General features: G+C 48.9%; 2 protein-coding genes and 1 long non-coding RNA gene across 13 annotated transcripts in view; 1 reads left to right on the top strand and 2 right to left on the bottom strand.

Moving 5' to 3' along the window:
* The window catches only part of cpt1ab (carnitine palmitoyltransferase 1Ab (liver)), a 42,400-nt gene extending 10,083 nt beyond the window's left edge, over positions 1-32,317 (top strand). For 3 of the 6 annotated variants that reach the window (XM_064313068.1, XM_064313069.1, XM_064313067.1), the window contains 19 exons: positions 6,075-6,233; positions 6,617-6,759; positions 8,328-8,499; positions 9,888-9,989; positions 11,965-12,102; positions 12,667-12,744; positions 15,657-15,764; positions 17,827-17,914; positions 21,308-21,503; positions 22,843-23,031; positions 23,230-23,335; positions 24,440-24,556; positions 26,123-26,250; positions 26,452-26,488; positions 26,936-27,067; positions 28,229-28,381; positions 28,733-28,846; positions 29,075-29,167; positions 30,014-30,656. In XM_064313068.1, coding sequence (XP_064169138.1) covers positions 6,093-6,233; positions 6,617-6,759; positions 8,328-8,499; positions 9,888-9,989; positions 11,965-12,102; positions 12,667-12,744; positions 15,657-15,764; positions 17,827-17,914; positions 21,308-21,503; positions 22,843-23,031; positions 23,230-23,335; positions 24,440-24,556; positions 26,123-26,250; positions 26,452-26,488; positions 26,936-27,067; positions 28,229-28,381; positions 28,733-28,846; positions 29,075-29,167; positions 30,014-30,100 — 2,322 coding nt within the window. In that variant the 5' untranslated portion in view covers positions 6,075-6,092 and the 3' untranslated portion in view covers positions 30,101-30,656. Of the gene's footprint in view, positions 1-6,074; positions 6,234-6,616; positions 6,760-8,327; positions 8,500-9,887; positions 9,990-11,964; positions 12,103-12,666; positions 12,745-15,656; positions 15,765-17,826; positions 17,915-18,537; positions 18,623-21,307; positions 21,504-22,842; positions 23,032-23,229; positions 23,336-24,439; positions 24,557-26,122; positions 26,251-26,451; positions 26,489-26,935; positions 27,068-28,228; positions 28,382-28,732; positions 28,847-29,074; positions 29,168-30,013; positions 30,657-30,690 lie in introns of those variants that run through there. The other 3 variants (XR_010326241.1, XR_010326242.1, XM_064313070.1) reach the window with 3 other exon arrangements.
* On the bottom strand, positions 15,706-16,233 carry LOC135242153 (uncharacterized). 5 transcript variants are annotated; one of them, XR_010326254.1, is made up of 4 exons: positions 16,120-16,233; positions 16,057-16,087; positions 15,924-15,990; positions 15,790-15,876 (listed from the first exon to the last, which is right to left on the bottom strand). It is a non-coding gene; the product is annotated as an uncharacterized LOC135242153 (long non-coding RNA). The 5 variants fall into 5 exon arrangements; XR_010326252.1 differs by having other exon boundaries at positions 15,706-15,843; positions 15,924-16,039; positions 16,072-16,233; XR_010326251.1 differs by having other exon boundaries at positions 15,924-16,039; positions 16,072-16,233.
* Positions 32,318-39,334: 7,017 nt separating the features above from the next.
* On the bottom strand, positions 39,335-68,744 carry LOC135242142 (SITS-binding protein-like). Of its 2 annotated transcripts, XM_064313073.1 has the most exons (11): positions 68,357-68,744; positions 67,628-68,078; positions 66,008-66,179; positions 56,055-56,262; positions 55,581-55,731; positions 49,848-50,042; positions 49,154-49,422; positions 48,138-48,274; positions 46,633-46,754; positions 41,318-41,497; positions 39,335-39,511 (listed from the first exon to the last, which is right to left on the bottom strand). In XM_064313073.1, the coding sequence occupies exons 1-11, from the start codon at positions 68,359-68,361 to the stop codon at positions 39,335-39,337; spliced, it is 2,067 nt and encodes a 688-aa protein (XP_064169143.1). In that variant the 5' UTR covers positions 68,362-68,744. The 2 variants fall into 2 exon arrangements, with proteins under 2 accessions (XP_064169143.1, XP_064169142.1); XM_064313072.1 differs by having other exon boundaries at positions 67,628-68,744.
* Between the last annotated feature and the right edge of the window lie 1,280 nt (positions 68,745-70,024).

The raw sequence follows: 70,024 nt of genomic DNA, 5'->3' as shown, positions 1-70,024 counted from the left end.
GACTGGTTTGTGGTCTGGTCAGACCTGGTTGGTCAGCCGTGGTAAATAGAAGCAAGTCAGAACAGCCATGCTTTGATGGATCTCTGTAGCTACATTTAACCCGTTGAAGAGTAGATTTTTTTTCTTTTCTTTTAAATTCTATGTCAGTATTCTGGAACTCCCATTGCACTCGGTTACTGGAACATTCTAATCACACATTTAGGTTCTTACATCTTAAAGGGTGTGTCTAACAAATTTGTTCATTACATTGCTGTATTTACTGGTGCAGTAATATGCATTAGATTGTTATGTTCCCAAATAAGTGTTTTATGTTATGATGTGTGTCAGTGTGTGTGGGGGGTGGGGAGTCTTAGTAATCTGAGCAGGCTACATTGCAGAACTATCATTACTGAACATTGGGCAAGTGTTTGACCATTGTCCCACTGTTTGCCCTTCAGCTATTTCCTGTCCACCTGTCTGACCTGTTTAGAACCAGACCGTTGTACATGCATCAGGGAGTGGAGTCCAACATCAGCAGATCCACTTGTTTGAAGTTGAGCTGAAAACTGCTACGGCTTCTAGTGGCATAGCACCGTTGCTATAGTGACTGAGGAGCATTCTTACGAAAGTCCGCCACCGTTAGCTTTACAACGTTACATTCGAAAAAAAAAAAGTGCGTAATTTGCCTGTTTAAAACGTGTGTGCTGTTCTGGTAGGAAAAGGCAGGGTTAATCTCTGTTTTTGCTGGCCAGCATGCTAAAGGTTGTCCTGAGGTAAAGGGCTGGCAGATTTTCAAACAAGGCCTGCCTCATTTGCCCTTAAGGTCGCGCAGCCAGAAGGTCATTGGCTTACATTGTTTATGAACTCACTGGCCTGTATGGCACACGCTTACTGCACAAAGAAATTCCCCAAGAGGCCACAGTTTGCCCTGGCATTAATAACATATTAACTTTCTTCCTTTCTTCCTCCTAATTTCTGACTCTGAATCTTGATGCCCTTAAAGCAGTCAGTCTGCGCAAACTTGCGCAAATCAAACGCAACTTTGCCAAGTCATTTCTTTTGTCGTAACGCAGCCATTCATGACTCTTGCCAGGAGTTCCTTTTGCCCTGCGCATGGTGTCCGTTCAGATAAAACCACAGTGTTCATCAGTGATGATGCTCATTTGGACGCGTTTCACGGATTACAGAGGGAATGAAGTTTAATTATTAAATCGCAGCTGTAGCAGTCAGCCAGGATGTGAATAAAACCGTCCAGCCCAGCCATTGACTTCCTTCACACCCAAATTCCCAGAATAAGATTATTTAAGATTAGATTAATCATTAGGTGTTTTTATTTCACAGTGAAACTATGGTGTATTCATGTGCAATGTGCAACACGGATGTAAGCTGTAGTCTCACTGAGACTGCCCCTGTCAGAGGGGTCAGTTAGAGTGAAGACTTTTTGGGCCTGCTGGAGAGTGTATCTCAGAATACCCTCAAAAAAAAGTGGGGATGAAGAGTTATAATTTTGGACACACAGATTATGGAATCGGTACAAATGTAAACTTTTAAGAACGAAAAAAAGAAAAACGTTTTTTAGAGAGAGCCTTTTGTTGATCACGTTTGCTTTTATGGCTTCATATTTCACAAATTTTTATTCTCGTTTCTTAAATCATTTTTAAATCATTCTGGTCATGGCTGTCTCTAAATCCTTTTTCTGTTTTATCATGTTTTATTTTTTATTGTGAAGCACTATACAATACATTGTATAAAAATGGCCAATGCATATTAATAATAATAATAATAATAATAATAATTAAAGCCGCAAGCGGCGTTGGAAGGGGTCCAAGCATTGGCAGCATCGCGCCCCCTATGGAGCGATTTTAAAATGGCTTTGTCCTCATGATCATATGCCTTCACCCAACATATCTACTGAATATCGTGATGATCGTATGAAATATCGATGACTTATGGCCAATTTTGTGCTAAGAGACGCTGTCGGATGACTTAGTTACGTTGCCATGGATGTGTCCTGGCCGCTTCCCGTCAAGGCCTTTACAATGTCGTAACACTTAGACGGCATGTCGTAACACTTCGATGGTCCGGCGTGTGTGCGTAGCTGCAGTGTTTCTGCGCCGCAACTATAAAAGGCGTCATACTAGTGTTGTCACGATACCAAAATTGTTACTTTGATACTGATACCAGGTTTAGTATTACGATGCTCAATACTGAAATGATACTTGAAATTTAAACGATGCTAAAGCGATACTCGGTACCTAACGATACTGAAATTACCTTAATAGATCAGAAACGTAATGTCCACAAGGGTTGACCTCATTTTCGAATTCATGGTTTATTAACAACCTGGTTCATTAACAACCTTTAAGTTGAAGCCTCTTCAACATATTAATATGCATAGGCCTATAGTGTTACAACACTGAACAATGGAGAAATATGTTAAATATATTTCTGAAATTGAACAGTTGTAAACTAAATAATCTTTAAAACAGGTCTTTCACCTTTAAATAGATTTAAAAACAGCATATTGTAATAACAATACCGCATCTATCTATAATAAAATATTTCCAAATTGGAACACCCATTGCTACTGAAGTGAACTGAATCAAAGCTTGCGCTGTATCAATGAAGAGAATGCACAAGCGCAGGTCACCTCACTTGGCAACCTTAGTTGCTACTGCCATCTAGCGAAGATTCTGACGAACTACACTTTTCATCCTCTAAATCAGTAATGCGGGAGACACATCTCCCTGGCTTTTACATTTGACGCAGAACTACCGAACTTCGGAAAATTCAAATACGAAACCGTTTTTTTTTTTTTTTTTTTAAGTACCGAGAAAGTGCTGAAGTTTTGGTATACCCTGCAACACTACCTCAGACACATATTCCAATCCATTGCTCAGCTTAGCAGAGAATGCACATTTCAGAGCGCCACAGAGACAGATAGAATAATAACACATGAATGCACATTTCAAATAATAAATACGACATTGAGAAAAAACGGAAGAAAGACTGAATATCAACTCGCGAATTGCGTGCTGCTCGCAAAGAAGCCTACCGTTTAATTTATTTATTTAGACATTGGCAGATGAGAAGAGTTTTAGTAACGCTGACCTATAAAACGCTATTCCAAAAGCAAAATCAGACATGTTATACATCGTTAGAAAGCTTATAATCTCACCTACTGAATAAATGAACTGTCAATCAAGCCAAATTGGACTAAGAAGAACGACAACGCCGTACGCAACAGGTGTGGTATTACGCACAGCTATTTTTGAAAAAATCCGACATTTCACAAACGGATTATCCAAGACAATATATGGCCACTCATTCGCAAAAGGGACATCTCTACGCGTAAAACCAATGGTAAGATTGTATATTTATTCAATGTTTAGTCCCAGATATTGACTGTAGAATGACGTGGTAATTTATTTAAAAAAAGTTAGTCTCGCTTATTTCGTCATTCAGTTAGAAGCGTTTTCACTGCTGTATTGGCATATTTTAGGGCTAATGTCGGGTTAATCGTGTTGCTACGGAATATTGCATTACATTACATTACAGGCATTTGGCAGACGCTGTTATCCAGAGCGACGTAGAACAAAATGTAAAACCATAACCAGGAACAAGTGTGTCGAAAACCCTAGAGGGCAGCAGCCTACCGTTCTAAGTGCAGGGAACAACCGTATGGTTCAACTTGGACCCTGTAGGTAAAACTGATTAACACTAATACAAACAAGAACAGCAACAACGCAGTCTATGAAAAAATTCAAGCAATAGTTAAGACGAGTTAAGACTAAGTCATCTACGAAACAACTACCTAGTTACAACCCTAAGCTTACAGTCAATTTAGAAATTAAATTGAGAATACGATTTCTCTCATCATAATGACGGATTTAAAGACTAAACGAACTCACTCGATATTGTCTTCAAATGGACCGTATTATTTATTTAGACATTGGCAGACTACAGCATAAATTGCGTCTTTTGTTTATATTCAATATTAGTAATTGCAGTGAGAAACTGCAGCTGTAGGTCGTTATGTTATGGTAGCAACGGAACGAAGCGGACTATGAGGCTACCGTCATTGTTTCATTATACCAGCGTGTTTTCGCGCGTTTGCACAGAAACTCAGAACCTATCAATAAAATGGTTTAGCTGTTTCTCAGCATAATGACGGATTTAAAGACTAAACGAACCCACCCGATATTGTCTTCAAACGGACCGTATTATTTATGTAGACATTGGCAGACTACAGCATAAATTGCGTCTTTTGTTTATATTCAATATTAGTAATTGCAGCGAGAAACTGCAGCTCTAGGTCGTTATGTGATGGTAGCAACGGAACGAAGCGGACAATATATGTATTAGGCTACCGTCATTGTTTCATTAGACCAGCGTGTTTTCGCGCGTTTGCACAGAAACTCAAAAACTACCAATAAAATGGTTTAGCTTTTTCTCAGCATAATGACAGATTTAAAGACTTAACGAACTCACCCGATACTGTCTTCAAATGGATCCATGCCAAAGAAAAGTAATTATTCGTCCTCTCAGAAAGGTTTTACTGAAAAACTTTGGGTAGCCTATCCTAGCATGCACGCTAGGTGGCACTGTCAGACCGTGCTTTCACTGCTAAAAACTAGACCTACGGTGTCGGATTACTTGCGTCGCCATGGTTGTCGCTTGCCGTAAAGAAGTTTACTCGATGTCGTAATCGTTTAGATTTGGAGCTCCAGCTTTTCCGCACCCCACCTAATGAAAAAGTCCAAATGGTGTGCAAACCATATGGCGGACATAGGTGCTCCCAATAGGAAAGTTGGAGAGCACATTCAGATGCATCAGTCGATGAAGTTTTGTGTTGATCAGACTTACGGTGTGGGAGTTATGGCCTTTTAAAGTATGACCCTCGTGTTATAGCGCCACCATCTGGCCGACATAGGTGATTTTTAGTGCCTGAGTAGTGGGGGGCCATAGGAACCCACCTGCCAAATTTGGTTGGTCTACAACTTATGGTTGCTGAGCCTCAGACATTTTAGCGGAGAAAACTGCCACGCCCCAACTAAAAAGTCTAAATGGCGGGCAAACAATATGGCGGACATAGGTGGGGCCAATGGCAAAGTTGTAGAGCACGTTCAGATACATATGTCGATGAAGTTTTGTGTTGATCTAACTTATGGTGTGGGAGTTATGGCCTTGTGCGCGTTACCCTTTGTTATAGCGCCACCATCTGCCTGACATACGTGATTTTTAGTGCCTGAGTAGTGGGAGACCATAGGAACCCACCTGCCAAATGTGGTTCCTCTAGGACGTATGGTTGCTGAGCCTCAGACACTTTTAGCGGAGAAAAATAATAATAAGAATAATAATCCTAACAGATACAATAGGGTTCCACCAGCTTCGCTGCTTGGACCCCTAATAATAATAATAATAATGTGTTTACATCAGCCTGCCCAGGGACAACAGATGGAAATTAGCGATCTAGCTAAATCTGGCACATTGTCCCTGTCAAATAAATAAATAAATAAAATAAATTATTATTATTATTATGACATAATCAGAAGTGACCATAAGAGTTGGTACTTGCGACAGTGGCCCGTCCTTTCTGTAAGAATGTTGGTTTTTCTGGGCTTCTGTAGGAATGTTGTAAGAGGCGCTGAGTCAGCAGAGCACATGACCCCTCCCTCCCTCCCTCTCTCTCCCCCTCCCTCCCTCCGTCCCTGCACACCAATCAGTCACCTGTTGGTAGAGTGAGGAGCTCTGTGACTTGCCTGCAGTTCCGTCCGTTTGTTCAGCAGTAACGCTAGCATCTCTCCAGCCCAGTGAAAGGCAGTGCTCAGGACTGTAGTCCTCAGGACTGCGCTAACGCTAACACTAGCGTCTCTCCAGCCCAGTGAAAGGCAGTGCTCAGGACTGTAGTCCTCAGGACTGCGCTAACGCTAACACTAGCGTCTCTCCAGCCCAGTGAAAGGCAGTGCTCAGGACTGTAGTCCTCAGGACTGCGCTAACGCTAACACTAGCGTCTCTCCAGCCCAGTGAAAGGCAGTGCTCAGGACTGTAGTCCTCAGGACTGCGCTAACGCTAACACTAGCGTCTCTCCACAGTGACCCCACACAGCCAGCATGGCAGAAGCGCATCAGGCAGTGGCCTTTCAGTTCACCGTCACTCCCGATGGCATCGACCTGCAGCTCTGCCACGAGGCCCTGCGCCAGGTCTACCTGTCCGGCCTGCACTCCTGGAAGAAGAGGTTCATCCGCTTCAAGGTGACCCCTCCTGACCCCTGACCCCTGAACTCTGAACCCTGAACCGCATTCCTCGAGCCCTGACCCCCAGGCCTCCGCATCTGACCCCTGAACACTGAACCGCATTCCCCAAACCCTTGACCCCTGACCCATAGCCCCCTAACCACTGTTTTGGCTCCCTCTCCGTTAGAGAGATTATTAACATATGCTCAGTGTAATGCCGAGACAAACCACTTTTAGCATTTGGTCAAATGTGGACTGTTGTGATTATTGTAATTTCCTGTGATATTGATTGAATTTAATATGCCCTTTATTTGTGCTGAAGACGGTACCGATAGAGAGCACTGTGTTAGTCAGTACCTGTGGTGAATATAACGCGCTGTGCTTTCCGTGCGTCTCTGCAGAATGGGATCATGACTGGGGTGTACCCGGGCAGTCCGACGGGGCTGTTTGTGGTGGTGGTGGGGTACATGTCTTCAACCAAATACGCCCTGATGGACCCCTCGCTGGGACTGACCGCCAAACTGGGGGCTCACGTCCCTATCAGGTAACGTCACACGCCCCCGCCCCCCATTGACCCGTGACCCTGACCCCTGACCCCTGACCGGTCATGTGGAATGTCAAACATCACCACTGCCGCCGTTATTTAACGTTATAAAACCAAAGTGCAGGAGCCCGGGGTGCGAGCCGGGGTTGCGAGGTGGGCGGAGCCTGGGTTGGGAGGTGGGGGTGGGAGCCGAGGTTGGGAGGTGGGGGTGGGAGCCGGGGTTGGGAGGTGGGGGCGGAGCCTGGGTTGGGAGGTGGGGGTGGGAGCCGAGGTTGGGAGGTGGGGGTGGGAGCCGGGTTGGGAGGTGGGGCGGAGCCTGGGTTGGGAGGTGGGGTGGGAGGTGGGGGTGGGAGCCGAGGTTGGGAGGTGGGGGTGGGAGCCGGGTTGGAGGTGAGGGTGGGAGCCGAGGGTTGGGAGGTGGGGTGGGAGCCGGGATCTGGGAGGTGGGGACTGGAGCCTGGGTTGGGAGGTGGGGGCTGGAGCCTGAGGTTGGGAGGTGGGGTGGGAGCCGAGGTTGGGAGTCCGGGGTTGGGGCGGGTTGGAGGTGGGGGGAGCCTGGGTTGGGAGGTGGGGGTGGGAGGTGGGGGTGGGAGCTGAGGTTGGGAGGTGGGGGTGGAGCCGGGGTTGGGAGGTGGGGTTGGGAGGTGGGGGCGGAGCCTGGGTCAAGAGGGTTTGTGGAGCAGGGCCGCCGCCAGCGATGTTTACGCTGCTCACCCAAGGTCACCGCTGACCAGGGGCTTATGGGATCACGGCCTTTCACACACTCACACGCGCACACACACACACACTCACACACGCACGCACGCACACACACACTGCAGAGGTGACATTCGCCCGCAGCTGAGGCATGGGCTGGATCTGCGCCAGGGCTTTCAGGGAAGTGTTTATTCAAATGGCCCCGCGTGTGTGTGTGTGGGGGTGTGTGTGCGTGTTTGTGGGGCTGTGTGTGTGTGTGTGTGGGAGTGTGTATGTGAGTGTGAGTGTGTGTGTATGTGCTTTGTTAGCCATGCCTGAGTGTGCTGACTGAACAGAGGGGCATTGTGGGATTCCTCTGCTGTAGGCAGCTGACCTCATTGGCTGGGAGGAAGCAGTCCTTAGAAGTGAGTGACCCTCGCTGACTGATGGAGTCAGTATGTGACTGACTGACTGATGCAAACGACTGTCTGACTGACTGGCTGAGTGGCTGTCTGATTGATTGACTGACAGGCCATCTCTGCTCACTCAGTCACTGGTTGAATGGCTGCTAGACTGACTCACTCATTGACTGTCTGAATGTTTGATTTACTGTCTGACTGAATCATTGACTGACTGATTGATTGACTGACTGACTGATTGATTGACTGTCTGACTGAATCATTGACTGACTGATTGATTGACTGACTGATTAAAGGAGCCACTCCATCATAATTTATAATCCTCTCAGTTTCCCCGCGGTGTCTGCTGAGGAAGCGTTAGAGGAGAGAATCACCTGCGCAGGTGAGCGCCTGGTTCAGCTGCTGGGGACGGGACGCTCGGTACGCCCTCTCCTTCTCTGACCCCTCGAACCCGTGACCCTGTCGCCCCTGCAGCAGGTACATGTCCGAGCAGAGCCAGCGCGTGGTGGGCGGAGTCCTGGTGGGCACAGGCCTGTGGGTGTCCATCATCTTCATCATGAGGAACGCGCTCAAGAGCCTCCTGTCCTGGCACGGCTGGATGTACGCCCGGCACGGACAGGTGTCCTGGAAAACACGCTTCTGGATGGTGAGTCGCCCCCACGGGGGGTGGTGAGGATGAGGATGATGATGAAGGTGGGGGTGGTGAGCGCTGGCTGGGTCAGAAACCCAGTGGTCCTCAGACCAGCGAAATTCAGCAGTTGTATTCCCACACATTCATATGCATGTTCAAAGTATTTTAGTTCTCTAAATGTGGGCAAAATTTGAAAACGCTCCTTTTCAATGAAAAGTGTAACTGAACCACAAGCAAAAAACTTTCATGATATGAAAGGAGAATTTTTGAGTATTTCTTTTAAAATTGGCACTTGTCTGCAGCAATTTTGTTTATTTCCAAGAAATTAAGTTAAATTAAATGAAATTACTCCTCATAGTTGTTTCACCAAAGTCTGTTCAGACAGTGAACAGAAGATTTTAAAAAGATGTGGTTTTTACCAAATGGCAAATAATACTGAAGTCTGAACCTGCCCACCGGTCGGCCCTTTGACCCCGAGTGGCCCTGGATGCCCGAGCCTCTCCTCTGCAGATTCGTGTTTGAGCTCCTGTGATTTATTGTGTTCTGCGTTAGCGTGTTGTTATTGCGTTAGTGTGTTGTTATTGCGTTAGCGTGTTGTTATTGCGTTAGCGTGTTGTTATTGCGTTAGTGTGTTGTTATTGTAGAGCATTACATGGTTTGATTTCCTGTGATTTATTGTGTTCTGCGTTAGCGTGTGTATTGGTTAGTGTGTTTATTCGTAGCTGTTGTTTCGTTAGCGTGTGTTTGCTTAGTGTGTGTAGTAAGCATTACATGTTGATTCTGTGTTATGTGTCTGGTATGTTTTGTATACTGGGCTGACTGCTTATGGTACTGAGGCCTTCAGACAAAGCCTGTACTGTGTAAACCACTGCTGTGTGTACATACACACACACACACACAACACACACATAGACACACAACACACACACCCCACATACGCGCACACACACACACACACACCCCACACACGTGTAGTAGTAAGGAGCCATGTTGTCTGATCATGTTTCACCCCCCCGACACACCCTGCACACACCCCTCCTCCCCACATGCACGTACGTGCTCACACGCACGCGCACACACACACACGCGTAGCAGTAAGCAGCCATGTCTGATCATGTTTCATCCACTTACGCACCCCCCTTGCTGCACACACCCTGCACACACCCCTCCTCCTGCTTTCGCATACATGTTCGCACACACACACACACACACAGGGGGTCCCTTCTCGCTGATGGTCAATTTACGATTTCAACCAAGCAGCTATGCTCCAGACCAGGGGGGTTTGTTACCCTGTCTGATGATTGTGAGTTTATGCTGGAGTTTATGCTTAATGTAAGTGTTTGTGCTTGTAAACAGGGTGTGTATTGTGAAGTGACTGATGGTAATTTAATCCTCCCCCCCAGGTATTTGTGCGGCTGTTTTCTGGACGCAAGCCGATGCTGTACAGCTTCCAGAACTCTCTGCCAAGGCTGCCTGTGCCCTCCGTGAAGGACACCATGCAGAGAGTGAGTCTCAGCCTCTCTTCTCTCATTGGTCAAAAACTGGCGGGTCTCGAAGCGGGCCGTGCCCCAGAGGGGGATGTGTGACGGGTTTGGGTTTCCCGGTCAGGTCCGGTCTGGTCCGGTCCGGTCCTGCGCAAAATCTCTGCACATTTAAACACAGACTGTGCGTTTAAATATAGAATTTATGTCACCTTGGTGTTTACAAATAAAGAAAATTAAACTGATTCTATTAAAATCAACGCTGATGTATCCGCGAGTGAAAGAGGGCATTCTGGGAGAGCGACAGGAAGTCGGGACGCGGCGAGCGGTGGAGGGAACGTGGCGGTTTCATTCCCGCCGTAAACCCGTCCGGCTGCCGTGTGGTGAGATGACTCGGACTCTCGGACAGAAACTCCTGAGCCGCAGATTTTGAAGCCAGACGGACGGGCAGCCGAGGACGTGGCGCGCTCTTAAGATAACGCGTGACCTGTCCGGAGAGCGCGCCCTTCGACAGCGAGAGCGTGCTTCGGGAGGCCGGGCGTCGCCCGCCCGCCTCGGTGGCGGTTCACCCTCAGCTTAGCGGAGAGCGTCGGCCATTTTCCGCCGCTCGGGCGTCGAGATTAGCCTGCCGCGGATAAGCTGCTGCAGCCTGAGACCGCTTGGTCTCCGCTGAACTCCGACGCTGAAGGCTAATCTCTCGCCTCACCCCAAAGCGAGGTTTTCCATGACGACCGCTCCTTCCTCTTCCTCACTGCGGAGTGAAACATCGCACTGCAGAGTGCACACCGCAGCAGCTGCAGTAGTTGTTGTTTTTGGAAAAAGAAAAACTGACCGATTCAAGCCATTGACCCAAGATTGCTGTTTTGCAAGTGGAGGTCAGCTCATTGTGACTGATTATTGGTCTGTATTGGTCGATGACCATTGATCGAGTCGTTTCATGAGCAAAGGCCAGATGATTTTTTTGCTGTTGTGGACAGCCGGGCAGTTGAAGAACATGTTTTTGCAGCCTTCGTTCAGGGTGACATTTGGCTGGATTTGACACTTACAATGTATTTAAAACTTCATTACGTCACAGGCGTTCTTATTCAGAGCGACTCAGCTTACAACACATAGATTTTATACGTCCATTTTTTCCATTTCATACAGCTGGATTTATACTGAACAAAGTCAGGTTAGTGTCCTTGCTCAAGGGTACAGCGGCAGTGTCCTGCCGGGGATTCAAACCTGCAGTCCTTAACCATTGTCCTACACCGTTGCCCTGTGAAAGTGTCGCAGTGCCTGGTGCGGTCAGCCTGGTTTGTCCACCTGTCCTGTTACCGAGCAACGGTTCCTTTGAGATGACTGACACAAGCCGGAACACACCCGTCGCCTAGCAGCCAGCTGCAGACTACACCTGGACGCGATGAACCAGGAACATAAACGGTTTAACACAATCGATCCTCTATTTATATGGCTGTACTTGCCATAAAGAGATATTTCTCACTGTATATGAAATTTAATAGTAAAACAAAATACACCAGTCAATGCAGGTTATTGGTACTGTGTTTTTTTTGTTACAGTAATTATGAAGGTATAACTGTTTATAATGTTCATATTTAATGTATACTTATTCCTGTACACTAGCCTTGTGACTAACCGGTTGGCGTGACCTCTGTCCCAGTAAACCATGGGACTGAGTGTGCAGGAAGGAGTGTGCACTATAATGTACACTTGTTCTTGTCTCGTGGCCCACTGGGACAAAGGTGATGATTGCCTAATGGAAATAAAGATCCACAAATACTCAGGTGCTCTCTCTCTCTCTCTCCCCCCTCCCCTGCTCTCTCCCTCTCACACATTCCCTCTCTCTCTGACTTTCTCTATCTCGCAAACACATACATACACACATACCCACACACACATGAACACACACACACACGCACATACCCATACACACACACAAACACACACACACACACGTCCACCCCTTCTCTGCCCCCCCACCCCTCTCCCCCCCCCCCAGTACCTGGAGTCAGCCCGCCCCCTCATGGACGATGTGCAGTTCAAGAGGATGGAGGGACTGGCCAAGGAGTTTGAGAAGACCCTGGGCCCCAAGCTGCAGTGGTACCTCAAACTCAAGTCCTGGTGGGCTTCCAATTACGTAAGTTGATGGTTGCCATGTCTACCTCCTCGTTTGGAACGACCGGATCATATTTATCAGCGCTCGCTCCCACGGCCTCTGCTGTCGGTTCTTGAGAGCGCAGTCGATTGCGTGCTCTCCTCCGAACTGCGTGATGTCAGCTGACACTTCAGTTCGCATGTCAGAGACAGACTCTTCATAGGAGGCTTAACATGCGGACCTGCAGGCTCCTGATCGGTCAGTGGGGGTCGCTGGTGCACAGTGAGACTGCAACCTGACTGCACACAGGCATCCATGCACTGGACAGAGCTAGCAGATCCGACCATGGCCCATCAGCATGGACGAGCTTAGAGATACCAACCCTGAGCCTATCCACCATGAACAGAGCCTACGATCGACCATGGGGCCATCCACACGCCAGAGCCAACAGATACCGACCATGGGCCCATCCACACTGGAACAGAGCCTTAGCAGATACCAGACCATGGGGCCCATCCTTGCACTAGAACTGTTCACTTGTCTCCACGATAGTGTCATATGTAGCAGGTCTGGCTCCTCCCCATCCTCTCTGTGATGTCGTTCCAGGTCAGCGATTGGTGGGAAGAGTACATCTACCTCAGGGGACGAGGGCCCATCATGGTGAACAGCAACTACTATGCGATGGTGAGTGGAGCCGCGCTTCGCAGCGCCAGGCCAGGGAGGATGCGGGTTCGAATCCACACCGAGTTCCTCTGGCTGTGCCCGAAACAGCTTCAGTTAACGCTGAGTCAGCGTTGTGCCTCTGTAGCGCTCTTTCGCGGTTAAGCTGTCCCGAGGCGCTGAACGTCTCAGAGCTGTTAGCGAAGCGCTCAGGTGCGGTGCGGTTTTGAGCTATTCGTGAGTAATAACCAGCTGTGCTAATGTGTGGCTAAAAATGCAGCCGTGAGACTCAGAATGAGGCCATCTCCGTGGCGACACTCGCCACAATAATCCCAGAGAGAGAGGCTCCTGTGGAGTTCCCCGGGTGCTCTGTTCTCTGTTTACAATGATGGGGGGGGGGGGGGAGAGGAGAGGAGCTGGCTGTAGCGGAGCGCTCTGATTGGAGGAGAGCGCTTCGGTGTGTTAGAGAACCTGGTTACGTTCCTGCTGGTTCAGCCGTAAGGGGAATCGTGGTGTTTTTACTGCAGCCGGCCCCAGCTGGGACCCCAGCTAGCACAAGACGTCCTCTCAACGTTACTGGAATGTTGTGTCAGTGTCACAACGTTGCTGTAACATGGCGGCAACGTTGTGAGAGCGTTCGGTGTTGGCTGGGGTGGAGCAGCGGTCTGCAGTGCGGCTGCATGCAGGGCTGCGATCTGCAGATCCGCAGCGTGTAGAGCGGCCTGCATGCAGCAGTGCTCAGCTGTTCCAACTGCCATCTCCCAGTGTGGAATCCCAGTGTGGAACCTCAGTGTGTAATCCCAGTGTGAGTTCCCAGGGTGGAATTCCAGTACAAAATACCAGTGCGAAATTCCAGTGTGAGTTCCCAGTGCGGAATTCCAGTACAAAATACCAGTGTGAAATTCCAGTGTGAGTTCCCAGTGCGGAATTCCAGTACAAAATACCAGTGTTAAATTCCAGTGTGGAATCCCAGTGTCATTGTTTCATGCTAAAGGCGCTGATAAGAAGCTTGTTTTGCAGCTAGTCTCGTTATCTGGCCGTTTAAGTGTGCCTGTAATTATCGACATCCGGTCTTCCCTTGAAGTGCCTGAGGTGAAACGCCTAGCATTGGAATGCCTGGCGTTAACAGCACCTGGCATTCGCACACCTGGCACTAAAGTACCTCTCTGCCAGGTGTTAAAGGTGCCTGGCGCCGAAGGCACTTCCTGTTGATGTCATCATCGCACGGCCGGCCTCCGGTGCGTAGTCCAAGACAAACACGGCGATGCGCTGGGCTGGCAGCGGGACCGTTGGGACTTTAGCTCGCCGCGGCGGCGGTGATAGCTTGGCATCGCGCACGGCGGAACTCCGCCAGCCCGGGGGGGTGGGGGGGGGGTGTTCCGGGCACCAGCGTGCGAGCTGATGACATCACCGGGCCTGCGACGGTGGTATTATTTTGCTTTTATTTGTGGGCTTTTCGTTGACCTGATCGAGAGAGCGCCACTTAGTGGTGCATTCCAGTCTTGCGGTAAGGCCTGCTCTATGTCACTGTATTGTTCTAAAATTATGTTCTAAAAAGTTAAATTTGTGTAGTTAAGTGATGCAGCAGAGCACACTCCAGTGACTGTTAGAGATTTGGGAGCCTGTGTTTGTAAAGTTAGTATTGTCAGTAGGTCCTCGATGTACCACGGAGTGCTAGATTCTGTGAGGGTCTGTAGGTGTCAGTAGATGCTTGATTGCAGCAGTTTGCTGATGGAGATCTGTAGGTGTCAGTAGATGCTGGATTCTGTAGGTGTCAGTTGATGCTGGATTGCAGCAGGTTGCTGATGGAGGTCTGTAGGTGTCAGTAGATGCTGGATTGCAGCAGGTTGCTGATGGAGGTCTGTAGGTGTCAGTAGATGCTGGATTGCAGCAGGTTGCTGATGGAGGTCTGTAGGTGTCAGTAGATTCTGGATTGCAGCAGGTTGCTGATGGAGGTCTGTAGGTGTCAGTAGATGCTGGATTGCAGCAGGTTGCTGATGGAGGTCTGTAGGTGTCAGTAGATGCTGGATTGCAGCAGGTTGCTGATGGAGGTCTGTAGGTGTCAGTAGATGCTGGATTGCAGCAGGTTGCTGATGGAGGTCTGTAGGTGTCAGTAGATGCTGGAGTGCGGCAGGTTGCTGATGGAGGTCTGTAGCGCTGGCAGCCCCTGTTCCTTCCTCAGGCTGTTGGCTCCTGTTGGGAGCAGAGGTCTCTCTGTGGCTCTTCCTCCAGGCCTGAGGAATGTTTGCTCTGGTGCTGCGGTGTGCCCATATTTGGGCCACGTTTGGGCCCCCGCATGGATGAGCACTCTCAGGGGCAGAGTCCGTCCCCCTCACACACAGCCATGCAGCTCTGTTCCAACCAGCCTGCACTGCCTGTGGGAAGATTGGCTGGTTTGGGGCTCTGTTGTGTTGTGTTGGACTGTGCTGGGCTGGGCTGTGCTGTGTTGTGCTGGGTTAAGTTGGGCTGGGCTGGGCTGGGCTGGGTTGGGCTGGGCTGGGCTGGGTTGGGCTGTGCTGGGCTGGGCTGGGCTGAGCTGTGCTGGGCTGTGCTGTTTAACATAAATAGGACTCAGTCTCCTGCTGATGGCTGGATGCCTGGCTGTTGTGCAGGTTACTGCTGTTATGTGAGGCTGTTCAGGGGACATTTTGTTTCCTGGCAAAAGCCACTAATTCCCCTTCTTTGTTTTTTTTGTTCTTTTACCTTCTCTTTCTGACTTCCTGTCATTTTCTCTTTCTCTATTACTTTTTAATCACTCATTTCTCTCTTGAACGCCTTTCTTTCTGTAATTTTCTACCCCTTCAACTCTCCCTCTTTCTCTGTCCTTCTATCTGCTGCTTTTCCTCTCCCTCTCTCTCTCTCCCTCTCTCTTCGCTCCTCCTCTCACTCCCCCCTCTCTCTCTCTCTCTCTCTCTCTCTCTCTCTCTTTCTCTCAGGACTTCCTGTACGTTTTCCCCACCAACCTGCAAGCGGCTCGGGCTGGTAACTCCATCCACGCCGCCATGCTGTACAGGAGGAAGCTGGACAGAGCTCAGATCAAACCTGTGAGTTTCCCACAGTCACCTGAGCTTTGATATTACCTGAGTCGCCTGGGGATCAGTCTCACCTGAGCATTAATACCACCTGAGATCAGTCTCACCTGAGCATTAATACCACCTGAGATCAGTCTACCTGAGATCAGTCTACCTGAGCATTAATACCACCTGAGCGTTAATATTTCCTGAGCATGAATATCACCTGAGATCAGTCTCACCTGAGCATGAATATCACCTGAGATCAGTCTCATCTGAGCATGAATATCACCTGAGATCAGTCTCACCTGAGCATGAATATCACCTGAGATCAGTCTACCTGAGATCAGTCTCACCTGAGCATGAATATCACCTGAGATCAGTCTACCTGAGTATGACCTGGTGGTTTCAGCAGCCCCTCCCCCTTCTGGCCTTTTCACCACATACTTTGCCTAAGCTCATTTACCTGTGGTTTTTACCAGAATGTAGAGCACCGGTCCACCTGCAGGTGTGTCCATTATGAACCTGATCAGAGCCCTTCCCAAATAACCTGAAACAGATCGCAGGTGACTGTTTACCATCGGCTGCGTACGTCAAAAGACCTACAGCCTTTTCATTATGAGTGTGTATGTGCTCGATTGGCAGTGATGGTAGTCTTGTTAAGGCATGCTTGCTGAGAAGTGCTCCAGGTGACATGCTATAGGTAAAACTCTCCAGGTAGAACGTTACAGGTGAAATGCAGAGTCATTCGGGGGAACAAAGCCCCCTCTGTCTTTACCCGCCCTTCTAGTGCTCTTCAGGGTTCCTGTCCACGACCCTACACTCTGACCTCTTCACCTTTGACCCCTTCTAGCCCAGAACAAATGGTTGCGGGGGGGGGAGGTGGTTGTTGCTTGTTACTTGTTACACAAGATAAAAAAATTCCAGTGCCTAACAGTGGAACATCTCATTCTCAGGCACAAACAAGTCCAAACCGGCGCTTTTGTTTTGCTGTATTATTGTATAAGTCTTTGTGTCTGTGCATGTTTGATGCGTATAAGTTGCGTAATTTGTATAAGCACCTTGTTCAGCATCAGAAACATTCATTTTATCTTGCTTTACTCGTGCAAGTACAGACTGCTTGCTGTATACAGTGTGAGCAGTATGGGTGCATGTTCCTGTCTGCATGCATTAATCCTGTGCAGTGGCTTGGATGTGTTTTAGATAGCCAGTAATCCCAGTGTAGCTTGTGTGTGTGGGTGTGGGTGTGTGTGTGGCTTATGGACTCTGTGTGTGGGTGTGTGTGTGTGTGTGTGTGGGTGTGCTTATGGACTGTGTGTGCGTGTGCGTGCGTGTGTGTGTGGTGTGCTTATGACTGTGTGTGTGTGTGTGTGTGCTTATGGACTCTGTGTGTGTGTGTGTGTTTGTGGGTGTGTGGTGTGCTTATGGACTGTGTGCGTGCGTGTGGTGTGTGTGTTGTGTGCGTGTGCGTGCTGTGGTTTTGTGTGGGTGCATGGGCTGTGTGCTGCGTGTGTGTGTGTATGGACTGTGTGTGCGTTGCTGTGTGGGGGTGTGCTATGGCTGTGTGGTGTCGTGTGTGCTGTGTTTGTGGGTGTGGGTGTGCTTATGGACTATGTGTGCGTGTGTGTGGGTGTGTGTGTGTGTGTGTGTGTGTGTGTGTGAATATTGACTCTTGCTTGTGCAGTTTCTGTGCTCTGTGTGTGTGTGTTTGTGGGTGTGTGTGCGCTTATGGACTGTGTGTGTGTGAGTATTGACTCTTGCTTGTGCAGTTTCTGTGCTCTGTGTGTGATCGTCCTTCCCTGAGCAGTTCTGCCCGCTGCATTCAGGAGAGAGATGGCTGCACTGTCGCTGTTGCGCTGAGTACACAAGGATTTTTTTTTGTGGGGGGTGGGGGGTGGGGGGGTATTTTGGAGATGGAGAGGTCATTTTTCTCAGTCGTGTTCCTCCCCTCCTCTCCTCCTCCCCTCCTCTCTCTCTCTCTCCCTCTTTGCTCCTTGCACGGTGCGGAAGTGGCCCCCCCGGACATAAAGCCTTGTTGTTGTTTCTGTTTTGTGCCCCTTGCCGTGCGACGCGCTGCGTTGCGTCCGCGCTCCAGATTTTCATTCTGGAGAACAGGGTTCCGCTGTGCTCGGCGCAGTGGGAGCGCATGTTTAACACGTCCCGCGTCCCCGGCGAGGAGACAGGTAAGAGGCGCGGGCCTCACCGGCGTCCCGTCGGCCGGAGGAAACCCAGCCCCGCCCCCGACTCAGCGCCACAAAACACGTCCCCCCCGCCCTGCACCCACTCCCATTGGCTGAGGAAATCCGTCTGTCACTCTGAGTGACGGCAAATCTCGGGAGTGATTTGATTTTATAAATTTAGGGAGAGAGAGAGAGAGTTGCCCTGGCTTCAAAGTGTCTAGACACCACGTGGATAAAATAGTCCACCTTGTGGAAAGGTTGTTGATTAATATGCTAGGTGTGTGCTCAGTAGCTGAGCTGACAGTGTCCTCTTGTGTGTCCGTAGAACACTGCCAGCAGAATTATCCTAGATATGGGCGTGTTTGTGGTGAAGCGGGGCTTGTGCTGGTGACGCCTGAGTCCGGTGTGGCTGGCTTTCTGAAAGCCCCGTCAACAACATCCTCATCCATCTTTCCCTCCGCTTCCTCCCACTGAGCCGACTGGAACCTTCCACTCTCCCCCCCATCCTCCCTTCCTGTTGGTATCTTCCATGTTTTTTCTTCCCCCCCATAGGTGTATCCATGGATGTGTTGGGTTTTTATTTTATTTTATTTTATTTTTATTTGACTCTCCCTTTTGCTTTTCAGCTTATGCTTCAAAACACTATTCCAATGTGCTCGGCCCAATATGAGTGTATGTTCAACTCCAGTCGAATCCCAGGTGTAGACACAGGTAGAGTCATGAGCCCCGCCTCTCCTCCTTCAGCACCTTTAACGGAACTCACAAGTGCTGCATGCGGTTTCAGGCAGGGCCGTCCGCTCCTCCCGCGTGCTCATGGGAAATGGAGTCTCCTCCATAGCGCATGCACTGTGGGCGGAGTTTCGGCCTTTAATCCCAGCGTGTCACCGCAAGATAACGCTCACTACAGTTTGGCGCCCCTTTGGGCTTTCTCACAAACATGGAACAGATTTTTTTTTTGCCGTTTGGTTAATTATTAATTACTTATCTCTCCGCGGAGTGCTCAGTCGCAGTGGCACTGATAGGGTTGAAGGCCACGAAGTGAAGAAAAAATAAATTTGGCGGGTTTGTCCTGGGAGGATCAGAGTTTTGCACGAGGGCAGATTAGTGCCAAGGTTTTATGACAGGCCTGTTTTTACAGTTACGAGGAATTCAAGGGGATTTACTTTGGCTATTTACAATTCCTCTCAAAAAAATAAATAAATAAATAAATGCAATGGAAATCATACAGTTTCCGGTACTAAACTATACCAGGAACTAACATAACTGCATGTAAACAAAAGTAGTTAAAATATCTGCAAAGCTGGCCAGCTGCAGGTGTACTAACTAACTGTTCCAGGACAAGTTAATGAAATATTTAACACGCACAGCATTCGCTTCTGTTTACTGTCTGCATGGAAACAAACCAAGCTCTTTAACAAGCGACCAACGCGCAACACTGCACGTCTCAAATGTGTATTCTTACGCTATAAGACATTGGCCCTGTGTCTTAAGCATTAATAGTGACTGTTTACAAATTACAGAAGCATAAAAACAGTTATTTTATATTACAAACAAGTGGCATTTTTCCCCGTTTAAATGGAAATGCTCACTCAGTTTCATTAGGAACGGAGACGCACGCGACGTTTCGTAACCGGGCGCATATCGCAGTGCGTGTCGCTGAGATGGGAAGTGCTTATTTATGTTTGAGAAAAGCTCAAGGGAAAGTGTCTTATCGTAGAGTCCCCTATATTTGTTTTCTACATCCCTCCTCCTGTCGCAAGCTCTTGTTTCACGTCCCTGACAAAAAATTTAAATAAAAAAAAACAAAACTGGCGGAGTGAAATCGCCACTGCACTGCGGTGCTGTTGAAGAGAACGCACTCGTCTGTTTTATCGCTGCCCGTGAAACAACGGCTTGGACGAACTTTCCTCATCACCCTGCCCATGTCATCGCTCTTTAACCTCGGCCCCTTTTCCGTCAAAGCTAGAAGCCCCTTAGCGTGCTGTCGCTCTGTGGAATCTCCCTCTGCTCTGTAGCATTTAAACATTTCCCATCTTTTACGCTTACCTTCTCACGCCCGGCCGCAAAACCAAACGCCGCAAAAAGCTCACTGCACTTTTGAAAGTGCTGCAGATGCTCCGGTCCCTTGGGCCGCTGTGTGTGCTGGGGTTCATTCCAAAACAGACATATTTGTCAAACTTTGGCTGAACTACGGGGTGTGGTTCGCGCTAAAGTGGTTTGGGGAGGAAAAAAACTGACGTGGCTAAATATTTTCTGAGAAAGATAACTCGACTAATTTCAGTTGTATTCTTACACTTATACAACTACATACTGTATGTACAAACAACAACAAAATATACAAAGAGTGATGCAGCTTCGATATTTATCTTAAAATGTAGTAGTGATTATTTGGCATTCGGCTTACCTGGACGCGCAGCTAGTTAACGGAGACAAACGGTTTGTTTAAATAATCGTTTTGGGGTCCGAAGCTGCTAGATGAACAACAGGTTAGATGTAATTTGGTCCCTTGCCTTGACTGTGTTTAAAGGCTAGATATTAATCCTAATATGGATTAAACGTTGAATTTTTTTTTGCTGGAATATGCACACACTCTGAGCCCTCAGCACTTTGACCTGATTCATTGGGGACACACAGGTGGAGCTCGCACACACAGGTGACCCTGGACCAGCTTAGGGTAACACTGATCTGGTCTTTCTGGTGTGATTCGCCATGTCTGTACCCAGGAAACAGCTACTATGGATACCAGAAAAAAAAAAAAAATTTTAGTTTAGTTTTGCACTCACCTAAATATATTTCATTGACAGCTTGTATATCGCTGATTTTTTTAAAATGGAACACAGCATGTCGTTTTATTGTACATTTAGCCTGTGAGGGCTAGTGTGTTGCCATTTTGCGAGAGACAGTTTTGGGCTATTTGATACTGGTGTGAGATTGAATTGCATTTTCGGAACTCGCTGTTCTTAGTGGGTAAGGCATTCCTCCCGCTGTCACATGAGCACTTAAATGTCTCAGAGTGAAAGGAACGGCTTGTGCCCCCCCCGCCCCCCCGCCCCAGACTACCGTCTGACACGCCCTCACCTAACGTGGCCCTAGGGGCCCGCAGTAAGCAGTACTCGTGAGTTCCTGTTCTACCTGATAGGTAATTAAGTGATTGATTGATTGGTTGGTTGGTTGATATGACTGATTGGCCGGAGATTCCAGTCACCTGTGGATGCCCCGGGTCTAAATCAGTCTCTGATTTTTGGGGAAGGGTGAAGCCCTGGCCTCCAGCTGGACTTAAATTTGAGTGTCCCGGGGTAGAGCGTTTTCGGGATGGGGAGGGACTGAGAGGGATCATGGGATGTAAGTACGTACGAGATAACTCTGCTTTTCCCCCCCCCCCCTCGGTGAGCGCAGACACGCTCCAGCACGTGAACGAGAGCAAGCACATCGTGGTGTACCACAAGGGGCGCTATTTCAAGGTGTGGATGTTCTACGACGGGCGGCTGCTCCTGCCCAGGGAGATCGAGCAGCAGATGGAGAGGATCCTGGCCGACAAGTCCGAGCCACTGCCAGGGGAGGAGATGCTGGCAGCGCTCACCGCTGGGGACAGGTGGGTGGGCGGGGGGGTGTGTGGAACCTGGGGGATGCGGGGTGTGTGGAACCTGGGGGGGGGGACGACATGCGGGGGTGTGGGCCCTGGGGCATGCGGGGGGGTGTGGACCCTGACGGGGGGGGTGGGGGGGGCATGCGGGGGGGTGTGGACCCTGACGGGGGGGGGGGGGCATGCGGGGGGGGTGTGGGACCTGGGGGGCATGCGGGGGTGTGGACCCTGGGGGGGGGCATGCGGGGTGTGGGCCTGGGGGCTGGGGTTGTGGCCCTGGGGGGCGGGGCAGTCTGTTTTAGGGGTACATGAGGGCTGGGGTTTAGCTCTTACTTTTAATTCACATTTTTTACTTGCATGCATGCAGTTGTCTGTAGACCACTGAGATAGCAAGCAAGTCTGTGTTTGTCACGCATTATAAATAGAAATATGCAAATATGATTTTTTGCAAATGAAGCAGATGTTGGCAGGGAGACGGAAAATGACTGTGCAGAAGTCGATCTCCTCGGCCTGTATTAAATGCTGCAGAACACCAGGGAAACATTCCCTTCAGAGGTCTCGCTTGCTTTCAGTATCAAGCAAAGGCCGTAAATCAACGTAGATTCCTGGCATCATTGAGTGAGTTTTGGACCGCGGCATTTCCTTATCATCCTGCTTGTAGCGGAACCTGATTTGTGAGGACGCCCGTCTGCCAGACACTCGTTATGAGTCTGTGAGTTGGTCCTGCTGGTCATTAAGTTCAGCTCCATAAAGAGCTGTTCCTGTCTTTCGGTTTACGAGCTGAGTGCAGATAAAAGACATGTGTTTATACCTTTCCAGGGGACTTGTCGTTCTCTGTGGCCGTACAGGATCAGTCCCCATAAACCGCGTGGGCCCTGAGCCTCGCGGCTAGGCTAACGAAGCTGATCGATAAGAGCAGGAGAGACGAGGGCAGAGTGGAGATGCGTTTCCCGTACGGAAGGGTTGTTATTGAACAGGCACCGCGGACTTTCACTCGGATCTTTGATCATTAAGAGGAAAAAAACAGCTACTGTTCAGATGCCTGGAATGTGTGACTGTGTGCAGTGTTGGCAGATTGGCCAGCAGTGACTCACAGAGTGCATATTTAAGCAACTCCTTTGTTTGCAGACATGTGGGATGCGGCTTATTCATTCATGCTTTGGTAAACCAAAGAAATGTCTGGCATGCACCATTTTAAAGAGAGGATCTGGCCTCTCTTTGGGAAGCAGTAGCTCTCAGCAGGACAGTGTGCGCATACTGTGTGTGTAAACTGGTAAAAATGTTCTACTTCTGTATCTAACAAACTCCACCTACTCCCCCCCCCGCCCCCCAAAACTCCATTTCCCAGAGTGCCTTGGGCAAACGCCCGCAAGACCTACTTCGGCCGGGGGAAGAACCGGCAGTCCCTGGACGCGGTGGAGAAGGCCGCCTTCTTCGTCACGCTGGACGACACGGAGCAGCGCTTCGACGCGCTGGACCCCGTCCACTCCCTGGCCTCCTACGCCAAGTCCCTCCTGCACGGGAAGTGCTACGACCGGTGAGCGGTGTTTTAAAGGGGGTGGAGCTATCGTGCCATCAGCGATCTGAACCAATCAAATGTTTTTTTTTTTGGAAAGCGCAAGTGGCTTCTGATTGGTTCGTAATGGTGTGTGAAAACTCCGCCCAATAATTTCCTTGGACTCTCGTCTCAAACTTTTCCGCACGTCTCATTTGCGTCTTTTTAATTCTTCTCCAGATGGTTTGATAAGTCCTTCAACCTCATCGTCTTCAAGAACGGAACCATGGGGCTGAACGCGGAGCACTCCTGGGCCGACGCCCCCATCATCGGCCACCTGTGGGAGGTGAGGCACCCCCACCCCCCCCGAGAGAGACCCAGGCTGGAATGCAGCTGTGTGATTTAACCTGTTTATGATTGTACCCTATGAGCCTGCCTCTCCTGCTCTCCCTGACCGACCCCCATACTCACTACATCACACCACACACTCACCACTCACACACACACACACACACACACACACACACACTGCACCACACCACACACACACACACTCACCACACACACCACCACACACTCCACACACCACACACACACTCACACTCACACTCCACACACACACACACACTCAAACACACACAGTCACCCACACTCACACACACACACACTCACACACCACACTCACCACACTCACACACACACACTCACACACACCACCTCACACCACCTCACACACACACACACACACACACCCACTCACCACACCCACACTCATCACCACACACACACACACACACACCACACACACACACACACACACGCACATACACGCACACACTCACACACTCACACTCACACACACACACACACACGCATACACACGCATACTCTGGGTCACTGGTGTGTGATGAAATGCTGTGATCGCAGAGCTGATCATGCACAGCCCCGTGCATTAATGTGCAATGGCAGGACACCCCTTCAGCCTCCCATGTTCTCCCTCTGTATGAACCACACATTATTACAAAAAGAAGCCAATCCTAAGTATTATGCTGAGGATGATGATTATTTGGATCAGATAAAAATGTTTTGGCTGATTTTTTAATCTGCATCTAAGAAGGCACACGCGTGGGTGAGCGTTCTTCTCTGCAGTAAGACTCATTGAATGTGGACTTGGGCGTGTCTGAATTGTGGTTGGCAATGTTTCTTCCACAAGGTAAATAAGCGTGTATGCGCTAAATAAATATCCGAGTAGCCATGTTTTCCGAACTCTTCAGAAAGTGCTGGCTGGCGTTGGCAGATCGCTCGCCTGTACGGTGTGAGGTTAATGCACATGGTGAACACACACCAGCCTGCGATCACATAATAATGCCAGATGAGCTAATCCTGTCTCTCTCTCGCAGTGCCCTTACGGGCTGTGTGCTTTGTTAAACTCTCTTCCTCTCTGTTTCAGCACATGCTGTCCATGGACCCTGTGAAGTTGGGGTACACCGAGGCGGGACACTGCAAGGGCGAGATGCACCCCTCTCTCCCCGGGCCTCAGAGGCTGCAGTGGGACATCCCGGCAGAGGTGAGGCGCTGTGGCTCTCCTGGTTCCTTCCTGCCATGTCACACACACAGCGGCTCTGCTCCTGGATTTCACGCTAACATACTGTGTGTCTCTGTATGAAATATCTCATCTTCAGTGTCCCTGTATGAAATCTCCCTCTCTGGTCTCTGATCTGAGTGAACCCACCCTGTTGCACTGAGCTGATTGGCTGATTGAGCCCAGGGGTAATTGGTAAAAACAAGAATCCACAAACACAGGAGAAGGCTCCTGCCCCTGACCTAGAGGAACACTTTCTGTCCATCTGGTGTGATCTCTGTGGCTTAATTTGAAGGCAAAGAGCCGGTCGTTCTTGTCACTTTGTTTGAAAGCTTTGTGTTAAGATGTAGGGGATGGTTTCAGCTGAGCTTTAATTATATCCCCAGGTTATGAGTGCTCCTGTTTCAGCTGAGTGCTCCTGCTTCAGCTGTGTTTCTGTCAGCTCCTGTTTCAGCTGTGAGTGCTCCTGCTTCAGCTGTGTTTCTGTCAGCTCCTGTTTCAGCTGTGTTTCTGTCAGCTCCTGTTTCAGCTGTGTTTCTGTCAGCTCCTGCTTCAGCTGTGTTTCTGTCAGCTCCTGCTTCAGCTGTGTTTCTGTCAGCTCCTGCTTCAGCTGTGTTTCTGTCAGCTCCTGCTTCAGCTGTGTTTCTGTCAGCCTCACTTGTTTTTCACTCCTGTTTCGCTGTTTCTGTCAGCTTTAGCTTTCTCAGCTCCAGCTGTGTTTCTGTCAGCCCTGCTTCAGCTGTGTTTCTGTCAGCTCCTGCTTCAGCTGTGTTTCTGTCAGCTCCTGCTTCAGCTGTGTTTCTGTCAGCTCCTGCTTCAGCTGTGTTTCCGTCAGGCCTCCAATAAGAGCTGAATCACTCGAGCAGAGACGCGAGGCATTTTCTCTGTTGTGATTATTTGACAGGAAATGGTTTTGTGCGCAGGTTTGTAGTCTAACCTCTAAGTACAGCAATAATTATCTTTCCTATTTCTGCCGTTTAACATGATTGCCCCCTGCTGGTAGGTTTTTGCCACTGCCTCCTGGCTGATTAACATTTGGCTGATCCTGATTAGCGTTGACCTTGGCGAGTTTTCCGCTGGTGGAGGATTGTCCCGGCGCGGATTACGAAACCAGCGGCTCACGGAGACAGAATCTCACACCTTATGTTCCTGTCATGGGTCTGGGGCTGTGTGGTTAATCTACGTCAGCTCTTTAGCAGTCTTGCACAGACGTTCTCTCTGGTCCTAGAGTGCTGTTAGCCTGGTCAGGGCTGAGGACAGTTTTAATTTCAGCTCACTCACTTAAAGAAATGACTTTAGTTTCAGTACATGAACTGAAGGAAAAAAATGTGTGGAGTGTCTGCTAGATGACTGTGATGGTGATGCTTGCTCTCTCCTGCAGTGTCCGATGGGTGTGATGATGTCACTTCCTCTCTCCTGCAGTGTCAGAGGTGCATAGAGAGCGGTCTGAAGCAGTGTGTGATGTCACTTCCTGTCTCCTGCAGTGTCAGAGCTGCATAGAGAGCTCTCTGAAGGAATGAGTGTGATGATGTCACGTCCTGTCTCCTGCAGTGTCAGAGCTGCATAGAGAGCTCCCTGAAGGTGGCCAAGGCGCTGGCCGATGACGTGGACTCCCACATCATCCCCTTCGACAGCTTCGGCAAGGGCCTGATCAAGAAGTGCAGGATCAGCCCGGACGCCTTCAGATCCCCTCTGGCCACTCAGTCTCGCCACAGCCGCTTCACCTCCCCACCCCCATGTCCGCCCCCTTGCCTGAGTGTTCATCAGATGCCGCAGCTGGCCCACTTCAGGGTGAGGCTCCGCCTTCTGCCCCCGCCCACTGCCCCATCCCGCCCCCTACCTCCGCCCACTGTCCCAGCCCCACCCCTTAGCCTGGACGCCTTCATCCAGATCGCCCTGCAGCTGGCCCACTTCAGGGTGAGGCTCCGCCTTCTGCCCCCGCCCACTGTCCCAGCCCCGCCCCCTACCCCCCGCCCACTGTCCCATCCCCACCCCCTACCTCCGCCCACTGTCCCAGCCCACCCTTAGCCCGACGCCTTCATCCAGATCCCGCAGCTGGCCCACTTCGTGAGCTCGCCTCTGCCGCCACGCCCCATCCCCCACTCCACCCATTGTCCCAGCCCTGCCCCCTACCCCCCGCCCACTGGCCCAGCCCTGCCCCTACCTCCCCCACTGGACCAGCCCCATCCCTACCTCCGCCCACTGTCCCAGCCCTGCCCCCTACCCCCCGCCCACTGTCCCAGCCCTGCCCCCTACCAATCGCCCACATCCGCCTGCCCCCACCCCCGTCCCTGTCCAGCCCTGCCCCTACCTCGCCCACAGTCCCAGGTTATCTCCCCAGTGCGCGCTGTGTTCCTCTCTCAGGACAAGGGCAAGTTCTGCCTGACGTACGAGGCGTCCATGACGCGGCTGTTCCGGGAGGGCCGGACGGAGACGGTGCGCTCCTGCACCGTGGAGACCTGCGCCTTCGTCCGCTCCATGATGAGCGACAACACGGTGAGAGCACGCGTGACCGCACACCTGACCAGGCCTGACCGCACGCCTGACCACACGCCTGACCACACGCCTGACCGCACCCCTGACCACACACGTGCCCACACGCCTGACCGCACGCCTGAGCACACGCCTGACCACACCTGACCACGCCTGACCGCACACCTGACCACACACGTGCCCACACACCTGACCACACGCCTGACCGCACGCATGACCACACGCCTGACCACACAGCCTGACCCACACACCTGACCTCACGCATGACCACCGCCTGACCCGACACACCTGACCCCTACAGCCTGACCGCACGCCTGACCACACCATGACCACACGACGCTGACCGCACGCCTGACCCACGCTGCACCGCTGACCACCCGCCTGACCCACGCCTGACCACACGCCTGACCGCACGCATGACCACACGCCTGACCACACGTATGACCACACCTGACCGCACACCTGACCACACACCTCACCCGCCACGCCGTTCTGCGCAGCACGCCGATGCTGCTGTCTGTCCCGCGTTAGCATGGCTTATCCTCCAGGGGGCGCCCTTTGTCCATTATAACATGTTGTGGTGAATATGCCACATGGTCACTCTGTATGTAATGCACATATAATGATTTCGTTAAATAACCAACATTGGCTGAAGCGTATCACGTTAATGAGGTTGCACTTAATAACCCCCCCACCCCTCCAGTCTTTGTGTCAGCCCCCCCACTGCCCCCCAGCAGTATTGGCTGTGGGTATCTTCATCACCGCGTGGTGTACTGTACTCAGGGGAGGGAATTCTGGGAACTCCATGACCCCCCCGGACAGAAAGCTCATCACATGGCTGATCCTTTGATTCTGGGAGACCAGGAGAATGTGATAAAATGTAAAATACTTCTCTTTCCTCTCTTCTCTCTTCAAATCTATGTCTCCACCTCTACTACCTCTTCCTGTTTCTCACTCTGTCCCTTCTTCTCCTCTCTGTCTCTCCTCATTTCATGTATCTCATACTCTCTCTCTCTCCTCTCTTCTCTCCTCTCCCTCTCTCTCCCTCCCTCCTCTCTCTCCTCCTCTCCCTTCCTCCTCTCTGTCTCCCTCTCTCTCCCTCTCCCCTCTCTCTCTCTCTCTCCTCTCTCTCTTTCTCCCTCCCTCTCTCCCTCCCTCCCTCAGAGAGAGAGCAGGATGAAGCTGTTCAAGGCTGCTGCAGAGAAGCACCAGCAGCTGTACCGGCTGGCGATGACGGGGAAGGGCATCGACCGCCACCTCTTCTGCCTGTACGTGGTGTCCAAATACCTGGGGGTGGACTCGCCCTTCCTCAAAGAGGTGAGGAGCCGTCCCCGCCTCGTCCTGCCGCGGAATCTCTCCGACTCTGTCACTTCACCGTATCCATGAGTCCAGGCCGGGCGAGTTAGATGGGATCTGATTGTTGATTTCTAGTCTCTTAAATGCTTCATGTACCTGATTGGCCAAATAGCGTAGCCTCATGGTTTCCAAGGCCCAACATGGCTGCCGGCAGAAAGAAAGCCCCAGAAAAGAGTGGAGTCTCAGTTTGTTGTAGTTCGATTTTAAGGCTCTGTCGTGTGCGCGTCCCTGTTGTCATGGAAACGGAGACCGTGGAGGCGTGGCCGCAGCGCGGAGCTCATGAATATGCATGACTCGGGCGTGTCCCCGCAGGTCCTGTCGGAGCCCTGGAGGCTGTCCACCAGCCAGACCCCCCTCCAGCAGGTGGAGCTGTTCGACCTGGTGAAGCACCCTGAGCTCGTGTCCAGCGGGGGCGGCTTCGGCCCGGTGAGTCACAGTGCCCTCCTCTTCCTCCTCCTCCTCCTCCTCCTTTTCCTTCTCCCGATGGCTCTCACTCATTCGTGTGTGGATGGAAAGATCACATCCCCGTTTATGTTTGTGTAGCTTTGTGTAAAAGTAGCCTGGTGGAGGAGACTGAGCAGGCAAGTGTTCAGATGAAGGTGCTCAAGATGTATTTGTTTTCATGCTGATGTTTCATTGGTCCATTTTGGTCAGGTGGCTGATGATGGCTACGGAGTGTCTTACATCATCCTGGGAGAGAACCTGATAAACTTCCACATCTCCAGTAAGCTGTCCAGCCCAGAGACGGTGAGGAGAGAACAGGAACACCCCTACCTTTCCCACAAGGCCTGGTCGCCTAGGAAACGGCAGCCCTGCTTACACACATGCGCACACATACACATACTCATGTACGCACGCACACACACACAAACAGACACACACATACACGCATGCACACAAACGTGCAAACACACACACACATTCACTTACAGCCAGGTATTCCCCAAAGCAGCTCTGTTAAGTACATAAGGGCTGGAGGGCGCAATGGCTGTGTCACTTCCTAAGATTTGAACCTGCAACCCACTCAGTTACAAGCCCAGTTCTACTACACTGGCACGCCTGAATTTATTCCATGTTTCAAAGACCAGACCTATGGTAAGAAAGAGAGAAGAGCACACAGTATGTCGTCATGTAGGTACATGCACTGGGTGGAAATACTGTGTGTAGATTTACATTGATATTTATAAATTTTGCGGGCACTGTTATCTAGAGCGACATTCATGTAGACGAAACATGCAGTATACCTGCGACATACCTACGGCAAACACACATACAGATCAGGCAGCCATCGCAGGTCCCTCAGTGTTTATTGACTTCTGGTTATTTCTGATAGCGCGGCTGTAGATTGCATAACATGAGCTGTTTGATAAGCAGGCAGGTCTTTCACAAGGCGGCTTGCTTGGCTTATGCGTTATGTTATATAATAATGTACACTGAGGACCTTGCTCAAGAGTACCTCTCCGTGCCCCTAAATCTCCCCGTCACATGGTCCTGGACCCTGGTCACCATACTGCCCCCCCCTCAAAACAGAGGAGTGCAGCCTCGCTCAGATCTTGCTAACTCTCTTGTTCTTTCTCACCCCCTCCCCCCCAGGACTCGCAACGCTTTGGAGAAAACATCAAACAGGCCATGCTGGACCTCCTGGAGCTCTTTCAGCTCAACAACATCGCCAAGAAGTGATTGCGGCGCTCCTCTCAAAAAAATACATTTTAAAAAACCCGTAAAAGGAAATGCGTTCTAGCAGGAGAAAACAAGGCCCTCAAAAACCAACGAATATTATCTTCCCTCGGCCTGCTTTTGTGGGATGAAATCAAAAAAAATGATATGTTTTAAAAAAATTGTTTAAAAAAAAAAAAATAGGAAAAAAGAAAACAGGTTACAAAAAGAAAACGGTTGAAGATTTTATGAAGAAGTTGCGTTGGTAATAGGGAAGTGTGGGATGTGGGTGAGAAGTTATTGTTTTAGTGTTTTTTGGCAGGGAGAGATACCCAGACGCACTCTGTGAGATTACATACGCTGGTGCCTTAATCGCCTCATGTTCCTATGGCTAGTATGGGGGGGGGAAGTATGACAGGAAGGGGTGTGGCCAGTTAATGACCCCGTCTTCTAATGGTGAGTGAGGGGGGCGGGGAATATGACAGGAAGGGGTGTGGCCAGTTAATGACCCTGTCTTCAAATGGTGAGTGAGAGGGTGGGCAGTTTGACAGGAAGGGGTGTGGCTAATTAATGAGCTCATCTAATAGTGAGAGTGGGGGGTGTGGATATGACAGGAAGGGTGTGGCCAGTTAACAACCTTATCTCCGAATGGTCTAATGGGGCATGGGGGGGGTGGGGAATATGACAGGAAAGGGTGTGGCCAGTTAACGACCTTATCTCCTAATGGTGTAGAGGGGGGCGGGGAATGTGACAGGAAGGGGTGTGGCCAGTAGACAGGTGGCAGCAGTGATAGTCTATAGAGCCTCCTGCTCTGTCACTGTAATGTGTGTACAGTGATGAATAATTGTTGTTATTATTTTATTATAATTTTTTTTCTTTTAGTTGCTCTTATGACATCAAGTAATGCATTTTGATCTTTGTGTTTGTTTCTTATGCTCAGGTTTTAGACGTGCTAGTGTAAATGCCACTGAAAGGGCACTTTGGCTTGTGTAGGGTGGGAATGTTTAGGGGGTGGGGGCGGTGGGTTTGGGAGGGTTGGGGGCGGGGGGTTTGGTTTTAGAGGGGATAGCTGCAGGCATCCAGGCCTGTGGGAGGCGCTCTTGCAGATTTTTGGGCACTTTGTGTGTGTGGCCCCGGACGGAAACGGCTCCCAGAATGCACAGCGGTTATGAGCTGTGGCGCACCAGGGCGCTCCGCTAGCAGGTTAGTGTGGTGAGCTGCAGCCACCGACAGGGACCTGGGGGGGTCACCCTTCTTCCCGTAGGGCCCCGTGGGACCACGCTTTTCCAGTGGGGGCGTGGCGCTTGGCTGACAGGCTGTGGATTGGTCAGGGTGGACAGGTCCTGAATCGGTCCTAAATCTGTCCTGAATAGGTCCTAAATCAGCAGCGGTCCCGTCTCCTCCAGTCCGCCAGCTCTCGCCCCCCTGGGCCCACCGGTTCCTGGGGGCGGTTCGGTGACGTATGGGACTGTAGGGGCGAGGGTCTGTTTGGGGACGGGGGGACGGGGGGAGGGGGGTAGAGGGGTTTGCTTGCACGTTTTTCGGGACGGTTCCGTTCTGACGCCGACGCGGTGTGGAAGCGCGCGGTGTGAACGCGTGGCTCGTCCAGCACTAGTCTCTCCGCCTCGTACACAGGCCCGGGTACGAGGAGAACCTCCTCGGGGGGGGGCTGCATATGAAGAAATGAGCTTTTCCACAGCGCCCCACCACCCCCCCCCCCCCCCTCACCCCCCCTCCCCACCCCATCCCACCATCACCGCACGACACTTCAGCTGGTTCTACTTTTAGCCACTTATTTAACAGACATTTACCAAGACGTTACTGTGTGTTTCCTAATGAACTGTGCAGGAGTTCTGAGTTTTTCGGACAAAAGGGTTCAGTGAAAGTTGTGTGTGTTGGGGGGGGCGGTGGGTGGGGGAGGATGGGTTGAAGAGCCTGAGTTTTGAGTTCTTGGTGGGCTGAACAGTGAAGTTGACATAACGTTGCATAATATTGTGTTTTATCATTAAGAAGAAAGGTTGTTTTTGAGCCAGAATGGAGAAAGGTATTCCAGACTTTTTTTTGCTTTTAAACTATATTTGTATGACATTTTCCACTGTAGATTTCACGTTTACATCGTTTGCATGGTGTTTTGTCTCAGGCTGTACATGGTGGCTTAATTATAATTTTAAGGAAAATAAAGACGCAGCTGCAGAACCAAAACAAGCATTTTAACACAATAAAAGTGAATGTCAGCAGTCACTCTGTTCTGCTTTTGTGATCAAGTGTGTTTGGTGGCACATAAACTGGCTTTACAATCACCACTGAAGTGTTTTCAGACTTGCCCACAATCCTTGGAAATCCTTGAAATATTTTCATCCTGGAAGCTTGTGGAAAAGTTGTGGAAAAAGTTCAGCGCACTTGAGAAGCCAAGGAAAACTGGAAAAAAAACCTTAATGGAACTTCTTATGTTGGCATGTCAGTGTGCTTGTAATATTTGTGAAGTATTACTATAATATTTCTGAAATCAACTAGACAGATCACTGGTTTGTTGCCATGAACACAAATGTGTCTCTGTAAAGATACTTAACACCTAAAAACACACATCATAGAATTATACTTGAAAAACATCATTGAAAATGAATGCAAATATAAATTTGGTTACATTAAAAGTGGTTTACTTAAAGTCCGTCTAATTCGTCACTTCTAGATATTATCTTTAAATTCTAAGTTTAAAACAAAACGTGCAGTTATTTGTGATGGTAAAATTGTAATATTCTAGTACTGGTTCAATCAAGTATCAGGACCGCCTGAAGTGTTAGTTGTACTGACTACAGAGATGCACCAGAGGGCGCTGTCCAATACAAGGGGGTAGACTGAAAACTAAAACTGAAAGGCACTTGTGAGCAAGCATATTGGCTGAATATAATGTCCCCGTATTTCAGATTGTATTGAAGGATGTTAGCCTGAAAGGATTATATTTCAAGGTTTTATTTGTACGTGGGGGGGGGGGGCGACTGGAAAATAGATTATCTAAACAGACACAGTAAAAGAATGATTTTCTAAATTTAAAATTACTCGCTCCAAAAAGGAGATTCAGTTTCAGATGTGAAACAACTGGGGGAATTCTGGGTATTTGCTGATTCGTTCGGAGTGAGACATTACAGCTACTGCTGTACCTAATGGACCCTTCCATCTGTCACTTATAATCATTTTTAAAATCCTTGGGAAAAATCCTGGAAAGTCATGAAAGTGAGGCAATATTATATATAATATAAATTGTATAATTAATATATCACCTTGGAAATTCAGGAAACATGGCTCAAGCTCTAAAAATGACAGGCTTGACCTCAAATCTTGCAAAAGCACTTGATTGATGAGGCAAGCTAACTGGACAGCTCACTGGTCCTGTGCGGTGATCTCAAAGGGCAAAGTGGCATCCGGTGATAATGGATTAGGAGAAATGGCTGAAGTTTCTGGCCAAAGAGTTTAGCCTGGTCAGTTTTGAAGTGACACCATATTTGAACCAGCAGTTGAGAAAACAGTTTATTTCCCTTGTATAAATGAATCATAAATGTAATATAGGTAAGTAAGAAACATACGCTACATTATGTGTGGAAGAAGATTTTTTTTTAAATATTAAAAATTTAGAATTTGATTCTTCAAAAAAAAAAGAAATAAATTATGAAAAATAAAAAAACAAATGTAGTATAATGTAGCCTTTACCCAGTGCATTGACATATGTCCATATTTACAGGAAAGTCATTGGAAAGTGTTGCTTATAATAAAAGGGCTAAATCTGAAATGGGTAAACTGATGAGGTCAGTCAGGAGGCAGCCGCAGCGTGTGTCTGTCGCTAATACAGGAAACGCAAGTGCGGGAATTGTCTCCTTGATGTGACTCATCTGTCGTCCCCCACCTGAAGCCACCATCTTCCGCAAGAAGCACCCACCTCCCCCCCTGCCCTCCTCCCCCCTGTCCCGACTTAAATGGTTGCCACCATGGAGACAGTTCCGTCACAAAGCTTAAAAATAAACTCCAGTATTTTGTGTGTTAAAACGGTGCCCTTGCCCCCCCGCCCGCCCCAAGCACTTAAATAAAAGCGGAACATGTTTTAAGCTTTAGCGGGGTGACAGATTGTTTTGAAGGCAATCAGGAAGTGATTCCATACAAGAACCCCCCCTCCCTCCCCATCGCCCCCCCCAGTCTTACCCAACGCACATTTGGGGACGTGTCCTCCTGTCCTTACCCCCTCGCTTATAGGTGTACGGTTCAAACCAGACTTCCATCCTGCTCTTCAGCATCTTGTTAAAAAGTAAATTATTCTCAAAATGCATACATGCAGCGTATTAGTTCTGCCTAGCCCGAACACCTGACATGATGGATGTGATGATACAGAGCAAAGGCTGTTGCGTATACACACACACACACACACACACGCACAAACAAATACACTTTGCCGTGACTTTTCCATACAGATGCGTGGTGGCTGTGTCTCCCTGGCCCTGTGTTTGCTATTGTTTGGGATCTCTCTGAAGTGTACTGTTAGTTCCCTTTCTAATTCCCTGCCTGGGAGAAAGCGCTTCCTGTAGCCGACGCTGAAACCTTAAACCTTGACTTGCACTTTCTAAAAGTAGCCTGCAGTGGAACTCCACGACCGCTCCAGTGCAGCGTGTAATTAGTGCAGCTCACCTCTTCACAACAGGAAAGGGGGAATAATTCTGTGGGAGTTTCTTTTGTTTTGTTTTTTTTTTTTTGGGGGGGGGATTTTGTATATTGTCTGCCTGACAGGTCAGAAAATAGAAAATAGGAGCAATTAGCTTCAGAATCTTCCATTTGACTGATTCTATTTTTATGCCACGAAAACTGTTATGTTATGCTTTCGTCAGTAGTAGAACAGAACATTGGTTCATAATGTTTGTGTGCATGCAGGGTCACCTTTGCATGGGGGGGTCCCCTTTGATCCTGGGTGGGGGTCCCTGGGTCAAAGCCAGCTGTATAGACCAGCCATTGTTAAGCTAGCTGGTTGAGAGAAGCTTCTGGAAATCTAAAGTGTACTTTATCTGAAGTATATCACACACAAACTCTCTGGGAGAATTGACAACATATGCTAAAACTGAAATATTTTTGAAAACCAAGGTTTAAAAACTCTCCCTTTTAAAAATACTTAACAAGGAATTTCCCTGCTGTCACACCATTACTTTAGTTCTGTACCTGTCAGTCAGAGAAGTGACAACCTGTCGATCAGAGGAGAAGTGACAGCCTGTCAGTCAGAAGAGGTGACAACTTGTCAATCAGAGAAGTGACAGGTGAAGTTGTGCTGTTTTAGTCCGTGCCAGTATAATTCCCTTCTGATTTACCTTCCCCATACACATTTCAGCTAATAACAACTTATATAATAATAGCATAGTAGATAACTAATGACCCTATTTTATTAGGTGTAATTAGTGGATACATTGGTCACCTGCTGCTCCCCAGGTATATGGCTGTAGACAGACAGTCAGGAACACATTTCAGTTCAGAAGCAGACCTGGGTCGGGTAACATAATGCTTAAACCTTTTAGGCACCAGTAAAATTTGTCATTTAATGTTGCATTTAAAAGAAACCTTTTGTTTCACCAGAGTTCAGCATGTTTCATTTAAAATTCTCAGATCTGCAGAAGTTTCGCTGGCTTCTAAAGAGCTCAATTATTTCAGAAACATATTTGACTCTGGTCTGAACAGGACAAAGCATCGGGTCCCTTCAGGACAAGATGTTGGGGTCTGTTGAGGACAAATTGTTGGCATGAACACAAGGGGTAATGAGGAGTATGCTTAGGAAACCGTGAACCGCCTTGATCCAGATGAACCCCGGTATTGTGTGCTTAAAGAGGGGCATCGCAGCGAACCGGAATGCCTCTAAACTTTCAAAAAAATGGGGAAGGAATTATATCCACGTGAATTATCGCAGTTCGCCACTCGTAAAACACACATCAGTCACAAGATGCATTCCAAACTATTTGTCACTGTAACGTTTTATCAGATGGTTTTATCAGATGGTTTTATCACATTTAAACACACTTTAGATTGGCTGGTCATACTGTGTCAGTCACCTGGTTGATACTGCCCAGTTTCTAAAAAGCCTCTCGGTGGTGCCAGTGATGCTGTGTGCAGATTCTCATAAGACAAAAAAAAAAAAACAACAAAATACTCTCATATCAACCTCCACACCAGACGCACAAATGTAAATATTTCTGTACTAAGAAAATGTAAACTTTAATTGCAGTTTGTCAATTTCATTTCTCTAACAATTTGCAGAAAAAAAGAAAAAAAAAAAAGAAAAACGTAATGGCAGATGAACGAAAGTGTGTCAGCTCCCGGTGTACGATCCCAGTCTCCACTGCTGGGTGATGTCACTGAACACAGCCGCCCAATCACAGCAGAGATATCTGAGACATGATCACTTCCTGTCTGTGATACTGTGGCAGTTAAGAACATAAAAGCAGGAAGCAATATACCTCCATCTTAGATAAAAAAAAAAAAAGCGTTTGACAGAGGCAGTCGGGTCGTTAGGGTTCAGACGTGCGTTTCCCCCAAGAGATTAAGACATTAGTGTATATAAGATGTTTCTCTAAGACATGTCTGTGTGTGTGTGTGTCTATGTGTGTGTTTCCCATGAAATCTTTACAAGACCTGAGAGTTTTATAACTAACACAGTAAATGCTTAAAATAAAAGTTCAAATGACATAGTGTAGTTCAGGTCCCGTGGGGGGGGGGCAGGGCAGTGTGTTATCTTATTCTGTCAGGGGTTATTGTTCTACGGTTATGGATAGGCACAGTCGGTTATCTGTTCAGCACTGTGCCAGTGTGTGGATGGGCCCCATGGTCTGGTATCTGTTAAGGCCCTGTTCCAGTGTGTGGATGGGCCCCATGGTCTGGTATCTGTTAAGGCTCTGTTCCAGTGTGTGGATGGGCCTTCCAGTGTGTGGGTGGGCCCCATGGTCTGGTATCTGTTAAGGCTCTGTTGTAGTGTTTGGATGGGACCCATGGTCTAGTATCTGTTAAGGCTCTGTTCCAGTGTGTGGATGGGCCCCATGGTCTGGTATCTGTTAAGGCTCTGTTGTAGTGTTTGGATGGGACCCATGGTCTAGTATCTGTTAAGGCTCTGTTGTAGTGTGTGGATGGGCCCCACAGTCCGGTCAGATCCGGACCGTACCGGTGCCAGCTGTGGTTGGCAGCCTCACAGAGTGGCACACAATTGGCTCAGGGATTGTTTTGGTTTCCGGGACGACCCCCACTGGCCCAATTAGGCGGCCACAAGCCTGACCTTTGCACATGAAATGTCTTCCTCCGGCTAATGCCCGTGTGAGCAGTGGCTCATGGTGGCTCACAAGCAACATTCGCCATTTCCAAAATTAGGGAGAAAATTATTATAAATGATCCTACTATTAAAACGGCTAGTTGGTATGTGCTGAAATATCGCTTCTATACCTCTAGCTACTGCAGAAAAATATGCCACACATGACAAGATCATCATACGACAGCAGTGCACATACAACAAAGATATTTACACGAAAGGACTTCTTACGATCAAACACTGTTGAAATATACTGTGTGTTAGAAAGCTCTTGGTTTGACACGCCTACAGTTCCACAGTCCACAGTGTTTTGTTGCTGGTTTTCTTCGGCATCCATTATAAGAGCTCTGACGGCATGCACGTGCTCCGTGCTTGCACCACATGACCTCTGACCCCGTGACCCCTGGAGAGTCACGGGAGTTTATTCCATATATATGTGACCAGTTCCGATGCTGCAGATTAACTGCTGGCATTCCATACTGTCTCCTTGTGTGTTACCATTAAACGTTGTGTGTGTGTGTGTGTGTGAGAGGGAGAGAGAGAGATGAGACAATAAGGTCTCAAACCTCCACATGGGTCAAGCTACAAAGAGGTTTTTCACATAAGCTGAAAATGCAATGACGCTCCTGTTTGTCTCCGCGCTCCTTCTCCAGACGAAAGCAGTTGAGAGTGAAGCCGGTGGCTGAGAACAGGAAGAGGCGGCGGTTTGATTCTTCACGCAGCCGTGGAGCGTGACAACTTCCTGCTAAAACAGTCTCTATCCTGCATGGGGCAGTCAGGGCTCGGGTTAATAAGTGCTTACAGGAGCTGCTGTGAGAGACGGGTCGGTGAGAGGGTGAAAGACGTTTTGGCGGTAAACGGTTCGGTGAGATGGTGAGAGAGAGTTCGGTGAGATGGTGAGAGTGGACAGGTTTCTGAGATGGTGAGAGTGGACAGGTTTGTGAGATGGTGAGAGTGGACAGGTTTGTGAGATGGTGAGGGTGGAGAGGTTTGTGAGATGGTGAGGGAGCAGGTTTGTGAGATGGTGAGAGTGGACAGGTTTGTGAGATGGTGAGGGTGGACAGGTTTGTGAGATGGTGAGAGTGGACAGGTTTGTGAGATGGTGAGAGTGGACAGGTTTGTGAGATGGTGAGAGTGGACAGGTTTGTGAGATGGTGAGAGTGGACAGGTTTGTGAGATGGTGAGAGTGGACAGGTTTGTGAGATGGTGAGGGTGGACAGGTTTGTGAGATGGTGAGAGTGGACAGGTTTGTGAGATGGTGAGAGTGGACAGGTTTGTGATGGTGAGAGTGGACAGGTTTGTGAGATGGTGAGAGAGGACAGGTTTTCCGTGTGACTCTGGATCTGAGGTGCGGTGGAGGCGTGGCCGGGTTAGTAGAACTGTGTCTGAAACACGCCGGCTCGCAGGAAGCTCACGTTCCAGGAACGCGTTTTGAGATGGTGAGCGTTCGTTTGTCCTTCAGGCTCTGCATCGACAGAGAAGTCCCAGTCCTTCTTTTCCTCCTCATTTGGTCTTCTTTAAAGAAAAAAAAACAAAAAACGATTTTTAAGAAAATAAAAGGCTATACCTTGTTACTCCATTGGATGGGAACCAGTGATGTTTAAACGTTTAAAGGCTGTAAGATTAATCTAATGTAAACACACAGGCGTTTCGTTGTGACTGTAAATGCAAAAAAAAACGAAAAACAAAACTGCATGAATAAGCGAGTGGTGAAACAGATGAAAAGATTTTTAAAAAAAGAAAAAAAAATTATAGAAATCATTTTCAATCGTAAAGTGCAAGTATAAAAAAATGTTCTCAAAACTACAATTCTCGAGATCACATCTCAAGTCACGGTCAAGTGGTCTTTGAGGAAAGTGCAACTCTTTTGAGGAACAGCGCGAATGGAAGGACGGAAAAATTTTTAAAAAGAAGAGAACAGTTCGCTGTAGCCCTCCCGGGGTTCAGGACTCCCTCCTGGTGAAAACGGGCACTTCGTCGAGGCCGACCGGGTAGTCCTCCAGGAGCGTCCCCCCGTCGAACACTCGACCGTCGCGGGCGTCCTGCCACTGGAGCTCCTCTCCCGGGAGATAGATGTCCCTCTGGAGCGCCCCCCTCTCTGTCACGGGCGCCACGAGCACCTGAAAACCACAGAAGAAGGAACCTTAACGGGGTACGTCTCTTTCCGTAGGTATCTTAAATAGCATTCATTGTAGACCGAACTGCATGGACCAATCAATCCATCGATGTAAAATCCAGCTCGTCATTTGCCTGTATAGAATGAATCCATCACTGTAAAATCTTAGCTCGTAATTTGCATTTAAAAAGTGAATCATCAGCACTGTACTGAATTGGGTCTTGAATGGTCTTAGTTTCAGCCGCAAATCTTGCCAAGTTCTTCCATGCATTACTACAGTAGTCCTCTGTGTGAGAAATGTCTTCATTGTGTAACACTTACTTTTGACTTCTGCTACCGTCACCTGGTTTGATTCCAAGAATGACTGTGAACTGGCCTCTGCATTAAACCTTGTTAATCCACTAAAAACCTGAGTGAAAATCCCCCAGGTTCAGCTTTTACCGAGACTGAAGAGCTGTCAGTCCCTCCCTGTTTAGAGTTCAGCACAGAAGCTTCATGCTCTCTTTCAAAGTTCCCCTTTAACCCTTTAGGCTGTGAGATCGTGTGAATAGAATGTTCTTACTGCAGCGGAACGTTCTAACGCTGATGTAACAATCGCTGCTGGTGACTGAAAGCGACGGAGTTCTAGAACACGGACTTCTGAAATTTTGAAAACAAACATTCCAAAAAAAAAACCTACTCTTCAAAGGGTTAAGAGCTTCAATGTATTTCCACAATGCGATGAGGAAAACTGAAGGCAAATGATGACAAACCAAACCTTGACTTTCTTCCACCATAGGAGCCAACAAAACCACTGTCTCTCACCCTCAATGAAATGCTAGCGGGAGAGAGACTTGACTTTCTTCACGTTAAGATAGCACGTGGCTACACAGGCAGGGGCAATTATTTTATATAACAACGTACTAATGCGCATTTAGGAATACCAACAGCAGTGTGGTATGAGTGATTGATGTGAAAAAGGCCCAGAGGAATGTGTTAAACTGATATATCAGGGTTGTGCACTTTGAGCTTTTATCCTTTTTTTCCTTGTTATCCTTTAAGCTTCTTACGCGTTCCCTGGAGTTCACAGGGAGGGAAATGAGTCTGTTTTCATAACTGCTGCTGTGACAGAGATGGGATGTGTCAGGAGCTGGGTGCTGTGAATCTGTTTGGTCAGGGAGCCACAGGGGTGGAGGGAGGCGGGAGGGAGGGGTTCCCAGGGCAAACCGCCCTCCCCTGGCAAGTGGGCCCAATTTTTCCAGGGGCCCACCCCTGGAAAACCTTCCGTGCCTGAAACTGAATCTGTGCCATTCCTGGGTTAACCCAGCAGCGGGGAAGGCCCGCGGTGTAACCCAGCAGCGGGATGGCCCGCAGTGTAACGCAACAGTGGACGGCCTGTGGTGTAACCCAGCAGTGGGAAGGCCTGTGGTGTAACCCAACAGTGGACAGCCTGTGGTGTAACCCAACAGTGGAAGGCCTGTGGTGTAACCCAGCAGCGGTAAGGCTGGCATCTGTAACCCAGCAGGGGTGCTGGGGATGCCTGCAGCGTACGCATGGGGATCGCTGGGGAGCTGCAGCGTCGCAGTGGGTGCCGTGGTGACTGCAGCGGGTCGTGGTGTGAGGCTGAGGTGTGGTGTGTGGTGCATTCTGTATTAGTGATGTGTGTGTGTGCGTGTGTGTGTATTTGTGTATGTGCATGTGTACGTGTGTGTGTGTGTGTGTGTGTGTGTGTGTGTGTACGTGTGTGTGTATGTGTGTGTGTGTGTGTGTATGTGTATGTGTGTGTGTGTGTGTGGATGGGGTTTGTGCAAATGAAGAGGGGCAAGCTTACTTCATCTCCGATCAGGAACTGGTCGTCGATGGTGTGGGTGAAGGGGTCGTCGGGACTGAGCCACCACAGGGGCCGGTATATGGGACTTCGGTCCTCCTGCCACTGGGTGGCGTACTTCACTATGAGCGGAACCACAAAGTCCTGGTGCTTGGCTATGTAGAATCGCGTCAGGTTCAGCACCTGCAGCCAAAGGAAACAACAGTTTAGCAATGAAAAGCAACCGAGCAAGAAACGGAATGTCTGGGTTGCTAACGGTAACGGAGATCACACCACAAGCCCTTTCAAAAAAGGCCCTAGTGTGCCCCCCCCCATATAATATGCAGCTCTGCCAGCCTGTAGGCACCCGATTGGCTGGGGGGACGGTGGACTGCAGGGAGGGACATGCACTGGCCAATCACGTGCTGCCCTTCGGGGGTGGCAGCCCCAGTGCGCTCCTGCAGGGTTAGGGTGCGATGCTGAAGCACACATCTTTGGCTTTGGTGAGAGAGAGAGAGAGTCAGGGGGCATCCAGAGGGCACTGGCAGTCCTCTTAATGTGCCACCCACTGAGAGTACCTCGCCCAAATTAAGCCCTTCACCCAGAGAACGGACAAACTGCCAGGCGTGGGAACTCCTCGTTATGTCCCGAGACCCCCCCCCACCGCAGGTTGTGTCCCCGCAGAGAGACAGTGTAACAAAGTTTCTTGTTGCTTGTTGACGACGGACGTCAGCCCTGCAGAGGAGTCACGCCTCGCCGTTTATGAGGCAAATACTAACAGTCCTGTCCCAGAAACTGCACACAGTACTCATATTATTCCAACAATGGAACACACTGCTCTCTGCACCCACACACACATGCTCTCTGCACCCACACACACACACATTCTGCACCCTCACACACACACGCACTCTCTGCACACGCTCTCTGCACACACACACACTCTCTCTCTGCACCCACACACACACACCCTCAAACACACACTCTCTACACTCACACACTCCCTCATACACTCTCTCTCTGCACACGCTCTCTGCACACACACACACACCCCTCTCACACACACACACCTCAAACACACACTCTCTACACACACACACACTCCCTCACACACACTCTCTCTGCACCCTCACACACACACACACCCTCAAACACACACTCTCTACACTCACACACTCCCTCACACACACTCTCTCTCTGCACACGCACTCTCTGCGCACACACACACTCTCTACACTCACACACTCTCTCTGCACATGCACCCTCTGCACCCACACACACACTCTGCAAGGTCAGAGGGCGTAGATGGAGACACTGTCTGTGCAGACCGCTCCTGAATCACTTGGTTTGATGAGATTTTTTCTTAGTTTCCATGGGAATGATTGCTTTGTGTGCATGGGCGGGGTCCCTTTACTGTTGGAGGGGAGGGTGGGGTGGGGTGGGGGTGGGGGGGTTATTCTTCTTGTCCTAAAACCCCTCGGGCTTTGTTCTCCAAACCCTCCTCACAGGGGCTATGCATACAGAAGCCAGGGGGGGCCGTGGGGGGTGGCGGGGGGGCGCGTTTGGGACACCTCTGTCACATGAGCTGTCGTTGCAAAAATAGCCGTGCGTTTCCAAGCACACCCGCTTACTGGAAATAGAAACAGGGGCCCTGTGCAGAGGGGTCAGCCCCCGGGTGCCCTGCGCCCCCCTGCTTGGTTAACGGGGTACAGGGGGGACCCCAAATTCCCTCTGCATGGGCCTGACTTTGCCCCCCCCCCAGGTGTGTACAGTACTACAGGTGACCCCTCGCAAACCGCCATTCAGCTGCCTGGCTCGGGTACCTTCTGCAGTATCACTGAGTGCAGGTGAGAAGGTGGCCGGGCCCAGTGTGGTCTAGTGCTTTACTCCAGGAGAGAAACGCGAGAGCTCACCTGGGAACACACCTGTCCGGTTATAAGCGCTAAGTTTCCCTGTAACCACGACTCCCTGTAACCACGACTCCCAGTAACCATGACTCCCAGTGACCACGACTCCCTGTGACCACGACTCCCTGTGACCACGACTCCCAGTAACTATGACTCCCTGTAACCACGACTTCCAGTAACCATGACTCCCTGTAACCACGACTCCCTGTAACTATGACTCCCAGTAACCACGACTCCCTGTAACCACGACTCCCTGTAACCACGACTCCACACACCTGGTTTTCAGAGATTTAAGGGTCGGTTTAACCTTATCGCGTCAGACCCTCGAATTCAACTCGCAAAAAATGTTTAATTAAGTTGGCGCATTTGTCGTACTCTCGTTGTGGTCTGTCTCAAAATATTTTTTATAGTTACATATCGTTTTATAAAGTCCATCTCAGCAGTAGGTGGGCCCTTTGGCTGGTGGAAATGAAGGACATTTTTCATTATCCGCACAAAATAACAAAACAAACCCAAAAACCAACACGCGGGCGGACATTCCAGACTGCGGCTTTGGCAACGTTCACCTTCACCTTTACGGCCACCGAGGAATGTGGCTGACATTACCAAAAAAAAACAAAACAGGCCGGATCGCTAAGTTTGTGTCCTCCGCGGTCTCCACCAATGGAAACAGAGTTTAACCACATTTGTGGAAATGTGCTTTGAAGAGAGAGGGGGAGGGGAGGGGTGGGGGGGGGAACGATATTATGGAATGAATTCTGGAAGGAAGAAAGGCCCGTTATACACGATGTTTAATTGAGAAAACAGACTTGTGGTTCTGGCTCTGGTTTCTGTTCTTATTTGGACCCGGGCAGCGCATGGATTTAACAGGCCCGGGAGGAAGGGTGTCGCACGCACCAATCGGGCCACAGCTTTTCGGATCCGGATCCAACCGAACGTCTGAATGGCAAAAAATCAGCCAAACGGAAACGGGGTTGGTCGGGGTGTTTTTCTAACGATTCCACAAAGTCAGTCAGAAGTGCGTAAATTTATTCATCACATTACACATAATTACCCCCCCCCCACCCCACCCCTCATATTTTCAGTGATTTTTTTCCCTTTTGCTTTAAAATGACTTCTCACTTCATTTGAGTTTTTCAAGCATTAGTAGTAGTGCTCTGAAACTGAGGTAAAAAGAAGAAGAAAAAAAACCTCCTCATCGTCTCTTCCGGAACTTCTCTCTCATTAACACACAACCCGGATATCCTAACTGCCACTTTCCTTTTTCCCTCATAGTAGCGCTTTTATTGTGAAAAGATGGATCCCCTCTGACCCGGTTTCCTCTCTCCGGTCTGAACCAGGGCATGCCGCTGATTTACCGCTCCAGGCGAACCCTCCAGATCAGGATCCTGCCCCACCACCACCACCACCACCGCTGCTGCTGTCCTCATTCTGAAGATTGACGATCGTAAATTTGAAACAAAATCTAATGCGGACCGTATGGGAGCGTAACCACAGGTGAGACTGGGCAAACTGCCCCCCCACCACCCCCCGCCTGCCTGCCCGCCAACATCCCCCCACCCCCCCGCCTGCCTGCCCGCCAACATCCCCCCCCCCCCGCCTGCCCGCCCCCCATTTCACCCAGCACTAGATCTTTCACTCAGAAACCGGAGCCGGCTTCCATAAAGTCAAACGTATCGATATCTGACAAGTAGGTACGTTCTTCTTCTAATTCTCACGAGCATCCATTTTCTTTATTTTTTCCCACTGCATATTTCGAGTACCCCACAGGGCACGGAATCCACCCCCCCCCCCCACCAGGGCAGAAAACCTGTTGCCTTGCCATGCTGTGATCTCTCTTCCTGCTCTACCTTAGAGGAGAGAGCAGCCTCTCTTTCTGCTCTACCACAGAGAGAGAGGGGTTTCTCTTTCTGCTCTACCACAAAGGAGAGAGTGGTCTCTCTGTCTGCTCTACCAGAGAGATAGCAGTCTCTCTTTCTGCTCTACCACATAGGAGAGAGTGGGTCTCTCTTTCTGCTCTACCATAGGGGAGAGAGTGGTCTCTCTCTGCTCTACCATTGAAACAGTGGCCTCTCTCTCTGCTCTACCATAGAGGGGAGAGGTTTCTCTCTCTGCTCTACCATAGAGGGGAGAGGGCACAAAATGTTAATGTATATGTCTGGTGTGAGCGTTGGCGGGCGGGTCTGGTGTGAGCGTTTGGCTCAGGTGTGTGAGCGTTGGCGGGCGGGTCTGGTGTGAGCGTTTGGCTCAGGTGTGAGAGCGTTGGCGGGCGGGTCTGGTGTGAGTGTTGGCGGGCGGGTCTGGTGTGAGTGTTGGCGGGCGGGTCTGGTGTGAGTGTTGGCGGGCGGGTCTGGTGTGAGTGTTGGCGGGCGGGTCTGGTGTGAGTGTTGACGGGCGGGTCTGGTGTGAGTGTTGGCGGCCGTTCTGGTGAGAGTGTTGGCGGGCGGGTCTGGTGTGAGCGTTGGTGGGCGGGTCTGGTGTGAGCGTTGGGGGCGGGTCTGGTGAGAGTGTTGGCGGGCGGGTCTGGTGTGAGCGTTTGGTGGGCAGGTCTGGTGTGAGCGTTGGCGGGCGGGTCTGGTGTAAGTGTTGGCGGGCGGGTCTGGTGTGAGCGTTGGCGGGCGGGTCTGGTGTGAGCGTTTGGCTCAGGTGTGTGAGCGTTGGCGGGCGGGTCTGGTGTGAGCGTTTGGCTCAGGTGTGTGAGCGTTGGCGGGCGGGTCTGGTGTGAGCGTTTGGCTCAGGTGTGTGAGCGTTTGGCGGGCGGGTCTGGTGAGAGCGTTGGCGGGCGGGTCTGGTGTAAGCGTTGGCGGGCGGGTCTGGTGAGAGCGTTGGCGGGCGGGTCTGGTGTGAGCGTTGGGGGCGGGTCTGGTGTGAGGGTTGGCGGGCGGGTCTGGTGAGAGCGTTGGGGGGCGGGTCTGGTGAGAGCGTTGGCGGGCGGGTCTGGTGTGAGCGTTGGGGGCGGGTCTGGTGAGAGCGTTGGGGGCGGGTCTGGTGTGAGCGTTGGGGGCGGGTCTGGTGTGAGGTTGGCGGGCGGGTCTGGTGAGAGCGTTGGGGGGCGGGTCTGGTGAGAGTGTTGGGGGGCGGGTCTGGTGTGAGCGTTCGCGGGCAGGTCTGGTGAGAGCGTTGGCGGGCGGGTCTGGTGTGAGCGTTGGCGGGCGGGTCTGGTGAGAGCGTTGGGGCGGGTCTGGTGTGAGCGTTGGCGGGCGGGTCTGGTGAGAGCGTTGGGGGGCGGGTCTGGTGAGAGCGTTGGCGGGCGGGTCTGGTGTGAGCGTTGGCGGGCGGGTCTGGTGAGAGCGTTGGCGGGCGGGTCTGGTGTGAGTGTTGGCGGGCGGGTCTGGTGTGAGTGTTGGCGGGCGGGTCTGGTGTGAGCGTTGGCGGGCGGGTCTGGTGAGAGCGTTGGCGGGCGGCTCGGTGGCGGTTCCGGCGGCTACGTACCCGGTCCTCGCCGCACACCCACGGCGGCGTGTGGAAGGTGATGACGGGCAGGAAGGAGGCGATCTCCAGCCAGCGGATGAACAGCTCCTCATCGCTGACGAAGTCGCTGCTCAGCGAGCCCCCTGCAGAGACCAGGGAGAGAACGTGTACCACAGACGCTGCAGTCGCACCAGATAACCAGCCCCGGCGCACCTTTCCGTCCTCTCCACTTCCTGACTACGGGAGGAACAGCCAGCCTGAATAATGCTGTTATTGCAGCACAGACCAACCACTGCCCACAGCAAATCATACGGACACGGCCTTGAATTTCATTCGCACGCGATGCATCAAATTGTAACGCTTTTACTTTAACAGCTGGGAGACAGAACTTTCAGCGTGGAGTTGAATATCTGGGTGGGTCTGCAGCATAAACGATCTGTGGCTGAATTCAGACGATTCAAATGAGCGTAAAAACAGGACAGGGTGCTGGTGTGTGGTATGAAACGGACGTGTGTGTTGACTTCTCATATTCTTGCTGACGGGTATATATGCTTAGGTGACTCTGAATGAAAAGCAAAAAAAAGAAAAAGAAAAGAAAAGTAAAAATTTGAGATGACCGATGGACGCGCTGACTTGGCGTCAGCAGGAGGACAGGCGAACCTCTATCCCGCGGCGAAACGCCACCGACTCCAGCGATTTATTTCCTGAACTCTGACAACTTTCTGTTCTCTCCACATCAAAGCGAATTCCTGTCTGGACCCGGGCTCGCTCTTTTTTTTTGTGCGCTCCGCTGTCGGAATTCGGAATATTTAAGAAATAAGACGATTTTTTTGCCAAAAACCCCCGAGGATGTGTGCACCTTTGGGAGGGGGGAAAAAAAAACGGTCAGAACGCGGTCAGACTGTCCTGAGATCTTGGGTCAACTGCTACCATCAACAACAAAAAAAACCATACTAAAACAAATAAAATTATACCTTATCTTCTGCTTTCATTTCGGCCAAAACACTTCTCTAAAAAGCTACAGGAATCATTTGATCATTGTATGTGCCACTGGACTACCTTATAGAACATTTTCAGTTTTAGGTGTAGAGTTTCTTTAGGTATTTTGAAGAGGATTTTGTGAGTTTTAGCTGCATAGACATGAGAAGCACGAGGCTAGTGAAATATTAAGTTAAATATGGAAGGGGTCCGAGACTTAAGGAAAAAGCAGCTATATCTCTTCAGAGACACTGAATAGCACTTTATCTACACTTATACCAGCCTAACGGTACACAGCCATATAATAACAACTAACAGAATATAGAATAAAACCATGCCTGCAATCACACTTTTACAATCCCAAACAGCTCTGTTCCACAGCCAGTGTTCCTCAGACTGTTATTTAACAACGTGTTATTACACATCCATTCTTAGGTAATTACAATGTTGTTACAATTTAATAAGAGTAAATGAATATAGACTTTCTTTCAGGCATTTTTGGGGGGTGGGGGTAGGGGAATGGGGGTGCGAGGGGTTAACTGTATTACCTACTGCATCAGGCAGGAAGAAGCTGTACCCCATCAGGCTGTAGTGCAGGACGGACGGGATTAACCCTTTCAGGCCGGAGTAGGTCCAGTCGTCCCGCAGCGGGGCCATTCGGATAAAGAGCGGGACGTCGCTGGACCTGGAGGTCGGGAGGACAGGGAACCCGTGTCCACACCTGCGCTCTTTCAGAAACCCGCTGGGGTGTGTGCGTGTGTGTGTGTGTGTGTGTGTGTGTGTGTGTGTGTGTGTGTGTGTGTGTGTATGTGCGTGTGCAAGACAGTGTGTGTGTGTATGTGTGTCTGTGTGTGTCTGTGTGTGTGTGTATGTGCGTGTGAGTGTGTGTGTGTGTGTGTGTGTGTGTGTGTGTGTGTGTCTGTGTGTGTGCACATGCATTTGACAACAACTACCAAATTTGTTTGGCCACTTCAGTGCCCTTTTGCAAGTTTGGGCTGGTAAATCTGAAAACCTTTGGCAGGGCTGTCCTGCTCCATGACAACAAAAGCAGGAGAGGAGCAGGTTAATATGATAATGTTTATATTTAAGCGCAGGAAAAAATTATATCCGTCAAAAGCTTTGTAGCTCCTATCAGGTTACAGTGACATCCATTTAACGAGGGTCGATTTGGCTGTTGAACGTGGCCGACTGGAGAGAGCTTCAGTTTCTCTGTAAAAGAAGTTGCCAACTTTTCTTTTTTTGAACACCGGCATTAAATCCAAATCAGCGTCATTCTCAGGCAAAAACGAGGGCCAAAGACGGAAGATTAAATTGCCCCATAAATTGTTGGAGAATTTTATTAAAGGGATTAGATTGTCACATTAAAGTTCCCACAACGCTCTGTGGGTGGGGTGGGGTGCGAGGGGTGGGGGGGCGGGGTGGGGGTGTGAACGTTGACGGGGTGTTTGGCAGACGGCTGTTTCTGGTTACTGGGAGCGAGTTTGGTTGCCATGGCGATCCGCCAGGCGGCAGGATTCACGGCAGAAAGAGCGCGGCGATAGCACCGCCGCCGCAGTGCGCTCACCTTGTTCCCGCGGTAACCACGGTGGAGGCCCCCATCTTGGCCGCCACGGCCGCCAGGAGCCGGATGTACTGGTCTCCGGCCGCGGCTTTGGGGAGGCGCGGCCCCCGTTCCGGCGAGGGGGCCCCCTCCCCGCCCTCCAGAATCACGTACTCCGCGTCCAGCTGGGACTGCAGGCCCTCCACCCGGTCCAGCAGCCAGCTGACCGCCGCTGCGTTGGAGAGGTTCAGTTTCACGCAGAACTTCCCCTCCCACTGGGTCAACAGCGGAATCTGCGGGGGGCGGGGGGTGGGGTGGAGAAGGGCGGGGTGAGTGGGGGAGTGGGCGGATATATACCGCTTTGTTGACGCACGGGAGGTGCCGCAACAGAGATCTCAAACTGTCTCGGTCCTGGAGGCCTGCAGCATCTGCAGATTTTTCTGCAGATTTTTGTTTCTTTTGCAGGTTATTCTACACACCTGGAATTCCAGGCTCTTGTAAGGTTCTTACCCTATGGAAGTGCATCTCTTAATAACACAGGCTGTGTTTTCGGAAAAGCTATCGTCCTATGGAAGTGCATCTCTTAATAACACAGGTCAGGTTTTTTGAAAGGCTCTCGCCCTATGGAAATGCATCTCTTAATAACACAGGTCAGAGTTTTGGAAAGGCTCTTGCCCTATGGAAATGGAGGGGGGGACAGGTTTGGGGGGGGGCTCACCGGGTGTCCGTGGGGCGCTGTAGGCACGCTCAGCCAGTACCCCTCCGTACCGTCCTGCAGAGAGGTCTGGAACTGCCGGGAGTCCACGCTCAGGTACGGGGACAGCGTGACGGAAATGTTCAGAAGCCGCACCATCGGCAGGGTCCTGGCCTGCCTCTTAGAGGTCCTCCTCCTGCCAGAGACATATTCATGGTCCTGCCAGCCGGACGACAGAGAGAAGAAAAAAAAGGAGCACGTGTTTTAGTGTGGGCCAGGAGGACAGGAAGTATCGCAATGCTAATCTAGTACACGTCAGAATTCTACATTTGTACATCGACCACTTTGAGTTGTGAGATCACAAATACATGATTGGAATGTTCCTCACTGAACATTCTAATATGATGATGTAGCAACTACTGCTGCTAACTGAAAGCAGTGGAGTTCGAGAACACTGACTTTACAACAAAACAAAAAAACATTTAAAATAAAAAAAAACTACTCTTCAAAGGGTTAATGTCTTCTACAGATTGTGATGTCATCCTCTGGACAACCAATGACAGTGTCTTCAGTTCCCTTAGCAGGAGGCGACTGGTCTTTAGCTGAGCCAGGCTAATCTTGTTAAATAGCCGTTCCCTTAACAAGATGAGCCACCCAGCACCACTTTGAGTGATTCCGACTGCACTCCAGTTGTCCAAGCAAAACATTATTACAAAACCGGGGGATAATACAATGATTTATAAGACCTATTTTTGGCCTGTTATAGATTTTAGTGTTTAAGAAAAAAAAAAAAACTACATTTATAAATCTGGCAAGCCTTTTCACGGTCGTCCCGTACTTTACGCTAACTTGTTGTTCCAGTTCGTGACTGCAATGGACGGGACTAATGGGGAATAATGAGGAGAAAAACCATAGCGTGACCGACAATTTATGAAGAGTTCTTACAACGTAACGGACCGAATGCCTACGGATTTCATCGTGATTTCGTACTGCACGGAAAAACTCCCCCAACGAGGCCCTTCTTTCGCCCATTAGTCATGTTTACGGTTTTAAATTTGGGCAAAATTTTTAAATCGGTTACCGCAGAAAGTACTTTGTCAAGCCAAGTAAAACAGGTCTGTCCTTTTCTTTCTCTCTCTCTCTCGCTCTGTAAATATAATGTTAATCTAGCTTTAGGAATGGAAGAGAATGGAAAAAGGCTAATCTCCTCTAATGTAACAGACAGCCCATTTAAAATAATATGCGACTTGCGTCCCAGGAATACGGCTGGATTACAGCGTCACGTCGGGATCGGATTCACCTGCAGTAGTTTACTTTGGCACGCCTGCCCTGCCCTCTCTGTGTGGGTCCATTCAGATGTTTTCTCTGCTGTTCAGGAGATCAGATTTTTTTTTTTGGTCGCGTAACACAGATGCGATTCGTTTTGCGCGCCCAGCAGGCTGCCTGATGTACAGCGATTTTGTTTCTTCTCTATATTGACGTATATAACATGGTAAGTAATAGTAATACTATAATAACATTGGAATGATAATACTTACCATGTAACATAGTATTTTTTTTTTTACATTTTGGGGGCTTTAAGTAAAACACCCACCACCCCTTCTCAGTAAAGTGTATTCCTTTTTTTAAAGTTTTTTCTTCCTCCCACAAATCAATGTATTAAATCCAATACTCAGGTTTAAGAATCGACCCAAATTTTTAAAAAGATTTCCTTCGGAGTCACACATCTTGACACCCAAGGTAAAAATGTTTGGGCATTTACAGCACTCAGGTTTAGCGTTGATCTGCTTTGTCTCAGCAGCGTGCTGATGGCTCCTGTGGAGCTGCAGTAATCGCGGACTGCAATGCGCTATAACGGCCAACAACTCAGAGGTTGCAAGTTCGATTCCCAGCTGACTGACTGCAGCTCCGAGCAAGGTACCCAGCAGTCAGAATCCTGCTGTATAAATGTACTGTAAGTTAAATTGCGTAAACACTGTAAACCTGTCAGGGTGAATGTGTCTTCTAAATGCCTCAGATAAAAGGTAAATCCTGACTATGCCTGAGCTACCTCCAGTTGGGGGTCCTGCTGGAATCTTTCAGTCAGCAGGTGATCCAGTCTCATCTGCCTCGTCTGCCTTTAATTATGATCAGGCAATTCCAAACTGAGGAAACTAACAGACATCTAAAAAAATGATTCCTGTTAGTTTCCCCAAAGGCTATTTAAACATAAAAACAATGCATGAACAACCAAAAGTCTTCCTTGATTGAATCCCAGGGGAACATTTTGGTAAACTGCTTAAGCACATGAAAAATGTACATCTGACTCAACATTGTGATATTTTAGTGAACTTTAAGTCTTTAAGTCCCCCCCACACACACCACCTCTTTAATCCCTTTCATGTCAGCACCTCAAACTCTTTTTTTTTTTTTTGGCTTTTAACCCTTTCATGTGTGAGATCACAAATTTTTTATTGGAATGTTCTTAACTGAACATTCTAATGCTGATGTAACAATCACTACTGGTAAATGAAACCAGTGTTCTAGAATTCTAGAACACTAGCTTATAATTTTTTTTTTTTTTTTGAATTCCAAAAAAACTTAGTCTACTCTTCAAAGGGTTTGAATTATGCAATATTTATATTCTGACACACAAGACAGTTAAAAAGTTCCCTGGGTTACCCTCCCTGGTACGTTTTCAAGTCATCAAAGCTAAATCAATTTCAGGTTTCAGAAATCTCTTTCTTGGAATTAGGCATTAAACCCTTTCGCTCGGTGAGTAATCCTGCGTGACACCTCGGAACACACAGGAGGACAGAGCCCGTAAATGTGAGGGGGAGTTTCATTTCAGTTAAGAGTTCATGAACAGCGCTCAACAATACTTCAAAAACACTAATAACTAAAAACGAAAGTGCAAAAAAAAAAAAAAAAAAAAAGAGTATAAAATGGCGGTTGTTGATAGGGACGTTTTTGAAGACAATGAATATAATCTAAAACCACAAAAGGTTTTATGAGGCGGGTTGTGTTGGAAGACTTCAGAGAATGAATGAGCTGCATTGTCTTTCTTTTGTGCCACAGGGTAACCCGATATCGTAAAACATCGCTTTCGCTGTTTGCTTTGGCGATGGCGTAATTATCAGAGCACACACTGCAGATTAATGCAGCGCATACATGCCGACAATTTGCGCAGCTGGGCAGTACGCGCCAGTTTAAAACCGACGTGCTTGCAAAAGAGTACAGACAGCAGTGCCTCACCTGGCGTTTAAACCAGAACTCGAAGCCAAAGAATCCAGTTATAAACGCTCACTACGGCCAGGAATGGACAGTATTTCAAATCCATGCATTTGGAATAGGTATTACGCATGAATGTTTTTCATTCATTTGTCTGACTCTTATTTAGTAGGCTACCAACTGCCAAACAAGACTTTTATTTATTAGCAACTGTCAAACAACCTAACTCCCACCACCATTTTAGCTTGTATATAAATGTGGTTGTGAGGTGCATCATAGCATATTTTTGCCTATCCGTGACTACAAGTGCACTTCCGCGGCGTAGGCTATATATCTGACAGGTTATGAGACGGCCAAGAAGACAGCAGTGTCAGTCAAAAGCGGGTTTAGATAATTGATTCTCAACCCTATGGCAGCTGTCTGTATTTTTACATTCGCTTTAAAAAATACATTAAAATATGAGTTGTTGAACGTTTGACGGTCCGCAGCGTCGGCTACATATTTATCCGTTAACCGTTCGCTCACTAATTGAGTTACGCGCCTGTGGACCTTTCTCCTCCTGATATCAAATCGTAAAAGCCACCTCTTTTCCAAAATAGTACGCTTGGTTTTCAGGGGTGCATAACGGACAGCGATTAACGTGCGTGTGATTTCCCCACGTCTCTGTCCAGCGGCTAATTCCCCTGCCCCTTTAGCGCCGAAGCCCGTTAGCCTGGTGTGCTGCAGTAGGCTACCGGGGCTCAGGTCCCAGTCCCACGCCCAGCTGACGGTCTTGAGGTGTCCGCGACAGGTGTGCGAGCGCTCTGGCTCCGGACGCGGTGACGGGAGGCCAGATTTAATCTGCTCCGAGCGGGACAGCGCGAGCGAGGCCCCGGCTGAAGGTCAGATAACGAAGCGCGGGGCTCGCCGAAAAGGAAAGCCCGCCCCCGCCGGCCTCGTCCCGCTGACGCACGCGCCCTCCTCTTTGCCAACAGTCATTTTCGAATTAAATTTATAACCCAGCGACGCGCAATTACCCTTCACTGCGCCCCACGCGACCCATGCATCATTCGGCGGCTATGACAGACAGTAGCTCCACCTTCAGCTCCACGTATAATCGTTTTAAGGCATTCCTGTGCCAGTTTGACGCCAGTAAGATGAAATGTTCTACGGTTAAAACATCAAGAAATCCTCCTTGAAGAGCGCAAAAAAAAAAAGAAGCGCAAAATAACTATATTGGTTGGCTTTTACTCTGTAGAATAAACTAATCATGGACTGAAGCTGGTTTTCCTCCTGCAGAGGAAAACCCAACCAATATAGATTTTTTTTTGCCAACAACACAGAAGTTTAATGCCAACCTTTAGGGTCAAATTTTACTCAAAGCTTAATTTGATGTTTTGTCCGTCTTTACACAATCTGTACACGAGAAGGAGAAAAAATCCCCAGATCGCATTTCATGGCAGCCTAGGCCTGGTCCCGCAAATTAAGTGTGCTTTTAACAAATGATCTCACTGGGAAAAGTGAGTCATGGAAGATACATATGGTTCTCCTAGAGGAATTTATCTCTTTACATTGCAATGACGGCATCAATATTCAGTTTCATTTTGCACAAGTTGGAGAAATTAATCATTATTTTTTCCCTACTACCTGATTGCTCCCAGACTGTAAGGCAGAGATTTAGAATCTTTGAAGATAGAAGAAAAAATGCAGTATGTATTTTTAGCCTGAACAATTCTTACATCTACAATATGTACATATAATAGTGTTTATACTGCAAGGGAAAACACGAAAGTGTAATGCTGTTAAAAATTATCTTTAAAGGAACGACAGAGGGAACAGGAGGTGAAAGGAGGAGTGACCGTGTGGGACAGGAGGGATGTGGAGTAACTGACCGTGTGGGACAGGAGGGATGTGGAGTAACTGACCGTGGGACAGAGATGTGGAGTACTGACGTGTGACGAGATGTGGAGTAACTGACCGTGTGGGACAGGAGGGATGGGATAACTGACCGTGTCGGACAGGAGGGATGTGGAGTAACTGACCGTGTGGGACAGGAGGGATGTGGAGTAACTGACCGTGTGGGACAGGAGGGATGTGGAGTAACTGACCGTGTGGGACAGGAGGGATGTGGAGTAACTGACCGTGTGGGACAGGAGGGATGTGGAGTAACTGACCGTGTGGGACAGGAGGGATGTGGAGTAACTGACCGTGTGGGACAGGAGGGATGTGGAGTAACTGACCGTGTGGGACAGGAGGGATGTGGAGTAACTGACCGTGGGGACAGGAGGGATGTGGAGTAACTGACCGTGTGGGACAGGAGGGATGTGGAGTAACTGACCGTGTGGGACAGGACGGATGGGAGTAACTGACCGTGTGGGACAGGAGGGATGTGGAGTAACTGACTGTGTGGGACAGGAGGGATGTGGAGTAACTGACCGTGTGGGACAGGAGGGATGTGGAGTAACTGACCGTGTGGGACAGGAGGGATGTGGAGTAACTGACCGTGTGGGACAGGAGGGATGTGGAGTAACTGACCGTGTGGGACAGGAGGGATGTGGAGTAACTGACCGTGTGGGACAGGAGGGATGTGGAATGTTCGTTCAGGCTGATGACTCCGTCCCCCAGCTGGTGCCTCTTCAGACGGTTGGAGAAGGTCCTCAGCTCCCTCTCCACCTTCGCACCCGAGTCCACCTTTGTGAGGAGCTTCCAGAAGGGCAGCCTGAGGCAGGTTATGCCACACAGTGAGTCACCGCACGTTCCAAGTATAGGCTATACCATTACATTCTGTTCATGAGCTTCACGGAGAATGGCAATCCCTGATCCCCTGGTCCGGAGCACAGAGCATATATAAGAACTGGAGAGGCAGGAGAGGTCAGAAGTTACAGAAACCAATATGGCGTCCAGTACACCGCAGATCTCGATTTCCCCATAAGACCATAGTGGAGAAACTCCAGCCCCCATAGGAATCCATGGGACCGGTAAACGGAAGCTGTCTTCAGTTCTTGTACACCTCGATGCTCCAGACCCCCCGCTGCCGCTTACCGTAAAATGCTGAGGTTGGGCAGCGCGCGCCTGTGGGGGTGGAGCTTGCTCCCCACCTCCTGATGGACGGCCCGGAGGTCCCGCCCCACGCACACCGTGTAGCGCAGGGGCTGCCGCGCCATGCCCGGCGCCGCCCGCAGGCAGAACTGCGTGCGGCTCTCGAACCCCACCTGCAGGGGCACCGCCGGGTCCACCAGCACCGCCACACCTGTGCACAGGTGAGAGACCACACCTGGGTCAAATACGCATTCGTTTCGGATTCGAAAATACTCTTCTGTGCTCCATTGATCTTGCCTGGTGTAACTGAAACCTGCTAATATGACCAGAAGGCGGGGTTTGCACTTTTTTTGAGAGTATTCCATTGGTTCCAGTACAGCAGACAAGATCAGTAAAGCAGAGAAAAGTATTTGAATCCAAAACAAATACATATTTGACCCAGGTCTGACAGAGACATACATGTTACATCCCAATCAGTCAGCAGGCGACCCTAGAACATGCTGTATACGTGATGTGTGTCTGATTACTGACTATAATCGCTGTGAAAAGCCACATTTACCGAACATTACTTTCTTTTAGCAGAAGCTTCTATCCAGAGGGGCTTAACCTACACCATTCGTGACATTACAAGCCAAGCCTGATATTCATTTTTGGTAAGTTAAATTCATGTTCATCTCTGGGGTAATTCATTCAATCATTCATACCCGAGGGAATTTCGCGCAAAAAAAATATCACCGGCCATGAAACACATCCACGCCGTCTCATTCTTTCAGTGTGGTATAATGATGAGATGATAAGTAAAAGATGAACTACAGGACCACGTTCAGAGATGAGCCGTAAAAATGGGACGGAAATTGAAAGTGGCACAGTTAACGTAGAGACACGGGGAGCCTGGATTCTGCGTTGGCACAGACGAGCGCGTTCTGAGCTGCTCAAACGCGTACGTGCGGAGGTTTGTATTAATAGACGTGCCCGGCGTCTTCGCTGGCACCTCAGCCGCGGGTTTCCAGGGATAACTCGATAGTTTTAGCCTCCCCCCTTCCGTGGGGTCATCATTGTTTCGCCGTAGTCGACAAAACGGACATGCGCCCTTTGACCCCTCGTTGGCTGCTGGGGTCAAGGCGAGAGCAGCCAACGAGGAGGAACGTTGGTCTGGCGGTTTTGGGTTTTCACTCCAGAGTCACCTGTACCCTTGAGCCCCCCGATCATAAGTCAAATAAATACTTTAAATTATTTAACTTTCTTAAATGCTGGTAAAAAAAAAATGTTCAAAACTTCGATTCCTACTGTCTCCAGAAAACTTTTCAAGGAAACGTACTACTGACAAACTTGTATGTTATCATGAGTGCAGATTTTTGTCCTAAATAAATATGGGCAATAAAATTGTCAGTAATCTGAAGGAATGGTGTCAAAAGGGTTAAATATTTTAAATGAAGTATCTGACCCATATCTGACACCAACTGCTTCCAGATCCCCACATCTTCAAACCTCACCAAACCTTTTGTCAAACTCTTTTTTTGATTTCATATTTTATATTCCCCAGACAGTTTGTAAAATAACCATTTCTACTCTCACTTTATTGAGAGTTATCTACTCATAAAGCCCAGGTGAACTCAGCTGTTTACCAACTGACATAGCACTTTCATGTTACACTTGTATCTTCATCTAGCACTTGTCGCACTTGTCCTATCATCTTGATGTTATTCTAGCTCTTTATCATATCTCTTGTAATCGTGCCTTCTGGTTTGACTTGCCATTACTACTGACTTACTGCTTGAACTGGACTTGATGTTCACGGCTATGGATACCTGTTACATAATGAGTATTGTACCTTATCGGGGGACCCGTGTTCCGTAGGTGTTCCAATGACCTTTGGTATTACTGTACGTTGCTTTGGACAGAAGCGTCTGCCAAATACAAAGTAAAAAAGCTACAGAGAGAGAGAGTTGTTCCCTTAAGGTCCTGACGGTAGCATGGCAGCATTAGCATCGCTTTATCTCAGCATGGTATGCGGCTGCTATAATCCTGCGATGTGGAGGTTTGAACAGTGTATTTGTCCTGGAGGCTTGTCGGATATTTTGTGGCTTTGGCACCAAAAGCTCTTCAGTTGACCTTCTTTTAAAATGCCAAGCAGCTCAGAAAAGCAGCTCAAAAAGCACACAGACATGCAAACTGCTGTTGTGATGTCACAGCAGACTCCTCAGGCGATGGTATCAGGTATTTGCCTCATCTGATTGGTCATATATCCTTGCATTTATATAGCACTTTTCCGAATGCTCAAAGTGCTTTACAGTGAAGGGGAACTCACCTCACCCACCACCAATGTGTAGCACCCACCTGGGTGATGCACGGCCGCCATTTTGCGCCAGAAATCTCTCCACACATTAGTGAAGGTGGAGAGGGAGAGAACATTTTTCAGCCAATTAAATCTGGGGATGATTTCTGGTGGCGAGAGCCATCTTTTACCTGTTAAATGTAAAATATACGTGCACCTGTTAAATGTGTAAAGGTGAGGGTACCTGTTAACTGTGTAAATGTAAGTGTAATTGTATGTATGTGAGGGAAGGTCAGGCAGTGCAGCCTCTCTCTGCTCTCTCTCTCTCTGCTCTCTCTCTCTGCTGCTCTGTTCGTCTTCGCGCTGTCCCTTCCCTGCGTCTCTGGTGAGGTGGCGGTGAGATTATGTGAACCAGATGATTGTGTCCGCAGATGTGGCTGCCCTCACAAGAATTCCTCTCAGTTCTCCGGTTTCCCCTACTGTGCCAACCTGCCCCCCTCGCCCCCTCACCCCCCCGCCCTGGCTCTCCCTCGCCCCCCTCCCCCCCCCCCCGGCTCTCCCCCCCCCCCCCTCTGTGAGGCCGTTTTGGCGGTGTGACGGCCCTCCGCTGCTTCGCTCCCTGGGCTGCGTGTCCTCGCGCGTTCGCCTGAACCCTGGAAGCTCTGCTTTAACGGACTCGCGGCTCTCCGCTCCACCCTGACCTGACACCGACTGACTTACTGTACCGTCATTTAGCTGCTCTGGTCCACAGCACACCGACTGACTTACTGAACCGTCATTTAGCTGCTCTGGTCCACAGCACACCGACTGACTTACTGTACCGTCATTTAGCTGCTCTGGTCCACAGCACACCGACTGACTTACTGTACCGTCATTTAGCTGCTCTGGTCCACAGCACACCGACTGACTTACTGTACCGTCATTTAGCTGCTCTGGTCCACAGCACACCGACTGACTTACTGTACCATCATTTAGCTGCTCTGGTCCACAGCCACTTACAGACCAGTATTCTGCAGGTTTACTGAAGGGGACGAAGCAGGGGGTCGTACACACAGGTGGGAGGAATAGCGAAGACATACAGGATATACCTTGTTAATGCGACAAAGGCTGTCGCTCAATGAAAAGAAATCATATTTCTAACCTGTGGTAAATACACGCTGAATAACTAATATACATCAATTTGGTTTCATATGACACTTTTTAAAATGTGCATATTTGAAAGTCAACATTGACTCTGCTTTGAGAGGAAGTGTGTGTGTGTGTGTGTTTCCTTTTATAGGTGTTTATGGGGACTTGTTAGGAGAAGTGGGGACTCTGCTCTGATCAGTGCTGCTTGCCTCTGGCACATTTATGCAGTGCATTTCCACGCTATTACACACAATAGCCGTTATACAGCAGCAGGTCTTCGGGCTTCCGGGAGGTACTGAGACCAGCCTGTCTGGCTCCTGATCCTGTTAACGATCGGCGAAAAGCCACTCGGAAACAATCCCGCCAAAGGTTTTAACTGGAGGTGCATTCAGAGCTACTGAGGAGCGGAGATGTATTCTAATGACTCATCGTTAGATTGATCGTGGTTTCCGTGACACCGGCTGCACACAAACGCGCGTGCGGGCATTTAGAGGCCCGAGTGTCTGGCTTCTCCAAGCGAGGAGGATCTGCGGAGTCAGCACTCTTTTCATACTTCCCTGGACCACAGAGAAGGATTAATATTCTGAGAGATGTTGTGATGGGACGCTCATAAGCAGTGCTCAATGCCTCCTTTTTCCTGGCACCCCGGGCTGGTGCTAAATTAATCTTGTGGACGATTCAGGGGAAGTTTGCGTCACTGCCAAGTCATTGTATCTCATGCTGTCGGTGAACAACTGAACTTCATGTCCCTACTACTGCAGTCTCTGACTCCAGTTTGTACAACATGGCGGCACCCGCAAACTACACTTCCCAGGCTTCAAAGCGCTTTTCACCGAGACCATGGAGAGTCAGTGGGTGACGTCACAGTGACTTGGTCCATGTTTTTCTACAGTCAATGGCTTGAATACCCCGATGGTCTCTGCCTCTGCTACACGACCTGGGCGGCTGTCCCGTGCCTGTCATCTCCAAGAGCTCCAAACCGAAAACATTCCGTGTGGCCAGTGACTTAGAATACACCGCTAAACATTATGCAAAATAAAAATAAAATAAAAACAAAAACTTCAAAGAAGGGCTGCTTCTGAGGTGGTCCCGCGCGGAGACGGACACTGAGCACGTCCCGGGACGACAGGAAGTGAACGAACGAAGACCCCCGAGCGAGCAAACGAACTGCGGCGGCGTCCGGTTCGCGCCCGAGGGACGCTGACGGGGGTCGCGGGAGGAAGCCCGTCCTGCGGCCGCCACGGCTTCTCCCAGCCCTGCTCCTGACTGAAACCTGCGTGTGCTGCGCCCTGGCAGCCCACCGCACAGAAATACATCACTGACAGAATATTATTTTTCTGTTGCCGGTAAGTAGGAGGTGTCTCTTTCAGGTCCTTATTCTTTATTTATTCTTTCAGAACAAATCATTTGGACCCGATTGTAGTTACAGAAAAGAAAAAAAAGAAAAAAAAAGAAAAAAGAAAAATCCATAAATCTGATGCAGCTCATATTTTTTGCGTTATTGGTTCCAGACTTTTCCCAAAGACAGGTAATCTCTTTAGCGCACCGAACAGGCCGTGCTTTACAAATGATCACTGTAAAAACAACAGAAGGAGGCAAAATCTTTCCAGGCCATATTTGTAAGGATAGGCGAGGGAGGGAAGCTGTTTTGCTGGACGCCAAACAGGCCGTCTAATTTAGCTCCGTCAGCGCGCAGGGTTTTCAAAGAAAGCCTTTGTCTTCAACCGTAAGTTCGTAGGAAAAACAAGGGGATGGAAAAAGCCCCCGATCGCTCACAAATCGAGGTTTAACGCCGACTTCATAATTCTACTTAATTGCTGTCTCATAAGAAACTTGTCACGCTGCACTCAATGAACTTTACGGAGACTCTTAGCATCCATATTTAACAGCGTATAATTTCAGGCTGAACTGGGCCCGTTATAAGACTGATGTCCGCTCAGACGTTATTCCATTCAATAGCTAATAAGTTCTGTTATGTGTAAAAAAAAAAAAAAATAGACCTTGCCTCAGTTAATTTAACTTACAGATAGGACCCCAAGAAGTGATCAAAGGTTGGACCAAAGAGGGTTCTAAGATACAGAACAGCATGTACAGTAGCCTGCATGGTTATCTTCACCAGGAGTTATCAGTGATTCAACGGAAGGCTTATGCTTGCATAAAAGACCTTTATTGCACAGAATTTACTGCAAGAACTACTGCAGGGAGAGATCTGTTCAACCAAGCCGAAGGCTGCAGTATTGGGATCATGAACACGGTGTCATCAGAGGTTAGGCCACAGATTACAGTATCAAGATGGCTCAGATCAGCTTCTCACACTAAATGCTGAACATTGTGTCCTTGCAACCAAATGGCTAATCGCCTGAACTCTTAACAAAGCCAGACCTCCGTAGTCCGGAAGGAAAGCTAATAGTAGGTGATCATTTAAATATCACACCATGGAGGGAAACTGCAAAACCTCGTAGATCAGGGACCTGCAGCTGCTACCTCATGGCTTGCTGGTGTCCCTGGTCACTGGGCTCATGGTCTCTTGGAGCCGTTTATTACCCTGTAAGCTGACCCTCACCTGCTTTCTCAGGTGTGCATTGGCTGCTGACTTCAGTGTGAGAATGAAAACCAGCAGACCACCCCTGTCCTGACAGGTACAGATTTAGGGTGCACCTCTTGTGGAACCTCTATGCCCGATGTGAAGGAGTGGCCCTTCACTAGCTTGCTAACTGTTTAATTGATTTAATTTAATTGTTTAATTGAATTTAATTCATTAATTTGAGGCAACTGAAACCAGGTGCAATTGATTGTCTCAGCCTAGAGGAGGCAGAGGAGGGAAGATGAGCCACTACTAACATTTGTACTGCTGGTGTTTTTTAAAATACATTATCAGTCCTTTTTATAAGTCTTGTTTTTCTCAGTTGTTTTTAAGCCTTTTTTACACCCGATAATGCTACACTATTGGAAACAACTGACTTGTTCCAAAAAACAAACAAACAAACAAAAAAACGTAATCAGAGATCAGAGGTGACCCGGTAAGCTAGCCGTTATCTCAGTCATCTCGCTGGGCTCACAACAGCTGGTCAGAAAGTCTCCCGCACACGCATTGTATTACCTAACACTTACTGTATGCCTAATGCCGCATACATCGTCATGCTAACATTGTCTCCTGCTGCTATTTTTGGAGCTATGCCTTGTCTGCTTGGGGTTACTTGGCAACGTTAAAAAACTTTTTTTTTTGTTTTGTTTTGAAGTAGTGTACAGCATGTTATTTATTTTCGACAGGGGGGGACAGAGGACGGGCGGTGGGGGGGTGGTGGATTGGGGGATTGGCCGTGCTTGAGGCCGTCCAATTGGAGGAGGCTTGCGTAAGGGCCTCAGCTCTCTCTGCCAAAACCTGTCGCCAGTGTTACATAAATCATAATGCCTGCCCAAACAATCGTCTGGGAAATCACAGTACCGCTCTGTGTGTTTTCATCACATGATGGTCATTATGCTCATTAGCTCATGTCATGACCCCCCCCACCCACCCTGCCTGTAATCTGCCTCTGAGCAGCTGTTGGGGGGTGGTGGGGGAGGGGGGGGAGGTGAGGGGGGGTTAATACCAGAAGCACAAGATTTATATCTCTGCCACGCGGTGGCGGACGGTGGTGGCTAATGGTGCCGGGCGGTGCGATGGTGGCAGTTGGCGGCAGTTGGTGGCGGTTGGCGGCAGTTGGTGGCAGATGGCGGGATGTTAGTGGATGGTGGTGGGCAGCATAATTCTGAAGCAGGTTTCCATCGTGTCGGCTTCACCTCTGTGAATAACCTCTTCTGCGTTAAGTCTCAGGGGTGAAACCTGTTGCGTCACCAAGACGCTTCCAGGTTTTGGCGAGGTAAGGTGCACTCTGGGACATGTCGCTTAGACCAAGAGTCCTGCGAACGGTGGACTGTCCCGTTAGCAGAGAAATATGCACAGCTCTCATCGGCTCTCCGCTTACATAAAGCGTTAAGAAGTAAGAGCGCTGTTTTTATTTTTACTTCCGTAACCGGCCCACTGTGTGCTTGGAGATTTCGAAATTTCAGAAACTCTTTTTATTGCAGAGCTGTGCTGCCAATTAAGTTTCTTCATTTCTTCTAAGGGTTTTTTTTTATTTAAATTTATTTATTTTTTAATACATTATTTCTAAATTCACTTTATCCCATCTACCTTTAGAATCATAGCCAACACTAGATACCGAAAGATTGTTTACAATATTTCACCAATACTACAGTTCATACAGCTTAATATTAATAAAGCATCTAATACTACAGTTTATAAAGCTTAATAAGGCATCTAATACTACAGTTCATTTATAAGGCTTAGCTGATTATGAGTCCAAGAGTATCACCAGAATTGAGAGGGAGAGTGCGTGTGTGTGTGTGCACGTGAAAGTGTGTATTGAACGCATTCGACAGGAAGGGGCATGTGTGTGTGGACGTGAAAGCGTGTATTAAATGCATTCAACGGGAAGGGGCATGTGTGTGTGCATGCGAACGTGTGTGTGTACGGACCACAGACTACAGGAAATCAGAATTAAAGCAGTTAAACTGCCGCTCGCAGTGGTCTAGAGGTAGAGTAGAGCCGGGCGATGCCACACACACCATTCTTGAGGAAACGGAGATAAACACACAGGCTGTAAGATGCCCCCAAACAGGTTTAATGGCGCAAACAATGTCTCTACCTGCAGAGGCCTTCACCAGGCGTAGCTGTTTATCATCCAGGCCCACCTGACGAAGTGACCAAGGCTGGTGTACTGTCCAAATTTGTGCTTCACTTTGATTTGTTAGTTTTAGTGAACACTAACTTGTTTATGAAGAAGAAAAACAATCATTATTTCTTTTAAGTGTATGTTAAAGTTACGGACACCTGTGGATTGGATCCCAGCCAAATACCTTAGCAGGTAGAAATGTTGTTTGAGGACATTTAGTACAGGTCATTGAGTCTGCTTCATACTTCCCCGGCCCCTGGATTTTTTTGTGATGACTCGTGCTCCTCTTTTCTCTGTATAAGGTGCCTGCCTTATCGTGTATTTTGAGAACTCCCATCTACACCCCATCTGATAATTCTCAAAATGATTTTTATCAGGGATTAAAGAACTAGAACTCTCTTGCCTTCAGTTACCAGTAGCGATTGTGACATCAGCATTGGAATGTTCAGCTAAGAAGATTCTAATCGCGTGTTTGTGATCGTACGCCTACAAGGGTTAAACTGCCTTAAACTACTCAGCTGTCCCAGAGTCCTCTTGCTCCTGTGGCGACATGCCTATTTACATTAGCTGAGTCAGCCAGCCTGTAAGATCATCTGCTTAACGAACACAATGTGGTGTAATGTAAGGGATATTCTGGGGCCTGAAGTGAAGTGCACATCTGCAGCTGCAGGGGGCTAATGCTAGCGCGTATCTTCTGTGGCGTTGCCGTTGGTCTCCTCTGTGCGCTCTCACCCGGTCTACTAGTTGCACCGGTCCGTGTGTGAGTGGGGTGAGTCTGGGGTGAGTGGGGTGAGTCTGGGGTGAGAGGGGTGAGTGGGGTGAGTTTGGGGTGAGTGGGGTGGATGGGTGAGTGGGGTGGGGTGAGAGGGATGGGTGGGGTGAGTTTGGGGTAAGTGGGGTGGATGGGGTGAGTGGGGTGGGTGGGTGGGTGGGATGGGTGGGGTGAGTTTGGGGTGAGTGGGGTGAGTGGGGTGGATGGGGTGAGTGGGGTGAGTGGGATGAGTGGGGTGAGTGGGGTGAGTGGGGTGAGTAGGGTGAGTAGGGTGAGTAGGGTGAGTAGGATGAGTGGGGTGAATGGGGTGAGTGGGGTGAGTGGGATGGGTGGGGTGAGTGGGGTGGGTGGGGTGAGTAGGGTGAGTGGGGTGGGTGGGGTGGATGGGGTGAGTGGGGTGGGTGGGGTGAGTAGGGTGAGTGGGGTGGGGGGGGTGGGTGGGGTGAGTGGGGTGAGTGGGGTGAGTGGGGTGAGTGGGGTGAGTGGAGTGATAGGGGTGGGTGGGGTGGGTGGGGTGAGTGGGGTGGGTGGGGTGAGAGGGGTGAGTGGGGTGGATGGGGTGAGTAGGGTGAGTGGGGTGGGTGTGGTGGTGGGGTGAGTGGGGTGGGTGGGGTGGGTGGGATGGGTGGGGTGAGTGGGGGAGTGGGGTGGGTGGGGTGGGTGGGGTGAGTGGATGGGTGGGGTGAGTGGGGTGAGTGGGATGGGTGGGGGGGGGTGGGTGTAATGGAACACGCTTGGAGCCAAAAGAACAGTCCAAACCCCCGCATTTGAGTCGGGCTTTGGGGCACCCACAGGAGGGACAGACCTCCGCTGGCCAATCCAGGCCTATGCTGTCCGATCACATGACTGCCTCCTCCAATGGCGGCTCTGTGAACCTTAGGTCCCAAGAGCTGTTACAGTGCCTTCACTGCGATCCATTAATACAGCCCTGTTCATTCACTGAAGCAATCCAGTATACCTTCACTCAAGAGTACAACCGCAGCGCCCCACCATGGGACTCAAACCTGCAACCCCTGCTTTTATAAATCCAGTTTCCTAAAGTATTCTTGGGGGCGTGGCTTCTCACCTGACGAGCCCAGGAAGTAGCGCTCCAGGACGGACCCGTATCCGGTGGGGTTCTCCCGCAGGTCGCTGACGGTGAAGGGCTGCATGGACGTGTTGGCGCCGTTGATGGGCCAGCTCTGCGCGTGAAGGCTCGCGCCGCCGTACCACGACACGTTGGTCATGGAGAAGCAGTCCTGAGAGAGAGAGAGAGAGAGAGATCAGCTGTGGGTCGGCACGTTACCCGTGCGTACTGTGCTTTTTTCACAAAATTGCCTTATTTACTGTCACAAAATTAATGTTTTATTAGGTTAGAAGGTATCCCTAATCAGAGCCGCGTGCACAGTTTACATTCTCCGATTCTACCCGTTCACACAGCTGAATCGATTCCGGTTACGCAACTCGCTCAAGATGACTATGTGCTCCGCCAGTGAAAAGAACCTTCGATCTCTTGAGTTACCTGCCGATTTACCTAACCGGTAAACTAAACCGTCACCCACAATAAACGTGATCATAGTGATGTCCAGTGCGCATGCGATACTTTTACAATTGTGGTGAGTTTGAACAGAATTTGATGTAGATAACCACACGCCGTCAGTGATGCGCGCGTGCTTCATTCGCAGAGTGAAATTCGGCACTTCTTGAGCAGTATGGTACATACCCGGGGACGGAAAGGAAACTCGAAAAGCTTTCCATTTAATCATAACGGATATCTATAACACCTGTGAGAAACCAGTCTACCGTGGCCGCAGAAGACGTCTCAGGAATTCTCGGTCACAAAGTTCTAAATTTTAATATACTCCTGAATGTTACCATTCCGTTGTGATTTGCGGGAATTTTTTTCTTTATTAAAAGCGACATTTGGCAGAAAGATTTTGAGCCATGCCAACATGGAGCCAATTTAGCTGAGGGAAACGGAAAAATAGACATAAGATAGGCTGCAAATCGCTACACAATTGTCTTAAGTCACCGGAATGTCTGTGACTTTGTCTGCAAAGACAAACCGCCCCTCAAGCGATACGCTTCATGCTATTTTACAGCATATTCTGAAAATTGTCTTAATTATGCTCACCACCGTGAATTCACGTTCATTCATATATATATATGTAAATTTACAAATCGGTTAAATGGCAAAAAAAGATTTTGGTTTATTTTTTTATTGGCAAGAGGCTTTCTATAGATAGATTTATTGATTCGTGCTGTTTCATTTGCGTCTTTTTTTATATATGTGGGCCTACTCCCCGTCGCAGAGCGAGACTGTCACCTGGAAAAAAAAACAGCGACAGGATTTTCTATTCAGCTCAGTTTTAGACTGCAGTTTTAAATGAGCACGTGATAGATTTAATCCAGGAATGTACAAATTGAAGGATTTGTTTCGGAACATCGGAAATATTGAGAGAGATTTGGGGGAGATTTAATTAAGCTGCGCAAATCTCCCCATGAACTAAATATCAAATATCGAGTAGCCTATTACATTGTCACAAAACAAGAGTTAATGGCAATTTGCATAACATTTATGGCACTAAAACTACTTTTAAAGGTGCTACGTTGCCCGTCGATCACTTATAACTTACTTATAGAGACAGCTGGTGCAAAAGGTTACCTTATGAAATTCTAATGGCAAACGAACAGCGCGCGCGCTTACCTTCAGATCCACTTGACAATGGAGGGCTGTCCATACTATGCTATAGCACTCCGTCTCCGACGTGTCATCCGATTCCAGAGCTATCTTTACGTCTGCCATCGAATCCCATGTGTAACAGAACTCGGTCTTGTTAAGCCAGCAAAGGTTTCTCACGAAGGGAACCTCCGTGTCGGACGTTTCCACGTTCCCCACGTCAATCTCCACAAAGGTTTTGTCTTCGGTCAGTGTCTGTATGACCAGAGAATGTGTCCGTCTCTCCCATATCAGTCCGCTGAAACCCCCTCTTAGGATCCAGTTTTTATTGGGCTGATCCACCACTTGCCAATAGATGATCCCGATGGTCATAACGAAGAAGATGGCAACGCCGAGACAAGCGATCGCCCCCTTCCAAGTTTCGTTCATTTCCTTCAGTCCCGTGTCCCATGTTACTTCTGGGATGGGGCTCGGGTTCCTGTTTCGCGCATGTGGCATATTGTTTTCAAATGAAAATAAAAAAATAAAATAAAAAATACAAAACAAAATTTAATCAAAAACGAAGAAGAAAAAAAGAACTAAAAAAGCCAAAAATCGTAAATGTTTCACCATGTCACGTTACTTCACCTGTGAGAAAAGTTAGTAGCGTATGCATCCGTTATTCATGCGCATTTATGGCAACTACTGAAAGCAGCCGTGTCAGCTAGAGCGGTGGCATCCCCATTGCCGAAATTTGCAGTAAAAGAGATGACTTACCACATGTTGCTTTATAGGTTTGCTTTGTAATGGCATTGATCGTTGAGCCGTGAGCGGTCTTACCGGGGTTCGGCAGTAATGCCTGCGAATAGCTCCTTAGAAGCTTATTTGCTTGCCCTGCACTTTTCCGCTTGTGTCTGACGTAACCCCCAGACCGCCGTTCGAAAAGGAGACGCGAGGGCGATTGGGACGCGGACCCGCTTCGCGGATCTCGCGCCGCAGGTTAGGGCGAGCGGGCCACCAGCGGCGGGAAGGGAACGTCCACTGCTCCCCCGCTCTGCGCGCACACAGCATGACTTCGTTACCCTTCGGTAACAGACGTTTTTGTCACTCGGCCAGATTGCTTTCACTGTCCAACTCGGGTTGTCAGTCTTGAAAGGAATGAAAAATATGAAATAAGACACTGCTCCTCGAACTAAAGCAGTCGTTCAACAGGTCGACAACCAATAACATTTCGATCCAATAGAAAACGACGGCTGCATTGCGAAACATATATTGCATTGCCAACATGAGTTAAATTCATTACCCTTTAAGTTGTTGAGAAATTAGATAATTGAGGCATTTTTAAATACTGAAAACTTCCTTATCGCTTATGATAATAAACAAACTTCCACTTGAAACGATTCAAATGCGCAAAATGTAATTGCAGAAATGGAAGAAATCCGTATATAAAATACGCCTCGTGGTTTGTTATATAAGAATAATAATAATAATAATAATAATTGTAGATTTAATATATTTTAATCAGTGTCATGTCAGGAAGGAGTTACCACGTGCCTGCCAATTTTTGGTTCAGATTTGAATTTTCTTTTTAATTTGAAGGGGCTGGCTCTTTAAATTGAACCCTACTAAGGACAGGAAGCCTTATAAATAAATATAATCAAAGCGCATCTAAATTTTTTCAATTGATTGCGCCGTTAATGAATAAAACAAAGACATTTAACAACATGGAAACTTTAGGGATTCCGGTTATTAGGGACGCCAAGTGAATCTGGGCTTTCGGGAAAGTTTTCCAACCGCAAAACGGTTCTCTGTTTTTTAGTTCTCTTGAGTATGTCAGAAAACCTCGTAAAACCTTATTTTCTGTTGCACTTTTATGTTGCAGATTCGTCTGTACATTAAAAATATTACAATTATTATTATTATTAGCCTATTATTAAATGTGTTTTTCCCCCCCAGATTTTTCCAAATTGGAAACCTGAGATTCGCGCTGTCTCGTGTGCATACACGTGTATAGTCGCGCTCCTGCGTATGTATCCAAGGTAATGGCGCTATATTTAATCTCGTTATTTAGCCCTCGCGAGCACAGAGCGGTTATAATTGTCGCAAAACTTATTTGAGGCTATGCGCCCTATTGACATTGAATTTAACGGCCTTTGTTATTTGTTTGCAACAGCCGCGCGAGACAATTGTTGTTGTACTGGCCCACGCTCATCTGAAATGCATTTGACTATTGCAGTTTTTGCAAAGCATTTTTCCATCATTCCAGTCAAAGAAGGGAGAACCGGTGATGCCATTATCTTATGTCCCTCCTTTTAGTATCTACACGATAAGAATAACGGAAATAACCAATCCAAATAGACCACGCAGAAGTCAATTTGCAGATTTACTCGCCGACTGCTGTCCGAGGTCACTGGCGCGCCTCATTCTGCCTGTCCGTCATCGCAG

The sequence above is a fragment of the Anguilla rostrata genome, chromosome 16 (genome assembly GCF_018555375.3).
Source record: "Anguilla rostrata isolate EN2019 chromosome 16, ASM1855537v3, whole genome shotgun sequence".
NCBI classification, from domain to species: domain Eukaryota; kingdom Metazoa; phylum Chordata; class Actinopteri; order Anguilliformes; family Anguillidae; genus Anguilla; species Anguilla rostrata.
Note: the sequence above shows the minus strand (reverse complement) of the source record. Positions and strands in the feature narration are given on the sequence as shown.

Bases quoted from the DNA above. Each gene is read 5' to 3' on its own strand.
- LOC135242142 (XM_064313072.1), bottom strand. From the start codon at position 68,098: ATGCCACATGCGCGAAACAGGAACCCGAGCCCCATCCCAGAAGTAACA. The intron at 66,180-67,627 runs GTAAGCGCGCGC...TCTCTCTCTCAG, and splicing joins ATTGTCAAGTGGATCTGAAG to GACTGCTTCTCCATGACCAA. The intron at 48,275-49,153 runs GTGAGCGCACTG...CCCGACCTCCAG, and splicing joins GTGGTTACCGCGGGAACAAG to GTCCAGCGACGTCCCGCTCT.